This window comes from Henckelia pumila, chromosome 4, assembly GCF_033568475.1.
Source record: "Henckelia pumila isolate YLH828 chromosome 4, ASM3356847v2, whole genome shotgun sequence".
Lineage (NCBI taxonomy): Eukaryota > Viridiplantae > Streptophyta > Magnoliopsida > Lamiales > Gesneriaceae > Henckelia > Henckelia pumila.
The window spans coordinates 88995199-89067287 of record NC_133123.1 but is presented as its reverse complement, the minus strand read 5'-3'; the positions used below and the strand labels follow the sequence as shown (position 1 = coordinate 89067287).

The 72089-nt window shown below is 39.0% G+C and overlaps 2 protein-coding genes and 2 non-coding genes across 4 annotated transcripts; 2 read left to right on the top strand and 2 right to left on the bottom strand.

Moving 5' to 3' along the window:
* Positions 1-8361: 8361 nt before the first annotated feature.
* LOC140869864 (small nucleolar RNA R71) lies at positions 8362-8468 on the top strand. Its single transcript, XR_012146855.1, has one exon. It is a non-coding gene; the product is annotated as a small nucleolar RNA R71 (small nucleolar RNA).
* A 31675-nt stretch (positions 8469-40143) lies between these two features.
* Positions 40144-51308, bottom strand: LOC140861392 (uncharacterized). Its single transcript, XM_073264414.1, has 7 exons — positions 50967-51308; positions 50448-50582; positions 41138-41371; positions 40920-41039; positions 40835-40848; positions 40644-40737; positions 40144-40551 (listed from the first exon to the last, which is right to left on the bottom strand). Exons 1-7 carry the CDS (start codon positions 51306-51308, stop codon positions 40144-40146), a joined length of 1347 nt encoding a protein of 448 aa, XP_073120515.1.
* Positions 51309-51389: 81 nt separating this feature from the next.
* Positions 51390-53938, bottom strand: LOC140861391 (uncharacterized). Its single transcript, XM_073264411.1, has 3 exons — positions 52332-53938; positions 51974-52232; positions 51390-51863 (listed from the first exon to the last, which is right to left on the bottom strand). Exons 1-3 carry the CDS (start codon positions 53936-53938, stop codon positions 51390-51392), a joined length of 2340 nt encoding a protein of 779 aa, XP_073120512.1.
* Positions 53436-53542, top strand: LOC140869866 (small nucleolar RNA R71). Its single transcript, XR_012146857.1, has one exon. It is a non-coding gene; the product is annotated as a small nucleolar RNA R71 (small nucleolar RNA).
* Positions 53939-72089: the final 18151 nt, after the last annotated feature.

Here is a 72089-nt window from a genome sequence, read left to right as displayed (position 1 = left end):
GTCACAATTTTCGAAAAACTAAGTATTTTCTATCAATAGTGGCCGCCCCCTTCCCTCTCTACTCGGTAAAATCCAGCCTGTGAATTTTGAATTTGCAGTCTGGTTTAACGGATCAAATTCGTTAATCTCTTCGTAGAAACTTCTGATAGATTTTCTAGTGCAATCTATCAGAGGGATTAAATATCCGTTCGTGGACCTGATTGAAGAACAGTTCGTCCATCAGTTCCAGGGATATACAACAAGAGCAGAGCAATCTGTTGGTGTCCAAAATCTCGATTCGAGATTGAGGTAAAAATTTTATAATTGTTATTTAATTTTTACACACACAATTTAATCGTAAGGTTGATACCTATTATGGAATCATTCCATACAAAAATTTTTTAAACTTCCGCTGCACCGGGTATCAATCCTAATTGCTCTGATACCACTGTTTCGGCGCTGCCCATGGGCAGCGATCGTCGCTGCCCTAGGGGCAGCCGGGCTGCCCGGCCCGGGAATGTCCCGGGCGGCCCGCGGGAAAAATTATTTTTTAATTTTTAAAATTAAATTTTAATATGTTAAAATTCTATTTTTGGTCCGATCGAAAATTGTTTTTGATTGGTCCACGAGGCGTCGGATCGAATTGTTCGAGTCCGAAAATTTTAAAATTGATTTTTTGGATAAATTTGAATTTTTGGAAAATTTAAATATTTTATCCGTTAAATTGAATTTTGAAATTAATTATTTTTAGTACAATTGATGATAAGATATGATCTTATGGATATATTGAGTAAAATATGATTTTATGTATAAAATTGGATTTTATAGATAAAATATGATTTTATTTGATAAAAAGATAAAATATGATTTTGTATGTAAAATAAGATTTTATGTATGAAATATGATTTTATCCTTTTAAATTTAAATTGCCATTGCATGTTATCCAATAAATTAATTTTGAATTAAATGTTATTGGATAAGGATGATCGATTGCCATGACCAATTTGTAGGTGTATGTTAGGAATTTACATTTGTTTTATTGTTGTTGGTTTTATTAATGGGCCTGGTTTATGGCCCAATATGAATGTCATATGTAATAAAAGTGGGCTTGGTTTATGGCCCGTTCCCACCCCTTAAAAATGTATCCCCTACTTGTCATTGTTATTTATTGTAAATACATTAGATTTAGTGGGAGATCAAGATTTGAAGATGGAGGTGGGCCCAGTAGACAATAAAGACAGAAGAAATGTAAATTGGAAGCAAATGTAATAGAATTGCATTGCATACTGCATATTACCTAGGATTGGACTAAGACTCGTGATTGGCAACCACGGGTCGATTAGAAATGGAATCGATCATCCAATATAATATGTGATATTATAGTTGTATGCATGTTTTAGACAAAATTGTGTGAATCCGACAAGCATACAAAATTTTAAAAATGATGAGACAAATTTTCATAATTAAAAATCCCTCATTTTAAATATGATTTAAAATTGATATCAAGATAAATAAAGGAAATTTAAATTTGTTTAAGTGTTCCTACCTTCCATCAACGATCAATGTATGAGATGCTACCCGCGGATACGGTTCGGCTCATATTATTGGGGGGGCCCGTTCGTCGGAAAGCTGTACATTGGATCGACACATGTTGTAAGTTGGTGGGAACTCCCATGGGATCGGCTCATATTATTGGGGGATCCACATGGCGACCGTCCATCACAACTTAATATTGATGGGTCATCTTGACATGTCACAATAAACGGCGTCATATTATTGGGCCCTTATTGGACATGAGGTAAAAACGTGGAGGTTGCTTTGGAAGCAATTGGGCTCTACCTTTTGAAAATTATGGTTGGCTGATATTATTCGGGACCATAAGTTTGTCAATTGGACTCCATGTTCTCACTAAGGAAAACAGTTTCCCGTTTTCACTAGAGGGTAGTGAAATCGTTAAAATAGTGGGAGTGAGATTCATAAAATAAATTTCGCCTATTTTATGTCTTAGTAAATTGCTTAAACAATCACTGATATTTGTCTGTTTCTTTTCAGTATTTCATAAGATGAATTCGCGTAATCCACTTTTCTCGATCCTCGAACAAAATAAGTTGACTGGCGCAAACTATATGGAATGGTTCCGTAAGTTGAAGATTGTCTTGACTTCGGAGAAGATGCTCTACGTGTTAGAAAAATCTCCTCCGAAGGAAGCACCAGCTGACGTAAGTCAGGAGGAGTTAGCCAAACTTGATACATGGTGGGACCATGATATCAAGACCAAATGTTATATGCAAGCCTCGATGTCTGATGAACTCCAGAGGCGATTTGAGGACACCGTGAATGCTGCTGACATTCACGTTCAACTCAAGGAACTTTTTGGGGCTCAATCGAGGGCTGAAAGGTTCGCTACTGTAAAGGAGCTAATGACGTGTCGCATGCGTGAAGGGACTTCGGTCCGTGATCATGGGGTACGAGTGATTTGGCTCATACAGAAGTTGGTAACCCTTGATTTGGTGTTGGAGCATGAACTCAACGTGGACTTACTACTTCTGTCTCTTCCTTCTTCGTTTGACGGATTTGTGGTGAATTTCAATATGAACAAGATAGAGGCCTCCCTTGAAGAGATGGTCAATATGCTTGTGACATATGAATCCACATTAAAGAAGGATAAACCGGCTTTCTTGGTGGGCTCCTCTTCTTCTGCTAAGAAGGGGCCAAGTACAAAGGGCAAAAAACGTTCTGCCCCACCCAAGAAAATCAAACCCGAGAAGAAGTACAAGACAAAGGCTTCAAACATGGAAAAATCCAAGGATGTTTGCCATTACTGCAAGAAGCCCGGTCATTGGAAGCGTAACTGCAAGGAATATCTAGAGCAGTTGCAAACTGCGAAGGGTATGTTCTATATTGAAATAAATGTTTCACTTAATACTACTTCTTGGGTATTGGATACCGGATGTGGATCTCACATTTGCAATGATTTGCAGGTGATGACAAGAAGTCGCAGGCTTAGAATGGGTGAGACCCAGCTGAGGCTCGGGAATGGTTTCAGAGTTGAAGCTAAAGCTGTGGGAGATGTTTATTTATTTTTGCAGAACGGTTTTAAGTTACATTTAAGAGATGTTTTATTTGTTCCGGATTTGATTAAAAACATTATTTCTGTTTCTATGCTTGATAGAGATGGTTATTCTTGCAATTTTGTGAATGGGATTTGCAATATTTACAAGAATGAATGTTTAATTGGAAATGGACAACTTGAAAACGATTTATACAACTTAAAACTAAAAGACGTTCCAATAAATTATGTTGATAAACCAGAAACAACAAACAAAAGGAAAATCGATAGCCAAAACCCGGCAAACCTTTGGCACGCTAGGCTAGGTCATATTTCCTCAAGGAGGATGAACAAGCTAGTGGGAGAGGGCATGTTTGATATGTCTGATATTAACTCTCTACCTACTTGTGAATCCTGCCTAAAAGGAAAAATGACTAAATCTCCTTTTAAGGGGAAACCTGAGCGTAGTCAAAATCTGTTGGATTTGATCCATACAGATGTTTGTGGTCCATTTAGAGTTGGGACTCAATATGGCCACACCTACTTCATTACCTTTACTGATGATTATTCAAGGTATGGGTATTTATATTTAATGAAATATAAGTCTGAAGCATTTGAAAATTTCAAAGAATTCAAGGCTGAAGTAGAAAACAAGCTAGGTAAAAGTATTAAAGCACTTCGATCGGATCGAGGTGGAGAATACTTGAGTACCGAGTTTTTGGACTATCTAAAAGAGAATGGGATTCTCTCTCAGTGGACTCCTCCTATGACACCACAGCTTAATGGTGTATCGGAGCGTCGTAATCGAACTTTGTTGGACATGGTTCGATCCATGATGAGCTTCACTGAGCTTCCACCTTCGTTTTGGGGCTATGCGCTTGAAACGGCGGTATTGTTGTTAAACAACGTCCACACTAAAGCAGTGGACAAAACACCATACGAGTTATGGAATGGAAAAGCTCCTAAGTATTCGTACTTGAGGATTTGGGGATGTCCTGCTTACGTGAAGCGGACAGTGGGAGATAATTTGGATAGTTGATCCAGCTTATGTTATTTTGTAGGGTATCCGAAGAATTCAATCGGATATTATTTCTATTATCCTGCTGAAACAAATGTGTTTGTTTCAAGGAATGCCACCTTCTTGGAGAAGGAGTTCTTATTGGATAAGAAAGGAGAGATGATGGAACTCGAAGAAATTCGAGAAGAACCCGAAATACAAAATAACGATCCTACACCTCAGGAACCATTGATAGACATGCCTGTACCTAGAAGATCCGAGAGGACTTCTAGACCTCCTATTCGATATGGTCCTCTTCTTGAAGGGGATCAAGATGAACCCGATGTTGGATGTGATCCAAGAAACTTCAAGGAAGCAATTTCTGATGCGGATTCAAATTTATGGCTTGAAGCTATGCAGTCGGAAATAGATTCGATGCATACAAACCAAGTTTGGTCTTTAGTAGATCCTCCCGATGGAATTGTTCCAATAGGGTGTAAATGGATCTACAAGAGAAAGCTTGGGCCTGATGGTAAGGTATTGACCTACAAGGCGCGATTGGTGGCAAAAGGTTATACTCAAAGACAAGGAGTTGACTATGATGAAACCTTTTCACCAGTTGCAATGTTCAAGTCCATAAGAATCCTTATTGCCATAGCTGCATGGTATGACTATGAGATATGGCAAATGGATGTGAAGACTGCTTTTCTTAATGGAGACATTAAGGAAGAAATCTATATGAAGCAGCCTGAGGGGTACACATCCATGGGAAGCGAGCATAAGGTATGCAAGCTTCAGAGATCAATTTATGGTCTAAAACAAGCATCAAGAAGTTGGAACCAGAAATTTGATGAAACAATAAAAGATTTTGGTTTCATCAAGAATCCGGAGGAACCATGCGTGTGCAAGAAAGTAGTTAAGGATGCTGTGACATTCTTAGTACTTTATGTTGATGACATCCTACTCATTGGGAATGATGTAGGGATGTTGCAGTCAACAAAGATATGGTTATCAGGTAGATTCTCGATGAAGGATTTGGGTGAGGCATCCTATATTCTAGGGATACAGATCTATAGAGATAGATCTAAGAGAATGATAGGACTCACTCAGTCAACCTACATCGACACCATATTGAAACGGTTTTCAATGGATGGGTCCAAGAGAGGACATCTACCCATGTGTCATGGAGTTTCTCTATCCAAGTCTATGTGTCCCAAGACGGATGAAGAGATAGAGAAAATGACACATGTACCATATGCGTCAGCCATAGGTAGTATCATGTATGGGATGATATCTACCAGACCGGATGTAGCATTTGCTCTGAGTGTCACGAGCAGATATCAAGCTAATCCCGGTCAAATGCATTGGAAAGCCGTGAAGGACATTCTTAAGTACTTACGAAGGACTAAGAATATGTTCATGGTATATGGAGGAAGAGAACTAAAATTGGAAGGCTATACCGACTCTAGCTTCCAAAGTGACGTGGATGACTCGAAGTCAACCTCTGGATTTGTGTTCATGCTCAATGGCGGTGCTGTCTCTTGAAAGAGTTCCAAGCAGGACACCACAGCGGATTCCACCACTGAGGCTGAATACATTGCAGCATCAGCTGCTGCTAAAGAGGCCGTTTGGATGAGGAATTTCGTCCAAGAGTTGGGCGTCATTCCTGAAGTTGTTGGTCCAGTCCCGGTGTACTGTGACAACACGAGTGCCGTTGCTCAGGCAAAGGAACCAAGGTCTCATCAAAGATCCAAACACGTACTGAGGAAATACCACATCATCCGGGAGATTGTGGAAAGAGGAGACATCACTGTCAAAAGAGTGGCCTCTGCAGACAATATCGCTGATCCACTTACTAAGCCCTTGCCAGGACCATTATTTGACAAACATCGCGAAACAATGGGTCTACGTAGTATGACTAGTTGGCTTTAGGGCAAGTGGGAGATTGAAAGAGTGAGTGCCCGGTGAGCCAACTTGTGGCTAAGGGCTTTGATGACTCTTTGTATAAACAATCTTTTGTTTAATATTATTTACAATTTTATTAAAGGCAATGACTTTATCTTTCTTCATATTGTGATATTGTGATATACTATTGTTGTTTTGATAAAGACCTTGAATATACTATAGTGTATGTAAGATGTGGTAGAACATGGAGATGTCTATCATGAAACACATCTTATAGTCACTGTATATTCTAAACTGTTCCTAGTCGATTGAGCCGTCCGATAATAAGGATAAGGATCGCTCGAGTTTGAGACTAGCATTTGCGATGCGGAGTACCACGTTTCATTGGTAAGGAACATAGAGATGTTCGAAGCATGCAAATGGATATTCATACGATGAATGATCGAACTACCCTATCCGGACTTTCCAAGTGGTTATCACTTATCGAGTGGATATAGTACGCGGTTTTGGTTGTACACCATTAGTCCTTACTACTTGAAACATCATTGAGACTATATATGCTAGTACTATGCTTTGACTCGTTTACCGACTCTATTGGGGTCATCAGGTGTCGGGATTGGGTACAGTTACAACACATATAGGAGTCGATGCTTTGTTGTCAAGGATTCACCACATACTTGCGAGTGTGGATATCCTATGCGATCTGAGGAGATATTAGTGTGACGAATCTCTGGCCAGAGTACATGATGTGATTTAAGAAATGGTTTCTTAGTAGCACATGCGATGTCACTATTTGATCTTCAAGATGCATTGCATAGTTATCGAATCTCGAACGACTCTCGATATACCAATGGTTGTTGATTCGATCGGGATATATGGATGAAGGGACCGTACTGTACGCTAACCAAAATCTATTGGTTCTTGTAGGCACTATCAGTGATACCTAAGGAATCATGGGACGATGTTGCTAGACGCTCTTACCATGATTCGATGGGCAAGTCGGAAATTGTTGTTTCGAGTCACAAGGAGTTGTGAGCCCACGGCTAGCTGTATCCCTGAACCATTGAGGGTCACACAGTGTAATGGATTTTTAATCCCCGTTGAGATAGTTAAATTTAAAGAGTTAAATTTAATGAACAAAGAAGTTGGACTTCTTAATTAAGAGTAGAGGAGTAAGATTTCCTAAAATGACATAGGGATGGACATTTTTGGAAACCACTGAATTCGGATTCAGAAAAATTTATCTTGACTTTAAAAGGTGCAGAAATGGTTTCTGTGCACATTGGTGAAATCGGTTTATCAATCGGAGTCACGATGAATTTTATATTAATTTCTGAACATGCGGGCTTTGCTTGTCGGGCTTGAACTTATGACTAATGGGCCCTAAGCTGTTAGTGGCCTACATTATAAATAAGTTATTGCAGTACAGAAATTACATACAACAGGTCACAATTTTCGAAAACCTAAGTATTTTCTATCAATAGTGGCCGCCCCCTTCCCTCTCTACTCGGTAAAATCCAGCCTGTGAATTTTGAATTTGCAGTCTAGTTTAACGGATCAAATTCGTTAATCTCTTCGTAGAAACTTCTGATAGATTTTCTAGTGCAATCTATCAGAGGGATTAAATATCCGTTCGTGGACCTGATTGAAGAACAGTTCGTCCATCAGTTCCAGGGATATACAACAAGAGCAGAGCAATCTGTTGGTGTCCAAAATCTCGATTCGAGATTGAGGTAAAAATTTTATAATTGTTATTTAATTTTTACACACACAATTTAATCGAAAGGTTGATACCTATTATGGAATCGTTCCATACAAAAAATTTTTAAAATTCCGCTGCACCGGGTATCAATCCTAATTGATCTGATCGCCGCGTTTTCAAACAAAATCCTCCAAACTCGGCTTCTTGTCTTGCTGTGAAAATCCAGGTGGCGGTCTCATGACATTCTGCTGATTCAGATTCTGATTTTGGTTAGACCATGAGAAGTTTGGGTGATTCTTCCATCTTGGATTGTAGGTATTCGAGTAAGGGTTGTTCGGTGGCCTATTTCCAACATAATTTGCATTTTCAGCTAGCTGAAATGGATTCCCAACTTGACACTCAGTGCTATGATGATTCCCCCCACATAGATTGCATGTGATCGTCTGAACCTGCATTGCTGTCTCACTCATACTATCTATTTTCTTGTTCAGAGCTTCCAACTGTGCAGAAATTGCCGTGAACTCATCAATTTGATGAACTCCAGCTGGTCTCTTTGGAATATTCCTATCTGACTTCCACTGGTAGGTGTGTGATGCTATATCTTCCAGTAGTTCATATGCCTCTTCCGGTGTTTTTCTCATGATAGTACCTCCTGAAGCTGCATCGATTGTGGAACGATTAGCAGAAAATAAACCATTATAAAATGTTTGTACCTGAATCTAGACAGGCAGTCCATGGTGTGGGCATCTCCTCAACAACTCCTTGAAACGCTCCCATGCCTCGTATAAAGTCTCAGTATCATGCTGCACAAAGTTGGTGATATCATTCCTCATTTTTGCAGTCTTAGAGGGTGGGAAATATTTGGATAGAAAAGCTTTTGTCATCATTTCCCAAATAGTTATTGACCCTGTAGGCAAAGAATTTAACCAAGATTTAGCTTTATCACGTAAAGAAAATGTGAATAAACTTAATCTGATAGCGTCGTCAGTAACGCCATTTTGCTTAAAAGTGTAACAAAGCTCCAAAAAATTCGCAATATGAGGATTAGGATCATCAGTTGCAGAGCCTCCGAATTGCACTGATGTCTGAATCATCAGGATGATTGCTGGCTTGATCTCGAAAGTATTAGATTGAACTCTTGGCTTTGTAATGCTAGACATATTGCCAAGAACCGTGGGCTGGACGTAGTCCATCATCTGTCTAGCAGCTGGCTCCTCAGTATCTTCTGCCATTGATTCTCGAGTTTCTCTTCACCTCCTATGAAAAGTTCTTTCAATTTCTGGATCAAAAGGCACAAGTTCTTGCACTTTACTCCTTCGCATCCACTATAAAACAAATTCCTGCAAGAATAAATAAGAAAAATATAAGCTTGCGCAAGAATTAAAGCAATAATCAGAACTGAAAAAAATAATAATGGCTAAACTACAGTCAAATAATCTCTTATGATATTGCAAAGAATTAGTCCCCGGCAACGGCGCCAAAAGCTTGACCGTGCTTTTCTTTAAACTCAAAAATAGTATAAATATCAATGCACCAATTTAATATAACAGCACGAATTAATCCGCAAGTATACGGCTGTCAAGTTTTAGTATAGATAGCAAAATAAGGGTTATCGTTTCACCAGGACTAACTAACAAATACCAAATAAAATTATTTAAACTATATTTAACCTACGAAAAATGGATGAATAATTTAATAAACTAAAATAAAATAAAAACAATATAAAAACTCAAATTCCAACAAAAACTAATTAAAGCTAGCAAGGAAAAATTCAATAGAAGAAAATTATCAAGATTTCGGTTCACCGTTGCAAGCCCCTAAAATTCTCATATTATTCATAATTGAAATTCCATCTATTCCTAAGGTGACGGGTTCTCCTAATTTATTTAATATACACTCTCGAGCTATATCAAATCTAATATTGAATTGTAACAAGTAATTCTCGTTCACTTGTTCAACAAACAATACCGCATTCAAGATTCATGAAAACCACTAACCATTGATTAAAATAATCTATAGCTATCACACATGTATTTGATCTTATCTCTCGATCTCAATCTAAATCCACGACATAAATCATTATATCATATTATAATTTCATCTCTTGATCTCAATTGTAGTAAATAAAATCATTCAAAGGTAGCTAATCTTTGAAAGCATTAAAACCAATAAAATATGCCCTTCGATAAACAAAACTTAGTTAATAATTGTTACGCCTTAAACGCATATAAATCTCGAATTATGAGATTAATATTTTTAATGCATTAACAAGTCTTATTTCTCTATGTTTTGATGATTAACAAAACTAGGTTAAAATGTTACTAATATTTACATTGAACTTATTACAGAGTTAAAATTTTCAAGATGAATTAAGACTAAATTCATACTCAAGATCAGAAACAAAATTCGAAGAAGTATACTGCTACGGGATCGAAAGATCCGATTGGAGATCGGAACCTTCGATCATGATCAGAAGCATCTTCGGAAGCTAAGGGTAGATCGGAAGCTCCGATCAGGGTTCGGAAGCTCCGATCTATTTCAGGGAGTTTTATATTGTTCGGAATGAAGAACGGAAGCTACGAAGAACAGGTTCGGAAGCTCCGATCTATGATCGGAAGGTCCGATCATTTTCTAAGGAATATTATATTGTTCGGAAGCAGATCGGAGGCAACGAAGTGAAGCAGATCGGAAGCACCGAACGTGATCGGACGTTCCAATCTGGAACGGCCGCCTGATAATCTTGTCCGGAAGACTTTTGCCCGACACCACATTTATTGCGCCGATCGGAAGCTCCGAAGTGGATCGGACGTTCCGACCCAGTACACCCGCGTGTCTCAAAATTCAAATTTCGGAAGCTCCGATGCAGGGATCGGAAGTTCCGATCGATGCCAAATTTTCAGCTATAAAAGGAGGCATTCCGAGGCCATTCAACATATCCCAACATCTTCAAGTCTCTCAATCCTCTCAAGCATTATTCAAGCCATTTGTTGAGCAATTTGTAGCCCCTTTTGAGTGTTCAAAATATATTCACATATCGAGTTGTATACGGGGTTGTAAAATCGAGGGTTGTTTGTTTGTGAGTTGGTTGCTCGGTTTTGTAAACACTTGTGTGTGAAGCCAAGTGTATTTTACGAGTGTTGAGGCTATCCTTGGAGCCCTTAAGGCCAAGAGTGTTGAGTTGTATCGGCGCGGTGATCGTGTCAAGTTGTAAGGCTATCCTTGGAGCCATCAAGGCCAAGACGTTCGAAGTGCTAGTGTCCTTGGTTAATTGACTTAACCAAGAAGGGGAGACGTAGACGATTTATCGTCGAACTTCCATAAACATCTCTTATCCCTTTTACTGCTTTATTTACATTACGCATTTATTTACCGCACTTATTATTTGATTGCTTAAGTCTTCCGCTTGCGTACTTGCATAATCGCTTTAAATTGCTAAAGTTGCCAATAGAACCAAAACCCCCCCCCCCCCCCCCCCCATTAGGTTCTAACAAGTGGTATTAGAGCCACCTTTTTACAAAATATTTTCAAAAAAGGCTCTATGGCAAATCTAGCGAGCGACTATGCTCAAGGGCAATCAACAAATCGTCCTCCTCTTTTCAATGTCATAAACTACGGATATTGGAAAAACCGAATGTCCCTATATATCCAATCCGTAGATTATGATCTTTGGAAAGTTACTGTGAAAGGTCCCTACATACCTACTAAAGAGGTTGAGGGTGTCAAAATTCCCAAGGGAATGGACGACTTTTCCAAGGAGGACATGCGATTAATTTCTCAAAATGCTAAAGCCATGAATATTATTCATTGTTCCTTAGATATGAATGAGTACAATCGGATCTCAATGTGCTCATCTGTTGGAGAACGCGGCAATCAGATCAATTAGGATTGATACCCGGTGCAGCGGAAGTTTAAAAATTTTATATGGAACGATTCCATAATGGGTATCAACCTTACGATTAAATTGTGTGTGTAAAAATTAAATAACGATTATAAAATTTTTACCTTCAATCTCGAATCGAGATTTTGGATACCAACAGATTGCTCTGCTCTTGTTGTATATCCCTGGAACTGATGGACGAACTGTTCTTCAATCAGGTCCACGAACGGATATTTAATCCCTCTGATAGATTGCACTAGAAAATCTATCAGAAATTTCTACGAAGAGAATTAACGAATTTGATCTGTTAAACCAGACTGTAATTCAAAATTCACAGACTGGATTTTACCGAGCAGAGGGGAGAAGGGGGGCGGCCACTACTGAGAGAAAATTAGGGTTTTTTCGAAAATTGTGACCTGTTGTGTATAATTTTTGTACTGCAATAACTTATTTATAATGTAGGCCACTAACAGCTTAGGGCCCATTAGTCATAAGTTCAAGCCCGACAAGCAAAGCCCGCATGTTCAGAAATAAATATAAAATTCATCATGACTCCGATTGATAAACCGATTTCACCAATGTGTACAGAAACCATTTCTGCACCTTTTAAAGTCAAGATAAATTTTTCTGAATCCGAATTCAGTGATTTCCAAAAATGCCCATCCCTATGTCATTTTAGGAAATCTTACTCCTCTACTCTTAATTAAGAAGTCCAACTTCTTTGTTCATTAAATTTAACTCTTTAAATTTAACTATCTCAACGGGGATTAAAAATTCATTACTCTGTGTGACCCTCAATGGTTCAGGGATACAGCTAGCCGTGGGCTCACAACTCCTTGTGACTCGGAACAACAATTTCCGACTTGCCCATCGAATCATGGTAAGAGCGCCTAGCAACATCGCCCCATGATTCCCTAGGTATCACTGATAGTGCCTGCAAGAACCAATAGATTTTGGTTAGCGTACAGTACGGTCCCTTCATCCATATATCCCGATCGAATCAACAACCATTGGTATATCGAGAGTCGTTCGAGATTCGATAACTATGCAATACATCTTGAAGATCAAATAGTGACATCGCATGTGCTACTAAGAAACCATTTCTTAAATCACATCATGTACTCTGGCCAGAGATTCGTCACGCTAATATCTCCTCAGATCGCATAGGATATCCACACTCACAAGTATGTGGTGAATCCTTGACAACAAAGCATCGAATCCTATATGTGTTGTAACTGTACCCAATCCCGACACCTGATGACCCCAATAGAGTCAGTAAACGAGTCAAAGCACAGTACTAGCATATAGAGTCTCAATGATGTTTCAAGTAGTAAGGACTAATGGTGTACAACCAAAACCACGGACTTTATCCACTCGATAAGTGATAACCACTTGGAAAGTCCGGATAGGGTAGTTCGATCATTCATCATATGAATATCCATTTGCATGCTTTGAACATCTCTATGTTCCTTACCAATGAAACGTGGTACTCTGCATCGCAAATGCTAGTCTCAAACTCGAGCGATCCTTATCCTTATTATCGGACGGCTCAATCGACTAGGAACAGTTTAGAATACACAGTGACTATAAGATGTGTTTCATGATAGACATCTCCATGTTCTACCACATCTTACATACACTATAGTATATTCAAGGTCTTTATCAAAACAACAATAGTATATCACAATATAACAATATGAAGAAAGATAAAGTCATTGCCATTAATAAAAGTGTAAATCATATTAAACAAAAGATTGTTTATACAAAGAGTCATCAAAGCCCTTAGCCACAAGTTGGCTCACCGGGCACCTACTCTTTCAATCTCCCACTTGCCCTAAAGCCAACTAGTCATACTACGTAGACCCATTGCTTCGCGATGTTTGTCAAATAATGGACCTGGCAAGGGCTTACTAAGTGGATCAGCAATATTGTCTGCAGAGGCCACTCTTTCGACAGTGATGTCTCCTCTTTCCACAATCTCCCGGATGATGTGGTATTTCCTTAGTACGTGTTTGGATCTTTGATGAGACCTTGGTTCCTTTGCCTGAGCAACGGCACCCGTGTTGTCACAGTACACCGGGACTGGACCAACAACTTCAGGAATGACGCCCAACTCTTGGACGAAATTCCTCATCCAAACGGCCTCTTTAGCAGCAGCTGATGCTGCAATGTATTCTGCCTCAGTGGTGGAATCCGCTGTGGTGTCCTGCTTGAAACTCTTCCAAGAGACAGCACCGCCATTGAGCATGAACACAAATCCAGAGGTTGACTTCGAGTCATCCACGTCACTTTGGAAGCTAGAGTCGGTATAGCCTTCCAATTTTAGTTCTCTTCCTCCATATACCATGAACATATTCTTAGTCCTTCGTAAGTACTTAAGAATGTCCTTCACGGCTTTCCAATGCATTTGACCGGGATTAGCTTGATATCTGCTCGTGACACTCAGAGCAAATTCTAATCCGGTCTGGTAGATATCATCCCATACATGATACTACCTATGGCTGACGCATATGGTACATGTGTCATTTTTTCTATCTTTTCATCAGTCTTGGGACACATAGACCTGGATAGAGAAACTCCATGACACATGGGTAGATGTCCTCTCTTGGACCCATCCATTGAAAACCATTTTAATATGGTGTCGATGTAGGTTGATTGAGTGAGTCCTATCATTCTCTTAGATCTATCTCTATAGATCTGTATCCCTAGAATATAGGATGCCTCACCCAAATCCTTCATCGAGAATCTACCTGATAACCATATCTTTGTTGACTGCAACATCCCTACGTCATTCCCAATGAGTAGGATGTCATCAACATAAAGTACTAAGAATGTCACAGCATCCTTAATTACTTTCTTGTACACGCATGGTTCCTCCGGGTTTTTGATGAAACCAAAATCCTTTATTGTTTCATCAAATTTCTGGTTCCAACTTCTTGATGCTTGTTTTAGACCATAAATTGATCTCTGAAGCTTGCATACCTTATGCTCGCTTCCCATGGATGTGTACCCCTCAGGCTGCTTCATATAGATTTCTTCCTTAATGTCTCCATTAAGAAAAGAAGTCTTCACATCCATTTGCCATATCTCATAGTCATACCAAGCAGCTATGGCAATAAGGATTCTTATGGACTTGAACATTGCAACTGGTGAAAAGGTTTCATCATAGTGAACTCCTTGTCTTTGAGTATAACCTTTTGCCACCAATCGCGCCTTGTAGGTCAATACCTTACCATCAGGCCCAAGCTTTCTCTTGTAGATCCATTTACACCCTATTGGAACAATTCCATCGGGAGGATCTACTAAAGACCAAACTTGGTTTGTATGCATCGAATCTATTTCCGACTGCATAGCTTCAAGCCATAAATTTGAATCCGCATCAGAAATTGCTTCCTTGAAGTTTCTTGGATCACATCCAACATCGGGTTCATCTTGATCCCCTTCAAGAAGAAGACCATATTGAATAGGAGGTCTAGAAGTCCTCTCGGATCTTCTAGGTACAGGCGTGTCTATCAATGGTTCCTGAGGTGTAGGATCGTTATTTTGTATTTCGGGTTCTTCTCGAATTTCTTCGAGTTCCATCATCTCGCCTTTCTTATCCAATAAGAACTCCTTCTCCAAGAAGGTGGCATTCCTTGAAACAAACACCTTTGTTTCAGCAGGATAATAGAAATAATATTCGATTGAATTCTTCGGATACCCTACAAAATAACATAAGGTGGATCGACTATACAACTTATCTCCCACTGTCTGCTTCACGTAAGCAGGACATCCCCAAATCCTCAAGTACGAATACTTAGGAGCTTTGCCATTCCATAACTCGTATGGTGTTTTGTCCACTGCTTTAGTGTGGACGTTGTTCAACAACAATACCGCCGTTTCAAGCGCATAGCCCCAAAACGAAGGTGGAAGCTCAGTGAAGCTCATCATGGATCGAACCATGTCCAACAAAGTTCGATTACGACGCTCCGATACACCATTTAGCTGAGGTGTCATAGGAGGAGTCCACTGAGAGAGAATCCCATTCTCTTTCAGATAGTCCAAAAACTCGGTACTCAAGTATTCTCCACCTCGATCCGATCGAAGTGCTTTAATACTTTTACCCAGCTTGTTTTCTACTTCAGCCTTGAATTCTTTGAACTTTTCAAATGCTTCAGACTTATATTTCATTAAATATAAATACTCATACCTTGAATAATCATCAGTAAAGGTAATGAAGTAGGTGTGGCCATATTGAGTACCAATTCTAAATGGACCACAAACATCTGTATGGATCAAATCCAACAGATTTTGACTACGCTCAGGTTTCCCCTTAAAAGGAGATTTAGTCATTTTTCCTTTCAGGCAGGATTCACAAGTAGGTAGAGAGTTAATATTAGACATATCAAACATGCCCTCTCCCACTAGCTTGTTCATCCTCCTTGAGGAAATATGACCTAGCCTAGCATGCCAAAGGTTTGCCGGGTTTTGACTATCGATTTTCCTTTTGTTTGTTGTTGCCGGTTTATCAACATAATTTATTGGAACGTCTTTTAGTTTTAAGTTATATAGATCATTTTCAAGTTGTCCATTTCCAATCAAACATTCATTCTTGTAAATATTGCAAATCCCATTCACAAAATTGCAAGAATAACCATCTCTATCAAGCATAGAAACAGAAATAATGTTTTTAATCAAATCTGGAACAAATAAAACATCTCTCAAAAGTAACTTAAAACCGTTCTGCAAAATTAAATAAACATCTCCCACAGCTTTAGCTTCAACTCTGGAACCATTTCCGAGCCTCAGCTGGGTCTCACCTATTCTAAGCCTGCGACTTCTTGTCATCACCTGCAAATCATTGCAAATGTGAGATCCACATCCGGTATCCAATACCCAAGAAGTAGTATTAAGTGAAACATTTATTTCAATATAGAACATACCCTTCGCAGTTCGCAACTGCTCTAGATATTCCTTGCAGTTACGTTTCCAATGACCGGGCTTCTTGCAGTAATGGCAAACATCCTTGGACTTTTCCATGTTTGAAGCCTTTGTCTTGTACTTCTTCTCGGGTTCGATTTTCTTGGGTGGGGCAGAACGTTTCTTACCCTTTGTACTTGGCCCCTTCTTAACAGAAGAAGAGGAGCCTACCAAGAAAGCCGGTTTATCCTTCTTTAAAGTGGATTCATATGTCACAAGCATATTGACCATCTCTTCAAGGGAGGCCTCTATCTTGTTCATATTGAAATTCACCACAAATCCGTCAAACGAAGAAGGAAGAGATAGAAGTAATAAGTCCACGTTGAGTTCATGCTCCAACACCAAATCAAGCGTTTCCAACTTCTGTATGAGCCAAATCACTCGTACCCCATGATCACGGACCGAAGTCCCTTCACGCATGCGACATGTCATTATCTCCTTTACAGTAGCGAACCTTTCAGCTCTCGATTGAGCCCCAAAAAGTTCCTTGAGTTGTACGTGAATGTCAGCAGCATTCACGGTGTCCTCAAATCGCCTCTGGAGTTCATCAGACATCGAGGCTTGCATATAGCATTTGGCCTTGATATCATGGTCCCACCATGTATCAAGTTTGGCTAACTCTTCTGGACATATGTCAGCTGGTACTTCCTTCGGAGGAGATTTTTCTAACACATAGAGCATTTTCTCCGAAGTCAAGACAATCTTCAACTTACGGAACCATTCCGTATAGTTTGCGCCAGTCAATTTATTTTGTTCGAGGATCGAGAAAAGTGGATTACGCGAATTCATCTTTATGAAATACTGAAAAGAAACAGACAAATATCAGTGATTGTTTAAGTAATTTACTAAGACATAAAATAGGCGAAATTTATTTTATGAATCTCACTCCCACTATTTTAACGATTTCACTACCCTCTAGTGAAAACGGGAAACTGTTTTCCTTAGTGAGAACATGGAGTCCAATTGACAAACTATGGTCCTGAATAATATCATCCAACCATAATTTTCAAAAGGTAGAGCCCAATTGCTTTCAAAGCAACCTCCACGTTTTTACCTCATGTCCAATAAGGGCCCAATAATATGACGCCGTTTATTGTGACATGTCAAGATGACCCATCAATATTAAGTTGTGATGGACGGTCGCCATGTGGATCCCCCAATAATATAAGCCGATCCCATGGGAGTTTCACCCAACTTACAACATGTGTCGATCCAATGTACAGCTTTCCGACGAACGGGCCCCCCCAATAATACGAGCCGGACCGTATCCGCGGGTAGCATCTCATACATTGATCGTTGATGGAAGGTAGGAATATTTAAACAAATTTAAATTTTCTTTATTTTTCTTGATATCAATATTAAATCATATTTAAAATGAGGGATTTTAATTTTGAAAATTTGTCTCATCATTTTAAAATTTTGTATGCTTGCCGGATTCACACAATTTTGTCTAAAACATGCATACAACAATAATATCACATATTATATAGGATGATCGATTCCATTTCTAATCGACCCGTGGTTGCCAATCACGAGTCTTAGTCCAATCCTAGGTAATATGCAGTATGCAATGCAATCCTATTACATTGAGCTTCCAATTTACATTTCTTCTGTCTTTATTGTCTGCTGGGCCCACCACCGTCTTCAAATCTTCATCTCCCACTAAATCTAATGTATTTACAATAAATAACAATGACAAGTAGGGGATACATTTTTAAGGGGTGGGAACGGGCCATAAACCAAGCCCACTTTTATTACATATGACAATTCATATTGGGCCATAAACCAGGCCCATTAATAAAACCAATAACAATAAAAACAAATGTAAATTCCTAACATACACCTACAAAATTGGTCATGGCAATCGATCATCCTTATCCAATAATATTTAATTCAAAATTAATTTATTGGATAACATGCAATGGCAATTTAAATTTAAAAGGATAAAATCATATTTCATATATAAAATCTTATTTTACATACAAAATCATATTTTATCTTTTTATCAAATAAAATCATATTTTATCTATAAAATCCAATTTTATACATAAAATCATATTTTACTCAATATTTCCATAAGATCATATCTTATCATCAATTGTACCAAAAATAATTAATTTCAAAATTCAATTTAACGGATAAAATATTTAAATTTTCAAAAAATTCAAATTTATTCAAAAATCAATTTTAAAATTTTCGGACTCGAACAATTCGATCCGACGCCTCGTGGACCAATCAAAAACAATTTTCGATCGGACCAAAAATAGAATTTTAACATATTAAAATTTAATTTAAAAAATTAAAAAATTAATTTTTCCCGCGGGCCGCCCGGGACATTCCCGGGCTGCCTGCGCCCTAATGGGGTCGGGCCGGGCAGCCCGGCTGCCCCTAGGGCAGCGACCATCGCTGCCCCCCCCCCCCCCGGGCAGCGATCCAATCGCTGCCCGGGTTTTTGCCCGAAATTTTTTTTTTTTATTTTTAAAATATTTATTTTGTTTCAAGAACCGAGGCTTAAAATTTTTTTGTACAATCGATTAATTTAATCGATTGATCTGAGCAACCTGGCTCTGATACCACTGTTGGAGAACGCGGCGATCAGATCAATTAGGATTGATACCCGGTGCAGCGGAAGTTTAAAAATTTTATATGGAACGATTCCATAATGGGTATCAACCTTACGATTAAATTGTGTGTGTAAAAATTAAATAACGATTATAAAATTTTTACCTTCAATCTCGAATCGAGATTTTGGACACCAACAGATTGCTCTGCTCTTGTTTTATATCCCTGGAACTGATGGACGAACTGTTTTTCAATCAGGTCCACGAACGGATATTTAATCCCTCTGATAGATTGCACTAGAAAATCTATCAAAAGTTTCTACGAAGAGAATTAACGAATTTGATCTGTTAAACCAGACTGTAATTCAAAATTCACAGACTGGATTTCACCGAGCAGAGGGGAGAAGGGGGGCGGCCACTACTGAGAGAAAATTAGGGTTTTTTTGAAAATTGTGACCTGTTGTGTGTAATTTCTGTACTGCAATAACTTATTTATAATGTAGGCCACTAACAGCTTAGGGCCCATTAGTCATAAGTTCAAGCCCGACAAGCAAAGCCCGCATGTTCAGAAATTAATATAAAAATCATCATGACTCCGATTGATAAACCGATTTCACCAATGTGTACAGAAACCATTTCTGCACCTTTTAAAGTCAAGATAAATTTTTCTGAATCCGAATTCAGTGATTTCCAAAAATGCCCATCCCTATGTCATTTTAGGAAATCTTACTCCTCTACTCTTAATTAAGAAGTCCAACTTCTTTGTTCATTAAATTTAACTCTTTAAATTTAACTATCTCAACGGGGATTAAAAATCCATTACTCTGTGTGACCCTCAATGGTTCAGGGATACAGCTAGCCGTGGGCTCACAACTCCTTGTGACTCGGAACAACAATTTCCGACTTGCCCATCGAATCATGGTAAGAGCGCCTAGCAACATCGCCCCATGATTCCCTAGGTACCACTGATAGTGCCTGCAAGAACCAATAGATTTTGGTTAGCGTACAGTACGGTCCCTTAATCCATATATCCCGATCGAATCAACAACCATTGGTATATCGAGAGTCGTTCGAGATTCGATAACTATGCAATACATCTTGAAGATCAAATAGTGACATCGCATGTGCTACTAAGAAACCATTTCTTAAATCATATCATGTACTCTGGCCAGAGATTCGTCACACTAATATCTCCTCAGATCGCATAGGATATCCACACTCGCAAGTATGTGGTGAATCCTTGACAACAAAGCATCGAATCCTATATGTGTTGTAACTGTACCCAATCCCGACACCTGATGACCCCAATAGAGTCGGTAAACGAGTCAAAGCACAGTACTAGCATATAGAGTCTCAATGATGTTTCAAGTAGTAAGGACTAATGGTGTACAACCAAAACCACGGACTTTATCCACTCGATAAGTGATAACCACTTGGAAAGTCCGGATAGGGTAGTTCGATCATTCATCATATGAATATCCATTTGCATGCTTTGAACATCTCTATGTTCCTTACCAATGAAATGTGGTACTCTGCATCGCAAATGCTAGTCTCAAACTCGAGCGATCCTTATCCTTATTATTGGACGGCTCAATCTACTAGGAACAGTTTAGAATACACAGTGACTATAAGATATGTTTCATGATAGACATCTCCATGTTCTACCACATCTTACATACACTATAGTATATTCAAGGTCTTTATCAAAACAACAATAGTATATCACAATATAACAATATGAAGAAAGATAAAGTCATTGCCATTAATAAAAGTGTAAATCATATTAAACAAAAGATTGTTTATACAAAGAGTCATCAAAGCCCTTAGCCACAAGTTGGCTCACCGGGCACCTACTCTTTCATCATCCGCTAAAGAGATATGGGACAAGTTGGAGATATGCCATGAAGGGACTAATCAAGTCAAAGAGACGAAGATCGATCTACTCCAACTCAAATATGAAACATTCGAGATGGAATCAAACGAAGATGTAGATACTATGTTCCGAAGGCTTACTCAAATTATCAATGAGCTAGCCCAACTCGGGGAACAATATCCAACCAAACAAGTGTGGAGGAGAGCTCTACGCGCCTTACCCAAGGAGTGGGATGCCAAGAGGACGGCCATCATCGAGTCAAACAAAGGCGACACTGCATCCTACGATCTTGATCAACTACATGGGACTCTAAAAACCCATGAGCTGGAATTATCAACAAGGAAGGAATTAAAGAAAGAAGATATCAAGGCAAAGGGGATTGCTCTATCTAGCCAATCCAAAGAAGATGATGATGATGATGATATGGCGCTCTTCGCAAGAAAGTTCAAATGATTCATGCGAGGAAACAAATTCCAAAAGAAGCCGGATAAGGAAGTTACTTGCTACAACTGTCAACAACAAGACCACTATGCAAATGAGTGTCCTCTTAAGAAGAAAGTTGACAAGGGAAAGAAGAAAGCACTTCTAGCCACTTGGAGCGATAGCGACGATGACGAGGAGGAAGCCAACATCTGCCTCATGGCTAAAAGTGATGACATCGTCTCCGACGACGATGATGAGGTACCTTCCTATGACGAACTACTACATGCATATAAAAACATGTTTGATATGGCTAAATCTCTTAGAAAAGAAAATAGAAAGCTCAAACATGAATTAGAAACTAAGGAGCATGAAAACCTAAGATTAAAGGATGACATAGCTCACTTAGAAAAATGTTTTGATAAATTCAATGTAAGTAGTAATAACTTGAATAATTTACTAAGTATGCAAAAATGTAGTTTTGATAAGGGTGGAATAGGGTATGGAAAGAAATCTATAGATTTCACTAGTCTAATTGCTAAAGCAAAAATGAGATCACCCTCTGCATGTTCTTACTGTTGTAAAATAGGACATGCTAGACATAAGTTTAGATCTTTAAAATATCAATATGATAAAAAGAGCTATATGAAATGGAGGCCTAAGAGTACTTAACAACTCATCAGTTGGCATTATGAGATCATGATCTAAGGGAGTTCATCATAGACCGGTTTAAATTGCCTTGATGCGACTGGTCTTCTTGATGAACGCTGCTCTGTCCAAGAAAATAGGTTTTTAAAGAGGCATAGCCCTACCTACTATTGGGAGCACTCTTAGAAAGTGGCGATGATGTCGCTATGAGAGACTGAACTCTTGGAAATCTGTTTTGTATTTTTCTTTTCTAACATTGTGGACCCAAAAGAACTAAAGGGTACCAAAATCTCTTCTTGTAGGGAAATAGGAAAATTGTTCTCCCTAGCATATGGTATCTAGACAGTGGATGTTCTAGACATATGACGGGGAACAAGGAGCTACTTCAATCAGTCAAACCAAAGGAGAAGGGAACTGTAACCTTTGGAGACAACAGCAAAGGAATCATTGAAGAAATCGGCTCAATAGGTATATCTGAATCTTGCTTGATTGATGATGTACTCCTAGTGAAAGGGCTTAAGCATAATCTACTAAGCATAAGTCAATTGTGCGATAGAGGTTATGAAGTCAAATTCACTCCCCAACACTGCACTATATCACTCACGACTGACAAATCCATAAATTTCAAAGGATATAGAAGTGAAAATGTTTACAAGGTTTCTTTAAATAATTTATCTTTATCAAATATTAAAATCCTTGTATCTTTGAATGTTGATGATAACATTCTTTGGCATAGACGAATAGGTCATGTTGGTCCTAGTACCATAGAAAAACTTTTTAAACATGATTTACTTGTTGGTATGCCAAAACTCAATTTAAAATTAGATTCTATTTGTGATGCATGTCAACTTGGTAAACATACAAGGGAATCTTTTAAAAGCAAAAATTTTATATCAACTTCTATGCCCCTTGAACTTTTTCACCTAGATCTATGTGGTCCCTCGAGGAACGCTAGCCTAGGAGGGAAGCTTTATGCATTTGTCATTGTGGATGATTTCTCACGATTCACGTGGACATTGTTTTTAGCCCACAAAAATGATGCCTTTGATTATTTTAAAACTTTTGTGAAACGTGTTGAGAATGAGAAAAATCTTTCAATAAAGAAGATCCGTAGTGACCACGGAACTGAATTTCAAAATGAGAGTTTTTCAAACTTTTGTGAAGAGAAAGGAATCGGTCATAATTTTTCTTGTCCTAGGACTCCTCAACAAAACGGGGCCGTTGAGAGGAAAAATAGGACACTTGTGGAGATTGCGAGGATCATGATATGTGAGCATTCTCTACCAAAATATTTTTGGGCTGAAGCAATGAACACTGCCTGTTACATTATCAATCGCGTATCAATAAGGCCAATTCTCAAGAAAACTCCATATGAATTATGGAGAGGGAGAAAGCCTAACATTTCTTACTTTCGAGCTTTCGGTTCCAAATGCTACATACATAACAATGGTAAGGACAACCTTGGCAAATTTGATGCCAAATCCGACAAAGGTATCTTTCTCGGATATTCTACCTCAAGTAAGGCCTTTAGAGTTTTTAATAATAAACGCACTTTACTTGTTGAAGAATCTATGCATGTTATTTTTGATGAATCTATGTCTACTATTGTTCGCACTAACATTGATGATGTAGAATTACTCGAAGAAGAGTTGGCTTACTCAAGCCTAAATGATATAGATGTTTCCGTTGAGGAAACACCACTTCCGAAGGATTGGACGCTTCACAAAGATCACCCAATGGTTCTTATCATCAGAAGTCCTTTGAAGGGAGTAGCCACTCGTTCTTCTCTTAATAATATTTTTAATCATCTTGCCTTTGTTTCGCATGTTGAACCTAGATGCATAGATGATTCTTTATTAGATGATGCATGGATAATTGCGATGCAAGATGAGTTGAATGAGTTTAAACGCAATGATGTTTGGTTTCTTGTTCCTAGGCCACATGATAGATCTATCATTGGTACTAAATGGGTGTTTAGGAATAAACTTGACGAGCATGGCACTATCACTAGAAATAAAGCTAGGCTTGTTGCTAAAGGATATAGTCAAGAAGAAGGCATAGATTATGATGAAACTTATGCGCCTGTTGCTAGACTAGAATCTATTCGCATGCTACTTGATTTTGCTTGCTCTAGAAATTTTAAGTTATTTCAAATGGATGTCAAAAGTGCCTTTCTTAATGGTGAATTGAAAGAAGAGGTTTATATTGAGCAACCTGATGGCTTTGTTGATCTTTATTTGCCTGATCATGTGTTTAGACTAAACAAAGCATTGTATGATTTGAAACAAGCTCCTCGAGCTTGGTATGATAAACTGTCTACTTTCTTGCTTTCAAATGGTTTTTCAAAGAGGAAAGATCGACATTACCTTATTTACCAAGAATGTCAAAAATGATCTTTTGATTGTGCAAATTTATGTTGATGATATAATTTTTGGTTTTACTGACGAAACTCTTTGTCAAGATTTCTCCAAGCTTATGCAGGAACACTTTGAGATCAGTATGATGGGGGAACTTAACTATTTCCTCGGATTACAAATCAAGCAGTGCAAGGATGGGTTCTTTGTGAACCAAAGCAAATACATCAAGGAGATTCTAAAGAAGTTTGGAATGGAGAACACAAAATCATCATCCACACCGATGAGCACAGCAATCAGACTCGACAAGGATGAAAATGGTAAATCTGTAGATCAATCTTCCTTTCGTAGTATGATTGGCTCCTTATTATATGCTACTGCTAGTAGAACGGACATTATGTTTAGTGTTTTCCTGTGTGCACGATTTCAATCATGTCCAAAGGAATCACATTTGTTCGCCTTAAAACGCATTTTCAAATATCTTTCAAATACTCCAAATCTCGGCTTGTGGTATTCGAAAAATTCTTTCTTTGATTTAAAAGCTTATTGCGATGCCGACTTTGGTGGATATAAGGTGGACCGAAAAAGCACTAGTGGAACTTGTTTCTTTTTAGGAAACTGTTTAGTTTCTTGGTTTTCCAAAAAGCAAAACTGTGTTGCGTTATCAACGACCGAAGCCAAATATATGGCTGCCGGTAGTTGTTGTGCGCAAATTCTTTGGATGAAGCATCAATTTCTCGACTAAGGTGTATCTTTTTCAAAAATCCCTATTTTCTGTGACAACACTAGCGCCATTTGTCTTACAAAGAATCCGATTCAACATTCGCGCACCAAACATATTGACATTCATCATCATTTTATTCGTGACCACATCGAACGAAATGAAGTTGAACTTCAATATGTTGACACGTCAAATCAAATTGCCGATATTTTTACAAAACCACTAGATGAAAATACTTTTATTCGTTTGCGTGGTGAACTTGGCATGATTGAGTTGTATGTTGGAAAACGCGGCTCTCTGATCAATCACGATTGATACCCGGTGCAGCGGAAGTTTAAAATTTTTATCATGGAACAATTCCATGGTGTGGGTATCAACCATTCAACGATTAAATTATTGTGTGTAAAATTTAAATAACAATTAAATAAATTTTACCTCAAATCTCGCAACGAGATTAATGGACACCAACAGAACAATTCTGCTCTTGTTGTCTCTCCCTGGAACCGATGAACGCCTTCAATCAGGTCCACGAACAGAGGTTTAATCCCTCTGATAGATTGCACTAGAAAATCTATCAGAAGTTTTCTGCGAAGAGAATACAAGAATTTGATTCGTTATTCCTTACTGCGATTCAAAATCACAGACCGGAATTTTCTCGGGCAGAGGGAGGGAGAGGCGGCCGAAAACGTTTTTGAGAGGGGCTAGGGATTCGAAAATCCTGTCTCAAAAATTATGACCTGTTTTTTTTAATTTCTGTACTGAAATAACTTATTTATAATGCAGGCCACTAACACCTTAGGGCCCATTAATCATAAGCTGGGGCCTGACAAGCAAAGCCCGCTCGTTCAGAAATTAATATAAAATTCATCGTGACTCCGATTGATGAACCGATTTCACCAATGTGCACAGAAACCATTTCTGCACGTTTTAAAGTCAAAATAAATTTTCCTGAATCCGAATTCAGTGGTTTCCAAAAATGTCCATCCCTATGTCATTTTAGGAAACCCTACTCCCTTACTCTTATTTAAGAAGTCCAACTCCTTAGTTCATTAAATTTAACTCTTTAAATTTAACTATCTCAACGGGGATTAAAACTCCATTACACTGTGTGACCCTCAATGGTTCAGGGATACAGCTAGCCGTGGGCTCACAACTCCTTGTGACTCGGAACAACACTTTCCGACTTGCCCAACGAATCAAGGTAAAGCGCCTAGCAACATCGCCCCATGATTCCCTAGGTATCACTGATAGTGCCTACAAGAACCAGCAGATTTTGGTTAGCGTACAGTACGGTCCCTTCATCCATATATCCCGATCGAATCAACAACCATTGGTATATCGAGAGTCGCTCAAGATTCGATAACTATGCAATACATCTTGAAGATCAAATTAGTGACATCGCATGTGCTACTAAGAAACCATTTCTTAAATCACATCAAGTACTCTGGCCAGAGATTTGTCACACTAATATCTCCTCAGATCGCATAGGATATCCACACTCGCAAGTATGTGGTGAATCCTTGACAACAATGCATTGACTCCTATATGTGTCGTAACTGTACCCAATCTCGACACCTGATGACCCCCATAGAGTCGGTAAACGAGTCAAAGCACAGCACTAGCATATAGAGTCTCCATGATGTTTCAAGTCGTAAGGACTAATGGTGTACAACCAAAACCGCGGACTTTATCCACTCGATAAGTGATAACCACTTGGAAAGTCCGGATAGGGTAGTTCGATTATTCATCCTATGAATATCCATTTGCATGCTTCGAACATCTCCATGTTCCCTACCAATGAAACGTGGTACTCCGCATCGCAAATGCTAGTCTCAAACTCGAGCGATCCTTATCCTTATTATCGGACGGCTCAATCGACTAGGAACGGTTTTAGAATATACAGTGACTATAAGATGTATTTCATGATAGACATCCCCATGTTCTACCACATCTTACATACACTATAGTATATTCAAGGTTTTTATCAAAACAACAATAGTATATCACAATATAACAATATGAAGTAATATAAAGTCATTGCCATAAAAGTGTAAATAATATTAAACAAAAGATTGTTTATACAAAGAGTCATCAAAGCCCATAGCCACACAGTTGGCTCACTGGGCACCCACTCTTACAATCTCCCACTTGCCCTATAGCCAACTAGTCATACTACGTAGACCCATTGCTTCGCGATGTTTGTCAAACAATGGTCCTGGCAAAGGCTTAGTAAGCGGATCAGCGATATTGTCTGCAGAGGCCACTCGTTCGACAATGATGTCTCCTCTTTCCACAATCTCCCGGATTATGTGGTATTTCCTCAGTACGTGTTTGGATCTTTGATGAGACCTTGGTTCCTTTGCTTGAGCAACGGCACCCGTGTTGTCACAGTACACCGGGACTGGACCAACAAATTCAGGAATGACGCCCAACTCTTGGACGAACTTCCTCATCCAAACGGCCTCTTTAGCAGCAGCTGATGCTGCAATGTATTCAGCCTCAGTGGTGGAATCCGCTGTGGTGTCCTGCTTGGAACTCTTCCAAGAGACAGCACCGCCATTGAGCATGAACACAAATCCAGAGGTTGACTTCGAGTCATCCACATCACTTTTGAAGCTAGAGTCGGTATAGCCTTCCAATTTGAGTTCTCGTCCTCCATAAACCATGAACATATTCTTAGTCCTTCGCAAGTACTTAAGAATGTCCTTCACGGCTTTCCAATGCATTTGACCAGGATTAGACTGATATCTGCTCGTGACACTCAGAGCAAATGCTACATCCGGTCTGGTAGATATCATCCCATACATGATACTACCTATAGCTGACGCATATGGTACATGTGTCATATTCTCTATCTCTTCATCAGTCTTGGGACACATTGACTTGGATAGAGAAACTCCATGACACATGGGTAGATGTCCTCTTTTGGACCCATCCATTGAAAACCGTTTCAAAATGGTATCGATGTAGGTTGATTGAGTGAGTCCTATCATTCTCTTAGACCTATCTCTATAGATCTGTATCCCAAGAATGTAGGATGCCTCTCCCAAATCCTTCATCGAAAATCTACCTGATAACCATATCTTTGTTGACTGCAACATCCCTACATCATTCCCAATGAGTAGGATGTCATCAACATAAAGTACTAAGAATGTCACCGCATCCTTAACTACTTTCTTGTACACGCAAGGTTCCTCCGGGTTCTTGATGAAACCAAAATCTTTTATTGTTTCATCAAATTTCTGGTTCCAACTTCTTGATGCTTGTTTTAGACCATAAATTGATCTCTGAAGCTTGCATACCTTATGCTCGCTTCCCATGGATGTGAACCCCTCAGGCTGCTTCATATAGATTTCCTCCTTAATGTCTCCATTAAGAAAAGCAGTCTTCACATCCATTTGCCATATCTCATAGTCATACCATGCAGCTATGGCAATTAGGATTCTTATGGACTTGAACATTGCAACTGGTGAAAAGGTTTCGTCATAGTCAACTCCTTGCCTTTGAGTATAACCTTTAGCCACCAATCGCGCCTTGTAGGTCAATACCTTACCATCAGGCCCAAGCTTTCTTTTGTAGATCCATTTACACCCTATCGGAACAATTCCATCGGGAGGATCTACTAAAGACCAAACTTGGTTTGTATGCATCGAATCCAATTCTGACTGCATAGCTTCAAGCCATAAATTCGAATCCGCATCAGAAATTGCTTCCTTGAAGTTTCTTGGATCACATCCAATGTCGGGTTCATCTTGATCCCCTTCAAGAAGAAGACCATATCGAACTGGAGGTCTAGAAGTCCTTTCGGATCTTCTAGGTGCAGGCGTGTCCAGCAATGGTTCCTGAGGTGTAGGATCGTTATTTTGTATTTCGGGTTCTTCTCGAACTTCTTCGAGTTCCATCATCTCGCCTTTCTTATCCAATAAGAATTCCTTCTCCAAGAAGGTGGCATTCCTAGAAACAAACACCTTTGTTTCAGCAGGATAATAGAAATAATATCCGATTGAATTCTTCGGATACCCTACAAAATAACATAAGCTGGATCGACTATCCAACTTATCTCCCACTGTTCGCTTCACGTAAGCAGGACATCCCCAAATCCTCAAGTACGAATACTTAGGAGCTTTGCCATTCCATAACTCGTATGGTGTTTTGTCCACTGCTTTAGTGTGGACGTTGTTCAACAACAATACCGCCGTCTCAAGCGCATAGCCCCAAAACGAAGGTGGAAGCTCAGTGAAGCTCATCATAGATCGAACCATGTCCAACAAAGTTCGATTACGACGCTCCGATACACCATTAAGCTGTGGTGTCATAGGAGGAGTCCACTGAGAGAGAATCCCATTCTCTTTCAGATAGTCCAAAAACTCGGTACTCAAGTATTCTCCACCTCGATCCGATCGAAGTGCTTTAATACTTTTACCTAGCTTGTTTTCTACTTCAGCCTTGAATTCTTTGAACTTTTCAAATGCTTCAGACTTATATTTCATTAAATATAAATACCCATACCTTGAATAATCATCAGTAAAGGTAATGAAGTAGGTGTGGCCATGTTGAGTCCCTACTCTAAATGGACCACAAACATCTGTATGGATCAAATCCAACAGATTCTGACTACGCTCAGGTTTCCCCTTAAAAGGAGATTTAGTCATTTTTCCTTTTAGGCAGGATTCACAAGTAGGTAGAGAGTTAATATCAGACATATCAAACATGCCCTCTCCCACTAGCTTGTTCATCCTCCTCGAGGAAATATGACCTAGTCTAGCGTGCCAAAGGTTTGCCGGGTTTTGACTATCGATTTTCCTTTTGTTTGTTGTCGCCGGTTTGTCAATACAATTCACTGGAACGTCTTTTAGTTTTAAATTGTATAGATCGTTTTCAAGTTGTCCATTTCCAATTAAACATTCATTCTTGTAAATATTGCAAATCCCATTCACAAAATTACAAGAATAACCATCTCTATCAAGCATAGAAATAGAAATAATGTTTTTAATTAAATATGGCACAAATAAAACATCTCTCAACAATAATTTAAAACCATTCTGCAAAATCAAACAAACATCTCCAATGGCCGTAGCTTCAACTCTGGAACCATTCCCGAGCCTCAGCTGGGTCTCACCCATTCTAAGCCTGCGACTTCTTGTCATCACCTGCAAATCATTGAAAATGTGAGATCCACATCCGGTATCCAATACCCAAGAAGTTGTATTAAGTGACATGTTTATTTCGATATAGAACATACCCTTTGCAGTTCCTAACTGCTCAAGATACTCCTTGCAGTTGCGCTTCCAATGACCCGGCTTCTTGCAGTAATGGCAAACATCCTTGGATTTTCCATTGTTTGAAGCCTTTGTCTTTTGCTTCTTCTCGGGTTCCACTTTCTTGGGTGGGGCAGAACGTTTCTTGCCCTTCATACTTGGCCCCTTCTTAGCAGAAGATGAGGAGCCCACCAAGAAAGCTGGCTTATCCTTCTTAAGTGTGGATTCATATGTAACGAGCATATTGACCATCTCTTCAAGGGTGGCCTCTATCTTGTTCATATTAAAATTTATCACGAATCCATCAAATGAAGAAGGAAGAGATAGAAGCAGCAAGTCCACATTGAGTTCATGCTCCAACACCAAATCAAGGGTCGCTAACTTCTGTATGAGCCAAATCACTCGTACCCCATGATCACGGACCGAAGTCCCTTCACGCATGCGGCACGTCATCAACTCCTTAACAGTAGAGAACCTTTCAGCCCTCGACTGAGCCCCAAAAAGTTCCTTGAGTTGCGCGTGAATGTCAGCAGCATTCACCGTGTCCTCAAATCGCCTCTGGAGTTCATCAGACATCGAGGCTTGCATATAGCATTTGGTCTTGATGTCATGGTCACACCATGCATCAAGTTTGGCCAATTCCTCCGGACTTATGTCAGCTGGTGCTTCCTTCGGAGGTGCTTTCTCTAACACGTAGAGCATTTTCTCCGAAGTTAAGACAATCTTCAACTTCCGGAACCATTCCGTATAGTTGGCGCCAGTCAGCTTGTTTTGTTCGAGGATCGAGAATAAAGGATTTCGCGAATTCATTGTATGAAATACTGAAAAGGAAAACAGACATATATCAATGATTGTTTAACAATTTACTAAGACATAAAATAGGCGAATTTAATTTTATGAATCTCATTCCCACTATTTTAACGATTTCACCACCCTCTAGTGAAAACGGGAAACTTTTTCCTTAGTGAGAACATGGAGTCCAATTGACAAACTTATGGTCCCGAATAATATCAGCCAACCATAATTCTCAAAAGGTAGAGCCCAATTGCTTCCAAAGCAACCCCCATGTATTTACCTCATGTCCAATAAGGGCCCAATAATATGACGCCGTTTAAAGTGACATGTCAAGATGACCCATCAATATTAAGTTGTGATGGACGGTCGCCATGTGGATCCCCCAATAATATGAGCCGATCCCATGGGAGTTCCACCCAACTTACAACATTTGTCGATCCAATGTACAGCTTTCCGACGGACGGGCCCCCCCAATAATATGAGCCGGACCGTATCCGCGGGTAGCATCACATACATTGACCGTTGATGGAAGGTAGGAACATTTAAACAATATTTAAATTTCCTTTATTTATCTTGATATAAATTTTAAATCATATTTAAAATGAGGGATTTTATTTATAAAAATATTTGTCTCATATTTAATTTATTGCATGCATTGCCGGATTCACGCAATTTATGTCTAAACATGCATACAATCATAATATCACATATTATATAGGATGATCGATTTCATTTCTAATTGACCCGTGGTTGCCAATCACGGGTCTTAGTCCAATCCTAGGTAATATGCAGTATGCAAATGCAATCCTATTACATATGCTTCCAATTTACATTTCTTCAGTCTTCATTGTCTGCTGGGCCCACCATCTTCAAATCTTGATCTCCCACTAAATCTAATGTATTTACAATAAATAACAATGACAAGTAGGGGATACATTTTTAGGGGGTGGGAACGGGCTATAAACCAAGCCCACTTTTATTACATATGACATTCATATCGGGCCATAAACCAGGCCCATTAATAAAACCAACAATAATAAAGACAAAATGTAAATTCCTAACATACACCTACAAAATTGGTCATGGCAATCGATCATCCTTATCCAATAACATTTAATTCAAAATTAATTTATTGGATAACATGCTGTGGCAATTCAAATTTAAACAAGATAAAATCATATTTTATATATAAAATCTCATTTCACATATAAAATCATATTTTATCTCTATATCAAATAAAATCATATTTTATCTATAAAATCCAATTTTACAAATAAAATCATATTTTACTTAATATATCATAAGATCATATCTTATCATCAATTGTACCAAAATAATTGATTTCAAAATTCAATTTACGGATAAAATATTAAAATTTTCCAAAAATTCAAATTTATCCAAAATCAATTTTAAAATTTACGGACTCGAACAATTCGATCCGAAATCTCGTGAACCAATCAAAAACAATTTTTGACCGGACCAAAAATAAAATTTTAAATATTAAAATTAATTTTTAAATAAAAAATATAATTTTTCCCGCGGGCCGCCCGGGACACTCCCGGGCCGGCCCGCACCCGGGGCGCGGGCCGGGGGCAGCCCGGCTGCCCCCTTAGGGCAGCGCCTGGCGCCGCCCCTGGGCGGCGCCGATCGCCGCCCCTCGGCGCTGCCCTGCGCAGCGCCCAGCGCTGCGCTGGGCAGCGCACAGCGCTGCCCTGGGCGGCGCCGTGCGCCGCCCGGGGCAGCAACAATTGCTGCCCCACCGGGCAGCGATCCAATCGCTGCCCGGGTTTTGCCCCGAAAAAAAATTTTTTTTTTTTTTATTTAAAAATATTTAATTTGTTTCAAAAACCGAGACTCAAAAATTTTGTACAATTGATTAATTTAATCGTTTGATCTGAGCAACCTGGCTCTGATACCACTGTTGGAAAACGCGGCTCTCTGATCAATCACGATTGATACCCGGTGCAGCGGAAGTTTAAAATTTTTATCATGGAACAATTCCATGGTGTGGGTATCAACCATTCAACGATTAAATTATTGTGTGTAAAATTTAAATAACAATTAAATAAATTTTACCTCAAATCTCGCAACGAGATTAATGGACACCAACAGAACAATTCTGCTCTTGTTGTCTCTCCCTGGAACCGATGAACGCCTTCAATCAGGTCCACGAACAGAGGTTTAATCCCTCTGATAGATTGCACTAGAAAATCTATCAGAAGTTTTCTGCGAAGAGAATACACGAATTTGATTCGTTATTCCTTACTGCGATTCAAAATCACAGACCGGAATTTTCTCGGGCAGAGGGAGGGAGAGGCGGCCGAAAACGTTTTTGAGAGGGGCTAGGGTTTCGAAAATCCTGTCTCAAAAATTATGACCTGTTTTTTTTAATTTCTGTACTGAAATAACTTATTTATAATGCAGGCCACTAACACCTTAGGGCCCATTAATCATAAGCTGGGGCCTGACAAGCAAAGCCCGCTCGTTCAGAAATTAATATAAAATTCATCGTGACTCCGATTGATGAACCGATTTCACCAATGTGCACAGAAACCATTTCTGCACGTTTTAAAGTCAAAATAAATTTTCCTGAATCCGAATTCAGTGGTTTCCAAAAATGTCCATCCCTATGTCATTTTAGGAAACCCTACTCCCTTACTCTTATTTAAGAAGTCCAACTCCTTAGTTCATTAAATTTAACTCTTTAAATTTAACTATCTCAACGGGGATTAAAACTCCATTACACTGTGTGACCCTCAATGGTTCAGGGATACAGCTAGCCGTGGGCTCACAACTCCTTGTGACTCGGAACAACACTTTCCGACTTGCCCAACGAATCAAGGTAAAGCGCCTAGCAACATCGCCCCATGATTCCCTAGGTATCACTGATAGTGCCTACAAGAACCAGCAGATTTTGGTTAGCGTACAGTACGGTCCCTTCATCCATATATCCCGATCGAATCAACAACCATTGGTATATCGAGAGTCGCTCAAGATTCGATAACTATGCAATACATCTTGAAGATCAAATTAGTGACATCGCATGTGCTACTAAGAAACCATTTCTTAAATCACATCAAGTACTCTGGCCAGAGATTTGTCACACTAATATCTCCTCAGATCGCATAGGATATCCACACTCGCAAGTATGTGGTGAATCCTTGACAACAATGCATTGACTCCTATATGTGTCGTAACTGTACCCAATCTCGACACCTGATGACCCCCATAGAGTCGGTAAACGAGTCAAAGCACAGCACTAGCATATAGAGTCTCCATGATGTTTCAAGTCGTAAGGACTAATGGTGTACAACCAAAACCGCGGACTTTATCCACTCGATAAGTGATAACCACTTGGAAAGTCCGGATAGGGTAGTTCGATTATTCATCCTATGAATATCCATTTGCATGCTTCGAACATCTCCATGTTCCCTACCAATGAAACGTGGTACTCCGCATCGCAAATGCTAGTCTCAAACTCGAGCGATCCTTATCCTTATTATCGGACGGCTCAATCGACTAGGAACGGTTTTAGAATATACAGTGACTATAAGATGTATTTCATGATAGACATCCCCATGTTCTACCACATCTTACATACACTATAGTATATTCAAGGTCTTTATCAAAACAACAATAGTATATCACAATATAACAATATGAAGTAATATAAAGTCATTGCCATAAAAGTGTAAATAATATTAAACAAAAGATTGTTTATACAAAGAGTCATCAAAGCCCATAGCCACACAGTTGGCTCACTGGGCACCCACTCTTACATTGTAATCACTTGTAGGCATAAATTAAATTTAATGTCATATTAAGGGGGAGCTTAATATTAAATTCGAGCAAATTAATTTTGGATAATACAAATCAATTGTATTTATTCAAAATTAAGAAGCTCATATTTTTATGTGAATTATTTGCTTAAATGTTAAATAAAATAAATTTTAAAGAGTCGAAATCATGCTTTCTTCCTAAGGTAGATCGGAACCACCGATCCCGATCGGAATCACCGATCCAGATCGGAACTTTCGATCTGTATCCCGCCACTTTTCAACTTGCGCGGTAAATTTTACCTCCAAGATGCGGATCGGAACCACCGATCACGATCGGAACGTCCGATCCCCTACTGATCTGTCTTTTCAAATTACTTTTCACCGCCTTATCTTTAATTACCGCCTCAGGATCGGAACGTCTGAAGCCTGTTCGGAGCTTCCGATCGACACGTGGCCTTACCTCAGTGGACCGCACGATCGGAACGACCGATCAGGATCGGAACGTCCGATCGTTCCAACCCCTATAAATATCAGATCGCTCAGTCCGATTTCTTGCACCTAAATTTCTTCTCTTTTCTCTATTTCATTCGATTCCAACCTATAAAAATGCCTGTCAAATGCCGTCGCGATCAAGAGAGTTCTAGTCGCCTTATTATTATCCGTGATCCTACCCAACCAGCTGTTTCTAGGCCCATTCCTGATGATTATTTGCATCGTCATATTCATCCAGGTCGTATCTTAGATACTACCTACTTGGCCCAATCCCATCTCCTACTGTTGAACTTAATCAATGCTCAACATTGGGAATCCTTTTTTCAGCCATCTGTCCCCGACCGAATCTTTCCTCCACTGATTCACGAGTTCTATGCAAACCTTGAACTCGAATTAGGGCATGGTGATATCACCATTGCCATGATCGTTCAAGGTAGGCATATCATCTTTTCTTCTGCTGATCTGTCCTCCTGGTTTGATCTTCCCAGGAATGGACCCGGTGAATACTTTTCCCAAACTTGGCCACAAAATGATCCAAACTTTGATTGTAATCTCTTTCTTACTACTATTCTCGGTCGACAAGCCACTACTGCTGACGATCGAATCCATCTCAAGAGTCTTTGTCCTGATTTCCAAATCATTCAAAAACTCATCACCACATCCATAGTTCCCCGCAGTGGAGACCTCTCCACTTGCAAATATCTGGATTTGTATATCCTTTTTCATATCATCTCCTCTCGACCTTTTAACCTTCCGCGCCTTGTTATGCAGACTATGCATCACACGGCAACGACGGCTAAAAAGGTTTCCTTTCCTTTTTCCCGGTTTATTAACCGGATTTTGAGTCGTTTTGATATTGATTTTGAGGGGATCCCTTCTCTTTAAATCCAGTCGTGTCATATCATCAACCATCAGTCTATTATCAGGATGGATTTATCTTGGAATCCTGTGTATTCTCGATGGGTTGATGATCCTAGTCGAGCTTTTTCTAGATTTTCTCCTATTTCTGATTTTCATCGAGACTTTTCCTCTCTTCCTCACTCTATCCAAACCAAAGGTTTTCCGATTGGTCCGCCCAACACTGATATTCCATCCTCTTCCAGTTTTGAGGCCTTTGCGTCTACCATTGGTGATCTTCCTTTCCAGGCTCCTGAGGTTCCTCCTACACCAATAAACCAATTTCCTAGCGACCAACTCTTCGAGACTCTTCATCGCATTGAGACGAGTATGCACACTCATTTTACCAAGTTGACTGCTAGAGTTGCCTCTCTGGAGACTCGATTTGATGACTTGCCGCTCGCTATCCTCCTCCGCAGCATGATGATGACTCTTAGATTTTTTTTTTTATTATTTATATTTGTATTTTTTCTCTTGCTTTGTACTAAAAAATTATTATTGTAATGAAATTGTTGCGTATTTTTAATTCTATGTTTCATTACTTTTTTCTTATCACAAAGGGGGAGAATTAATGGTTAAAATATTAATTGGGATAAAATTTGTTTATCTGATAAAATTTGTTTATCCGTTAAACTCTGTTGCTTATAAAAATTGTTTATGATTATCGTATATTTTATCTCCTGTTTTTAACCAAGTTTTGTGATCATCAAAAAGGGGGAGATTGTTACGCCTTAAACGCATATAAATCTCGAATTATGAGATTAATGTTTTTAATGCATTAACAAGTCTTATTTCTCTATGTTTTGATGATTAACAAAACTAGGTTAAAATGTTACTAATATTTACATTGAGCTTATTACAGAGTTAAAATTTTCAAGATGAATTAAGACTAAATTCATACTCAAGATCAGAAACAAAATTCGAAGAAGTATACTGCTACGGGATCGGAAGCTTCGATTTGAGATCGGAACCTCCGATCATGATCAGAAGCATCTTCGGAAGCTAAGGGTAGATCGGAAGCTCCGATCAGGGTTCGGAAGCTCCGATCTATTTCAGGGAGTTTTATATTGTTCGGAATGAAGAACGGAAGCTACGAAGAATAGGTTCGGAAGCTCCGATCTATGATCGGAAGGTCCGATCATTTTCTAAGGAATATTATATTGTTCGGAAGCAGATCGGAGGCAACGAAGTGAAGCAGATCGGAAGCACCGAACGTGATCGGACGTTCCGATCTGGAACGGCCGCCTGATAATCTTGTCCGGAAGACTTTTGCCCGACACCACATTTATTGCACCGATCGGAAGCTCCGAAGTGGATCGGATGTTCCGATACAGTACACCCGCGTGTCTCAGAATTCAAATTTCAAAAGCTCCGATGCAGGGATCGGAAGTTCCGATCGATGCCAAATTTTCAGCTATAAAAGGAGGCATTCCGAGGCCATTCAACATATCCCAACATCTTCAAGTCTCTCAATCCTCTCAAGCATTATTCAAGCCATTTGTTGAGCAATTTGTAGCCCCTTTTGAGTGTTCAAAATATATTCACATATAGAGTTGTATACGGGGTTGTAAAATCGAGGGTTGTTTGTTTGTGAGTTGGTTGCTCGGTTTTGTAAACACTTGTGTGTGAAGCCAAGTGTATTTTACGAGTGTTGAGGCTATCCTTGGAGCCCTTAAGGCCAAGAGTGTTCGAAGTGCTAGTGGATCCTTGGTTAATCGACTTAACCAAGAAGGGGAGACGTAGACGATTTATCGTCAAACTTCCATAAACATCTCTTATCCCTTTTACTGCTTTATTTACATTACGCATTTATTTACCGCACTTATTATTTGATTGCTTAAGTCTTCCGCTTGCGTACTTGCATAATCGCTTTAAATTGCTAAAGTTGCCAATAGAACCTAAATCCCCCCCCCCATTAGGTTCTAACAATAATTATAATGAATAAAAATGTTCGACAAAAGTTCTCAATGATTCAAACATAATTTAATCCAAAATAAATTCAAGAACAAATTCTAGATATTAGAATAAACTCTCGAAATTGCTTTCGTTGGTTGATTCCTTGTTCAAAATCGATCCTTGCTGCCATCTCCAGAAATCTGCTCTTGCGCTGCTCTCTTTTATTTTTTTCTTTCGTAAAAATCTGAGAGTTTCCTTTCGGCTCCTCTTTTTCTTTTATTTCTTTTGGCAGCCTCCTCATCTCCCAATTCTGCATTCTTCTTTTATGGGTTTTTTTTTTTCTTAAGCTCAGCCCACTTCTCCCTCTCCAATTTTCGGCTGCTGGAATGTGTTTAAAGAAATCAGATTGTGTTTGTGGCTATTTCTTCTCGGTTGGAATCTGCTGCACTTGTTTATATTTTTCCCAAATCCAATCACGTTCAGCCCAATCACAATTCTTGCACAATTCAAGACTTAATACTTTCAGCATCTTACAGCATTTAACCCATCAATTTCCTTTCCTTTCTTCTTTCGTTTCGAGATACTCGGTCAGGTGACGCAGGGGTACCGAAACTATTCGAAAACCTTTATTTTTCCATCGTTTCAACTCATCTCGCTATACGGCATGAAAAACAATTATTACGAGCCACAAACAACAATTTAACAATCAAAATTCAATTTACACAAAAAACACAAATAAATTAAATAAATGTATTAAAATATAAACTTATCAACTCCCCCAAACTTAGCATTTGATCGTCCTCGAGTAAGTTTTAAAATAAACAAAGATAAGTTCATTTTGATAATATAATAAATTAGTTCGTAAACTAATTATTGTCTCAGAAATTCCACTCACAAACAAACAAAAAAATCGTCAGAAAGTCAGACAAAACATGGTTTCTCCTAAATCAAGCAACGCATTGCAAAGTCGGAATGTGTGTGTGTGCTATTGCCAATCTCAAGTCTCATGCATATTTTATAGATCAAACAAAGCAAGCTAACAACCACCAATAGCATCTCCAAGAACCCCATAAGCCTATTTTTCAAACACTTCTCCACTAATATAGTTCATCACAAAATTTAGATCAAAAGGTCTTTATAAGCTTGCAATGTTAGGCTTGGGTGTCGGCTTCAAAGAAAAGGATAAGATAATCACAAAGGAGAGAGCATAATATTCAGAAAATCAAATCTGCACTTTTTGAGCTTTTCACTTCTTCTTTTTCTATTTTTTTCTAGCCTTGTTCATGCTCAAGGACTAAACATATTCTCTTCCAATCACACAAAAATCAGAGTTCCAATCACACAAAAATAAGAGTAAAAAAATAATAAAAACATGCAAACCAAACTTCAATAAAAACATGCAAACCAAACTCCCACCAAACTTAAACATAAACATTGTCCTCAATGTAAAAAATTCAAAGGAAAAACAAAAAATTTCCCTGACAAATGTGCTTGCATGAGGACTGAGAGAAAGTGTTGTTAGAGGAGTTCTGCTTCAACCAAACTTATTAAAGTACCTCGCAGTGAAGAAAGACCAATAAAAATCAGAATCAATAACGGAAGCAAAAAAACAAGAAAATAATAACAGAATAATAAAATAAAGTAATAATAATAAAAGCAAAAGAATTAAAAAAAAAACATAGTTCTTGATTTATAGTCTCAAGCTAGACTTCTTACCCAACACTTTTTAATGGTCAAAATAAATAGTGGTGCAACAGTTAACGTCACCCACATTGTAATGGTTTAACCGTTGACCATTTACTGTGAATATACCCTTAATAGGATCACTAACCTCTATGGCGCCAGAAGGATACACTTTAGAAACATTGAACAGTCCTGACCATCTAGATTTCAGCTTACTTGAAAAGAGTCGCAATTTGGAGTTATATAACAATACCGTGTCTCCCTCAGCAAACTCCCTTTTATGGATTCTAGCATCATGTCATTTCTTTGTTTTCTCCTCGTAGATCTTGACATTCTCGTAAGCTTGGTTCCTAAATTCCTCCCTCTCATTAATTTGCAACAGCCTCTTCTCACTTGCAGAATGAAAATCAAAGTTTAGAAATTTTATTGCCCAATATGCAAGGTGTTCAAGTTCAACAGGGAGATGACAGGCTTTACCAAAAATCAGCCTATATGGTGAAGTGCCAATAGGTGTCTTGAATGCAGTTCTATATGCCCACAAGGCGTCATCTAAACGTAAAGACCAATCTTTTCTACTCAAGTTCACAGTTTTTTCCAAAATTCTTTTTAATTCTCTATTTGAAATCTCAACTTGTCCACTTGTTTGTGGATGGTAAGGAGTTGAAACTTTGTGGGTGACACCATATTTACTCAAAATATTTTCAAACTGTTTATTACAAAAATGTGTGCCACCGTCACTAATTATTGCTCGAGGGGTGCCAAATCGAGTAAAAATGTGTGTTTTTTCAAAAATCTCACCACAACTCTAGCATCATTAGTGCGCAAAGCTTCTGCCTCCACCCACTTCGACACATAATCCACAGCAACAAGTATATATTTGTTTGAAAAAGAACTTGGAAAAGGACCCATAAAATCTATACCCCAAACATCAAAGATTTCACATTCAATAATATTATTTAAAGGCAGTTCATGCTTCTTAGAAATATTACCAGTCCTTTGACACCTATCACATGCAGAAACATACTGGAAAGCATCTTTAAATAACGATGGCAAATAAAAACCAGATTCAAGTACCTTTGCTGCAGTTTTCGTTGGGTCAAAATGCCCACCTACCTCTCTGCCATGACAATGACTCAGAATAGATCTCATTTCTTCTTCAGAAACACATCTCCTAATAACATTGTCTGCACAAACCTTAAACAGAAATGGATCCTCCCACATATAATGCTTAACATCAGCCAAAAATTTCTTTCTTTGTTAAAGGATAAATTTTGTGGGAGGATGCCACTAACAATATAATTTGCAAACTCAGCATACCAAGGCAATGCAAGAACATGAAACAAAGGCTCATCAGGAAATTTCTCATTAATCTCATCTATCTTTATAGCATGCTCATCAGTTAATCTTTCTAGCCTAGATAGATGATCAGCCACAACATTTTCTACACCTTTTTTTTTATCTCTAATCTCCAAATCATACTCTTGCAACAACAAAATCCATCTAATCAAACGAGGTTTAGCATCTTTCTTTGCAAGAAGATATTTAAGTGCAAAATGATCAGTGTAAACAATAACTTTAGCCAAACAAAGGTAAGAATAAAATTTATCGAATGCAAATACTATAGGTGTAGTGACCCGTATCCGTAATTAGCGATTAATGAGTATATTAATCGTGTAATAATGTTGGATTAAGTAAAACGTAATTAAGGAAATTTCTAAAGGGTTAACGGAGTCCAGAAATGGATCCAGGACACTCAAAATAGCCGGGAAGGTCCCGAGGGTCCGGAGGGTTCGGAAGCTCCGAACCAAGTCAGGAGGTTCCGAACAGGATCGGAGGATCCGAAGTCAGGATCGAAGGCTCCGATCAAGATCGGAAGCTCCGTCGGTGAGATCGGATGTTCCGATCGGGACCAGGGCACGTGTCATCGCTGGCGTCAGCAAAGTGACATCATGGCTGACGTAATATTGGGCGATCGGATGCTCCAAAGATGGGATCGTAGGTTCCGATCATGTTCGGACGTTCCGAACCGGGTTCGGAGGCTCCGAACTTTGTCTATAAATAGGGGGCCAAGATTTCATTTTCAAGTGCACCTTTCCCTCTCTTCTCTCTAATTCCTAAGCCTTCTAACTCAGATCTAGGGAGATCTAGGCATCCAATGGGGAATCCGGAAGTGGCATAGCGATCCAGGCGTCGTAGCGGAGCTGTGGCCTAGTTTTGAGACAAATTGTCATCAGCGGGCTGACGACGGACGCAGGTATAGCTATGGTCTCTTTAAATTATTTAGGAGTATGCAATAGCTTAGTTAAGGCTTTTAGAGCTTAAATAATGATGCATGGATATTTGCATTGTAGAGTTGATGATAGGCTGGGAATCTAGAGTGGGACTGCTAGGACTACCTGTAGTAAGGTAAGTAAGTACAGACTGAGATAGCCAACAGGTTTTGCATGCTTATATGTTGCATTTGTGTGTCATATTATTATGCAGCATGTGCATATCATATTTTGCCTGTCCATCTTGTGAGATGAGCCATGTAGGGCCGCTCAGCCCTGTCTGGACGGGTGATATCTAGTGCCCAGTGACTGACGGGTCCTGGGTGATTAGCATCTGGGGACACAGTCCACGTCCTATAGGAATGAGTAGTGTACACAGGGTTTTCTCCCTGGGTTGTACCACTCATGTCCTAGGCGCCTTTACTGAGCAATTGTATACAGTTATCCCAGATATGGATACCCTATCATTTGCATGCATCATATTTGTATGTTTTACCCAGTGCTTTCGTATTGATCTTAGAGCTCACGTCCAGTCTTTTCTGTGTATCTGGACACCCCATCCGACGGGGCAGGTGTAGGTGCAGGGTGGAGCACCAGGAGCTTGGATTGGCCAGCGACCAGTGAAGACAGCGAGATTAGCTGTAGGTTTTGCCTTTAGGGTTTATTTATTCGATTGGGTTGTATAATCGAATTTATTTAACCGGTTGTATTCTGCCGGTCTGCTTTTATTTAAGTCTTCCGCAGCGATTTATTTTAATGCATGCTTAATTATGCTCTTAACTCTGATTAGGTAGTGGATCCGGGTAGGGTCGCTACATTTATTGGTATCAGAGTGCATGCATGCAAGAGACTTGGGATATAGTAATGAGACTTTGGGTTATCCTTATAGGATTGATTAGACCTTGGAAGAGGTGATGATTCAACAATTAGTTTTCCCAGAGACTATCATCATCGGCAGTATTTCTAAAGATTTGGCTTATGGGATACCAGCAAGTGCGGACAGGAGTGATGGATCGTGTCCGAGTTTTCAAGATTTCTACTCAGGTGGATCCTAGTTTTGGATCGAGTACCGGATGCCAGAGGCAGTGGCAGAGCATTGGATGGGACGCACTTGATGTTTGCATCTGTATCGTCCGTACCATGATGACACTACTCTGAAGATTCTCCACTAGTAGTTGGAGAGATTGACAGATAGACCTTTACCAGGGAATGCCTCGAGTGCCTAAGGCACGACAGGTTTCGAGCGTAAGGTCATTAAACTCATGCAGAACATAGTTTTGCCGGTATGCTTGTACCGATGCATTTGGTAGGCACACGGGAAACTTCATGTTCAAAAGCATGATATAAATACAAGAAGAACGCTGATGGTAGATCGTGAGCAGAAGGGGTCGACTGACATGCACTGACGCAGAGCATAGCTGGTTAGCTATCACGAGCCATTTCTCCAGAATTCTTTGTAGGAGGACATGTAGAGAGACTTGGTCGGGAGTATGCTTGTATCGATGCGTGTGTCGATTAGAAGCTTCATGCTCGAGAAACGAAGACTAGTACGATGATTTAAATACTGTATTGATGTAGTTGTAAACAGTATTTCAGTTGTAATAAATCATCATACTTTGGTTGTATCATTTCAAGTTCGATTGTACATTTCATTGTATTTTGAATACTGTATGTATTACATGAGATTGTAATAAAGAGAATTGTACATAACTTGAAATAAGTGATACATGTTTTATTTATCCAGCAATTCTTGGATGATTGCATGATTGTGCGGAAGTTTGGATTGGGTTTAGTTGATTAGCGTTCAACTGCTGTAGCTCATGGGATTTGAGTGGGCCGACTGTGACTGTTTGACTTGTGGTTAGTCTAGGCGTTTTCCTAGGATTGACCTAGTTAGTCAATGGACTATGTTAGTGCCAGCGATGAGTGGACTCATCTAGAGGCATTAAGGGTATTGTTCAGTTTAGAACGTTGAACTTTGTTCAAGGTTGTTTCCTTAGAACAAGCTGTCTGACCTTCGTTAGGTTGAGACTTGTGATGATGGGTTTTCATCGGGATACCAGGTCCAGTATATGCCGAGAGTTGTGGACTATGACCATGAATAGACGTGATGGAGCGCGATCCTATGCTAGTGTTACTCTGGGAGTCCTTGTACTTCAGAGGGTACCTGGGAGCCTTTGTGCTTCAGGATTAGCGGTGGAAAGGCTACTCAGTCTAGGGATTTGGTAGCAGTCACGACAGGGTATGACCTTGGATTAAGATATCAGGTTTGATATCGATGGTTCGATATCGTCTGGTGTGCCAGAGATATAGTTTGAGTATTCTGCTGTAGAAACCAGTCATGGAGGGATTTTCTTGACAAGTGTGTACTCTGAGCAGATAGGTTTTAACCTTTGGTTTACTGCTAGACGTGTGGATCTAGTAGGTGGACGGATTTCTACCAACGATGACTAGGGGTTGTCATCAGAGTTATGGTTAGAATTTCCTTGTGATAGGAATTATCCAAGATACTGGATGGAATGTTGTTTTAAGACTTAAACTCGAATACGAGGACTACTCCATGATGATTTACTTCATCTGTGATAGATTATGTTAGACGCTAAGGGTTGTATAGAGCTATCTGAGATGTGAGGGAAGCGTGGCCTATACCCGTGAAGCCTTGGTGGTTGTCCAGGTGGGTTAACATGGTAAGCTACCTTAGTCTTAAATTGTTGCACAATCATAGCGAGGGATATAATCAGGAGAGTGTTCGAAGATTGTAAGAATCTTGGAGATTCGTTAGTTATGATTCTGAATTTGACGAATCGTGATATTCATCCTGGATGAACGAAGAAAGGATAGTTAGTGCAGTGTTTGCGCTAAGTACTGTCTGATATTTTCAGAGATTGAGCGTAGGATTTTCCATGGGATGGAATGGGCTTAGTTTATCTTGATGTTTGCCTTGGGTGAACAAGACAATGATTAGTAGTGCTAAGGTGGCACGGGATCTGTGCTAGTGACTACTAGTGGTTATTGGCTAACTCTGTCAGTTAGGATGATTAAGTTCAGAATAAGAAGCAGCGGTTAGTAGTGCTGAAAAGGCGCAGGACTTGTGCCAAGTAAACTACTTATGTACTGCGATCTGACACCATTTGGAAATGGTTCTTTGTGGCAGCTGATTCATGGTTATTGACCGAGCCATGTAGGTTGGATGATCAGTGGTGGTCTGATTTGATAAGTGCGAGCTTAAATAGATCGACGAGTTTGATTGGTTGAGCAAATCAGGGTTGATCAGGATGTAGCAATTAAGAAATACTTGGGATAGTATTTTGTCGAGTAGTTCTTATGGGATGAGTACTGGATACCATCTCAGAGCATTTGACAATTCGGATGATTTAGGGTCTCTAGGTTGCCAGGGACTAATCTACCAAAAGATTATGATTGACTTGTATGGTCAAGTTAGTTATTAACTTGACAGGAGAAACAAGCAAAGGAATTGGTAATTCCCAAGATAATGTTCTGGTAATGATATCTTAGTATACCGTTGAGTTTGAGATCCAACGAGGATTGTGTACTTACAGGGACATCAGTTGTTTGATTGTGAGGTGTGATATTTGCTGAGACCTAGTTCTCGAGATCCGGCAGGGTGTGTCACAAATTTTCATCGTGTGGTGCTTAAGATCATTGGAATGATCGAGGCAGTCGTAGATCGACTTAGTAGCCAACAAGATTGTTGTGGGAATTGAAGATTTCACAAGATAGCGATGAAGCAACTTTTTTCTTTCCAGTCGACAAGCCACATCAGTGCGGACCATTCGTCAAGGATATTGTGCTTTAGCAATGGACGATATTCGGATGTGCGTCGGGTGGCAAGTTACTTCGAGCACAAGTATTTCCCAGGATTGACTAGGGAATCGATGAATTAGATCGTTCAGTGCTGAGACTGATGCGTTCGGCAAGGGAGCGATTTGACAATTGAGAATCCATTGGGATTTAGTTCCTGGATCAGTATGTTCAACCTTGGGAGGTTGGTATGAGCTGATGGTATTATCAGAGACTCTGAGTTAAGTTATACCAATTGAAAGAGTGGGTGCCCGGTGAGCCAACTTGTGGCTAAGGGCTTTTATGACTCTATGTATAAACAATCTTTTGTTTAATATAATTTACACTTTTATAATGGCATTTACTTTATCTTTTATCATATTATTATGTTGTGACATACTATAAGATGTTTATATGAAGACCTTGAATATACTATAGTGTATGTAAGATGTGGTGGCACATGGGGATGGCTATCATGAAACACATCTTATAGTCACTGTATATTCTAAACAGTTCCTAGTCGATTGAGCCGTCCGTTAATAAGGATAATGATCGCTCGAGATTGAGACTAGCATTTGCGATGCCGAGTACCACGTTTAATTGGTATGGAACATAGAGATGTTCAAAGCATGCAAATGGATATTCATACGATGAATGATCGAACTACCCTATCCGGACTTTCCAAGTGGTTATCACTTATCGAGTGGATAAAGTCCGCGGTTTTGGTTGTACACCATTAGTCCTTACTACTTGAAACATCATTGAGACTCTATATGCTAGTACTGTGCTTTGACTCGTTTACCGACTCTATTGGGGTCATCAGGTGTCGGGATTGGGTACAGTTACGACACATATAGGAGTCGATGCTTTGTTGTCAAGGATTCACCACATACTTGCTAGTGTGGATATCCTATGCAATCTGAGGAGATATTAGTTTGACGAATCTCTGGCCAGAGTACATGATGTGTTTTAAGAAATGGTTTCTTAGTAGCACATGCGATGTCACTATTTGATCTTCAAGATGCATTGCATAGTTATCGAATCTCGAACGACTCTCGATTTACCAATGGTTGTTGATTCGATCGGGATATATGGATGAAGGGACCGTAATGTACGCTAACCAAAATCTATTGGTTCTTGCAGGCACTATCAGTGATACCTAGGGAATCATGGGGCGATGTTGCTAGGCGCTCTTACCATGATTCGATGGGCAAGTCGGAAATTGTTGTTCCGAGTCACAAGGAGTTGTGAGCCCACGGCTAGCTGTATCCCTGAACCATTGAGGGTCACACAAGTAATGGATTTTTAATCCCCGTTGAGATAGTTAAATTTAAAGAGTTAAATTTAATGAACAAAGAAGTAGGACTTCTTATATCAGAGTAGAGGAGTAAGATTTCCTAAAATGACATAGGGATGGGCATTTTTGGAAATCACTGAATTCGGATTCAGAAAATTTATCTTGACATTAAAAGATGCAGAAATGGTTTCTGTGCACATTGGTGAAATTGGTTTATCAATCTGAGTCATGATGAATTTTATATTAATTTCTGAACATGCGGGCTTTGCTTGTCAGGCTTGAACTTATGACTAATGGGCCCTAAGCTGTTAGCAGCCCACATTATAAATAAGTTATTGCAGTACAGAAATTACATAACAGAGGTCATAATTTTCGAAAACCCTAGCTGTGTTTTTTTAAAGTGGCCGCCCCCCCTTCTCCCCTCTCTGCTCGAAAAATTCCAGCCTGTGAATTTTGAATTTGTAGTCTGGTTTAACGGATCAAATTCGTTAATTCTCTTCGTAGAAACTTTTGATAGATTTTCTAGTGCAATCTATCAGAGGGATTAAACTTCTGTTCGTGGACCTGATTGAAGAATTTTTCGTCCATCAGTTCCTGGGATATACAACAAGAGCAGAGTAATCTGTTGGTGTCCATAATCTTGTTTTGAGATTGGAGGTAAAAATTTAATTGTTATTTAATTTTTACACGCACAATTTAATCGTAAAGTTTTGATACCCATTATGGAATCGTTCCATATAAAATTTTAAAACATCCGTTGCACCGGGTATCAATTCTGATTGATCTGATCACCGTTTTCCAACACCAGGCGCAATGATTGTCGAGTTTCAAGACGGAATAGGAAGCGTTTCCATATGTCTGTGTAATGTGGAATGTCCCAGTCGAGCATATTGGTGGAAGCTTGCCTTAGTATTGATGTGTGTACAGTGGTTGTGATTATGTATAACTATCAGGAGGATGTTTATCGATCAAATTCATGAGGTGAATAACCTATGATCGAGATGATGTAGATCATCAGAGGCATGATGACTTCCATTGCAGTATATGTGTGGCTTCACAGGCCAATGGCTAGAAGATGACTTAGTATCATTATTGGCAAGCGATGATGGTTCTCATCAGGACACAGTGCTGAGTTATACTAAGAGACATGAACTGTGATTGGTACTAGACTGGATGGTCTGAGTTCCCAGTGATCGCTTGGAAAGCTCGTTTGCTTCGTTAGAGCATGTGAAGGATGACCAGTCTGGAATCAAGTTGATCAGTTACGTTGGAGTATAGCTTGGTGTCAACTAGATTCTCTTGAGGAGAATTTGGGCTTTGTTGTGTCGGCACAGTGTTAGAAATAGTGTTTCCTGACTAGAGGTGTTGAGCACCAAGAACTTTTGGAACCATTAGATAGTTAATTTTGATTAGTGATTCGATGATTGTCGTAAGTCAATCAGGTTATGATTTGGTCTTCGTCAGTCTAAGACTTTTCCTTGAGACGATGATCTCGGTCAAGCGGATGTTTGTATCCTTCGTGGTCAGTAGGGAAGTTCGACTGTTGACCAGTAGCGCAGTAATCTTCAGTGAAAGAATATTAATGCGGTTAAGCATTAATGGAGCTTATAGAGAATTCGACGAGAGTCTGAGTGTGTCGGAAGTTATTTCGACCAGACACTCAAGCAGAGGTCTATCTTACGTTCTCGAGGTATTACCTTAGATTTCGAGGACGAAATCTTTTAAGGGGGGGAGAATGAAGTGACCCGTATCTGTAATTAGCGACTAATGAGTATATTAATCGTGTAATAATGTTGGATTAAGTAAAACGTAATTAAGGAAATTCCTAAAGGGTTAACGGAGTCCAGAAATGGATCCAGAACACTCAAAATAGCCAGAAAGGTCCCGAGGGTCCGGAGGGTTCGGAAGCTCCGAACCAAGTCAGGAGGTTCCGAACAGGATCGGAGGATCCGAAGTCAGGGTCGGAGGCTCCGATCAAGATCGGAAGCTCCGTCGGTGAGATCGGACGTTCCGATCGGGACCAGGGCAAGTGTCATCGCTGACGACAGCAAAGTAACATCATGGCTGAAGTAATATTGGGCGATCGGGCGCTCCGAAGATGGGATCGGAGGTTCCGATCGTGTTCGGACGTTCCGAACCGGGTTCGGAGGCTCCGAACTTCGTCTATAAATAGGGGGCCGAGATTTCATTTTCAAGTGCACCTCTTTCCCTCTCTTCTCTCTTATTCCTAAGCCTTCTAACTCAGATTTAGGGAGATCTAGGCATCCAATGAGGAATCCGGAAGTGGCATAGCCATCCAGGCGTCGTAGCGGAGCTGTGGCCTAGTTTTGAGACAAATTATTTAGGATTATGCAATAGCTTAGTTAAGGCTTTTAGAGCTCAAATAATGATGCATGGATATTTGCATTGTAGAGTTGATGATAGGCTGGGAATCTAGAGTGGGACTGCTAGGACTGCCTGCAGTAAGGTACGTAAGTACAGACTGAGATAGCCAGCGGGTTTTGCATGCTTATATGTTGCATTTGTGTGTCATATTATTATGCAGCATGTGCATATCATATTGTTCCTGTCCATCTTGTGAGATGAGCCATGTAGGGCCGCTCAGCCCTGTCTGAACGGGTGATGTCTAGTGCCCAGTGACTGACAGGTCATGGGTGATTAGCATCTGTGGACACAGTCCACGTCCTATAGGAATGAGCAGTGTACATAAGGTTTGCTCCCCGGGTTGTACCACTCATGTCCTAGGCGTCTTTACTGAGCAGTTGTATATAGTTATCCCAGATATGGATACCCTATCATTTGCATGCATCATATTTGTATGTTTTACCCAGTTCTTTCGTATTGAGCTTAGAGCTCACGTCCAGTCTTTTCTGTGTATCTAGACACCCCATCCGATGGGGCAGGTGTAGGTGCAGGGTGGAGCACCAAGAGCTTGGATTGGCCAGCGACCAGTGAAGACAGCGAGATTAGCTGTAGGTTTTGCCTTTAGGGTTTATTTATTCGATTGAGTTGTATAATCGAATTTATTTAACCGGTTGTATTCTGCCGGTCTACTTTTATTTAAGTCTTTCGCAGAGATTTATTTTAATTCATGCTTAATTATGCTCTTAACTCTGATTAGGTAGTGGATCCGAGTAGGGTCGCTACAATAGGCAAAAGTTCTTTCTCAGTGGTGTCATAATTCTATTATGCCTCATTCAATGTTCGACTAGCATAGTAAATGGTGTGAAATACCTTATTCCTCCTTTGGCCAAGAACTGCACCTACTGCTGTGTCACTAGCATCACACATAAGCTCAAATGGCAGTTCCCAATCCGGTGCTACCAAAATAGGTGATGTGATCAGCTTCTCCTTTAGCTTTTTGAATGCCTGCAAAAAATCAGAATCAAAATCAAAATGTGCATCTTTAGCTAACAGACTAGATAGTTGTTTAGAAATCTTAGAGAAATCCTTAATGAATCTACGATAAAATCCAGCATGGCCTAGAAAACTACGAACTCCCTTCACTGATACTGGTGGAGGTAATTCTTGTATCACCTGAATTATTGCTCGGTCCACTTCAATACCTTTTTGAGATATTTTGTGTCCCAAGACTATACCTTCTTGAACCATAAAGTGACATTTTTCCCAATTAAGCACCAGATTAGTCTCCTCACACCTCGTCAAAACAAGATCCAAATTGTTCAGACAGATATCAAATTATGAGCCAAACACTGAGAAATCATCCATAAAAATCTCTATAAAATCCTATACCATATCATGAAAAATAGACAGCATGCATCGTTGAAAAGTTGCAGGTGAATTACATAAACCGAAAGGCATTCTCCTAAATTCAAATGTTCCATAAGGACAAGTGAAAGTGGTTTTATCTTGATCCTCAGGTACAATTGCTATCTGATTATACCCAAAATAACCATCCAGAAAACAATAAAAATCAAATCCTGCAAGCCTTTCTACCATTTGATCAATAAAGGGAAGGGGAAAGTGATCTTTACGTGTAGCATCATTCAATCTCCTATAATCTATGCACACTCTCCATACAGTTACTGTTCTAGTAGGAATCAGTTCATTATTTTCATTAGTAACAACAGTCATACCTCCCTTCTTTGGCACACATTGGACTGGACTTACCCACAAACTATCAGAAATGGGATAGATAATACCTGCGTCCAATAGCTAGATAACTTCAGTTTTTACCACTTCTTGCATCTTTGGGTTGAGGCATCTTCGTGGCTGTACCACAGGGCTGTATTTTTCCTCCATCAGAATTTTGTGCATGCAAATTGAAGGACTAATCCCCTTGATGTCCGCTATCTTCCATCTGAATGCCTTTTTGTGCTCTCTAAGGATCCTCAAGAGCTTTTCTTCATTTGTCCCTGTCAAAGATGAAGAAATAATCACCGACAAAGAATTTTTAGAATTTAAATAAGCATACTTAAGATGAGAAGGTAAAGGTTTAAGCTCAAGAGTTGGTGGATCTTCAATTGATGGCTTTTGTGGCTTGATATCTCTTTGTCCCAACTCTCCAAGATTTCCACTTGAACGTATTTTGTAAGTAGGATTAGAATGCAGCTGTGCAATTATCTCACTCTTCTCCTCGTCGTGCTCATCCTTGGCTTTTGGATTCAGTAGACATCCCTCCAAACATTCCTTATATGAACCTCGCAAAAATTCAGCAGACAAACATCAATAAAATCAATACTAAAACACATGTGCTCATCGTGTGGGTGTTTTAAAGCTTTAAAAACATTAAAAATTACTTGATCCTCTCCCACTCGAAGGATCAACTTCCCCATTTGAACATCAATAAGCGCTTTCCCAGTAGCTAAGAATGGTCGTCCCAAAATCAATGGCATGTCTATGTCTTCATCCATGTCTAACACGAGAAAATCCACTGGAAAAATGAATTTATCCACTTTGACTAGAACATCCTCGATAATTCCTCGTGGATATGTGATGAATCTGTCTGCCAATTGTAGAGACACTGTAGTAGGCTTTGGCTCACCCAATCCCAAGCGCCTGAAAATAGAAAGAGACATCAAATTAATACTTGCACCTAAATCACATAAAATTTTAGTAAATGAAATAGAACCAATGGTGCAAGGTATGGAAAAACACCCTGGGTCTTTTAACTTTGGAGGTAATTTATTTTGAACAATTGCAGAGCACTCCTCAGTCAAATTCACAGTTTCATATTCCTCCAATTTCCTCTTTTCTGATAAAATATCCTTCAAAAATTTAGCATAACTAGGCATTTGAAATAAAGCATCAGCAAATAGAATATTAATATGTAATTTCTTAAAAACCTCAAGAAACTTAGCAAAACTAGCATCTACCTTTGCCTTTTTCAAGGCTGCAAGAAATGGTGGAGGGATACTTACTTGCTTTGGTGGTGTGCTAGGTTTAGTGATAGAGGGTTTACCTTTTTCGCTCTCCTTATTCTCTTGTTCATTCTTTTCTTCCTTGCCGCCAATCTCTAAGCCAATCTCTTTTCCACTCCTGAGTGTTATAGCCTTCGCTTTCTCCTTAGGATTCTTTTCAGTATCACTTGGAAAAGTTCCTTGAGTTCTCCCTGAAATGATGTTAGCCAACTGTCCCAACTGAGTCTCCAAATTCCTAATAGAAGCATCTTGATTTTGAAGTCTAGTCTCAGTAGATGATATGAAATTGGTCATCAAATCCTCCAAACTTGGCTTCTTGTCTTGCTGTGCAAATCCAAGTGGCGGTCTCATGACATTCTGCTGATTCAGATTCTGATTTTGGTTAGACCATGAGAAGTTTGGGTGATTCTTCCATCCTGGATTGTAGGTATTCGAGTAAGGGTTGTTCGGTGGCATATTTCCAACAAAATTTGCATTTTCAGCTAGTTGAAATGGATTCCCAACTTGACACTCAGTGCTATGATGATTCCCCCCACATAGATTGCATGTGATCGTCTGAACCTGCTTTGCTGTCACAATCATACTATCTATTTTCTTGTTCAGACCTTCCAACAGTGCAAAAATTGTCGTGAACTCATCAATTTGATGAACTCCAGCTGGTCTCTTTGGAATATTCCTATCTGACTGCCACTGGTAGGTGTGTGATGCTATATCTTCCAATAGTTCATATGCCTCTTCCGGTGTTTTTCTCATGATAGTACCTCCTGAAGTTGCATCGATTGTGGAACGATTAGCAAAAAATAAACCATTATAAAATATTTGTACCTGAATCCAGACAGGCAGTCCATGGTGTGGGCATCTCCTCAACAACTTCTTGAAATGCTCCCATGCCTCGTATAAAGTCTCAGTATCATGCTGCACAAAGTTGGTGATATCATTCCTCATTTTTGCAGTCTTAGAGGGTGGGAAATATTTGGATAGAAAAGCTTTTGTCATCATCTCCCAAGTAGTTATTGACCCTGTAGGCAAAGAATTTAACCAAGATTTAGCTTTATCACGTAAAGAAAATGGGAATAAACGTAATCTGATAGCGTCGTCAGTAACGCCATTTTGCTTAAAAGTGCCACAAAGCTCCAGAAAATTCGCAATATGAGCATTAGGATCATCAGTTGCAGAGCCTCCGAATTGCACTGATGTCTGAATCATCTGGATGATTGCTGGCTTGATCTCGAAAGTATTAGCTTGAACTCTTGGCTTTGTAATGCTAGACATATTGCCAAGAACCATGGGCTGGACGTAGTCCATCATCTGTCTAGCAGCTGGCTCCTCAGTATCTTCTGCCATTGATTCTCGAGTTTCTCTTCGCCTTCTATGAAAAGTTCTTTCAATATCTGGATCAAAAGGCACAAGTTCTTGCACTTAACTCCTTCGCATCCACTATAAAACAAATTCCTGCAAGAATAAATAAGAAAAATATAAGCTCGCGCAAGAATTAAAGCAAAAATCAGAACTGAAAAAAAAAATAATGGCTAAACTACAGTCAAATAATCTCTTATGATATTGCAAAGAATTAGTCCCCGGAAACGGCGCAAAAAACTTGACCGTGCTTTTATTTAAACTCAAAAATAGTATAAATATCAATGCACCAATTTAATATAACAGCACGAATTAATCCGCAAGTGTACGGCTGTCAAGTTTTAGTATAGATAGCAAAATAAGGGTTATCGTTCCACCAAGACTAACTAACAAATACCAAATAAAATTATTTAAACTATATTTTACCTACGAAGAATGGCTGAATAATTTAATAAACTAAAATAAAATTAAAACAATATAAAAACTCAAATTCCAACCAAAACTAATTAAATCTAGCAAGGAAAAATTCAATAGGAGAAAATTATCAAGATTTCGGTTCACCGTTGCAAGCCCCTAAAATTCTCATATTATTTATAATTGAAATTCCATCTATTCCTAAGGTGACGGGTTCTCCTAATTTATTTAATATACTCTCTCGAGCTATATCAAACCTAATATTGAATTGTAACAAGTAATTCTTGTTCACTTGTTTAACAAACAATACCGCATTCAAGATTCATGAAAACCACTAACCTTTGATTAAAATAATCTATAGCTATCACACATGTATTTGATCTTATCTCTCTATCTCAATCTAAATCCACGGCATAAATCATTATATCATATTATAATTTCATCTCTTGATCTTAATTATAGTACATATAATCATTCAAAGGTAGCTAATCTTTGAAAGCATTAAAACCAATAAAATATGCCATTAAGAATTCAAGAACTCAATCAAATAATCAATAATCAAACAATAGGTTAAAGCAACGGATCCCCTAATCTCGATAAACAAAACTTAGTTCATAATTATAATGAATAAAAATGTTCGACAAAAGTTCTCAACGATTCAAACATAGTTTAATCCAAAATAAATTCAAGAACAAAGTCTAGATATTAGAATAAACTCTCGAAATTGCTTTCGTTGGTTGATTCCTTGTTCAAAATCGATCCTTTCTGCCGTCTCCAGAAATCTGCTCTTGCGCTGCTCTCTTTTATTTTTTTCTTCCGTAAAAATCTGAGAGTTTCCTTTCGGCTCCTCTTTTTCTTTTATTTCTTTCGGTAGCCTCCTCATCTCCCAATTCTGCATTCTTCTTTTATGGGATTTTTTTTTTCTTAAGCTCAGCCCACTTCTCCCTCTCCAATTCTCGGCTGCTGGAATGTGTTTAAAGAAATCAGATCGTTTTTGTGGCTATTTCTTCTCGGTTGGAATCTGCTGCACTTGTTTATATTTTTCCCAAATCCAATCACGTTCAGCCCAATCACAATTCTTGCACAATTCAAGACTTAATACTTTCAGCATCTCACGACATTTAACCCATCAATTTCCTTTCCTTTCTTCTTTTGTTTCGAGATACTCGGTCAGGTGATGCAGGGGTACCGAAACTATTCGAAAACCTTTATTTTTCCATCGTTTCAACTCATCTCGCTCGATAGGACCTATACGGCATGAAAAACAATTATTACGAGCCACAAACAACAATTTAACAATCAAAATTCAATTTACTCAAAAAAACAAATAAATTAAATAAATGTATTAAAATATAAACTTATCATGTACCTCGGTTCTCCATGGATCAATTTGTCTTGATCCACCAGTTTTTTGCAACCCCACGAAGCTGATGAATGACCAACTTGGTTCTGCGGTCATCAGAATAGTCAAGGGAATCGAACAACTGGTCAACTTCATCCAACCAGCTCTCGCAGTCAACAGGATTCTCTGTACCTAGTAACAAAGGAGGGTTAAACGGCTGAAACCTCTTCACAAGGTTTCCATAGGCATCGTTGTGGCATCAAACTGATCGACTTCTGTACTAGCTTGCTCATTCGGAGAAGTAACTGGCGATGGTTTCCTGTTAATAACTCGACGAGGACCCATCAGATAACCAAAGGTTAGGACACAGGATATCTCAATCGATGCAATTCGGTGCCCTTACAACCTCTCAGAATTCGGATACCAGTTGATAACGAAAACATTTATATCTCCAGTAGATCATGCTTTATAAATTTAAATAACATAGTCATGTAATTCAAATAATTCTCAATTAATAAATCATGCTCGCATGGTATTTAACAAATCAATTTAAATAACTCAATCACATGCGAGAAATCAATTGATGCGGACTCGATCTACCCCGCTCACTTCTAAATTCAGTCCAAGATCTTATTTCTCTGATACCACTTAATGTGAGGCCTCGGTTCTAAATATCAATATAGGATTAAACAACAATAATAAGAAAACAAGCTCCAAGATTAAAGGAGTAAGAAATTTTTATTTTTTTAAAAAAAGAACAGTGCTCGGCCAAACAAAAAACCAAGTACTGTCCGAAAATTTAAAGGCCCCCGCACGATCGGTAAAATCTTACCGATCGAGCGGACACAAAATGCCCAAATTTCTGTTTCAGCTTAGGGGTGCTCGCTTGATCGGTAATAATCAACCGATCGAGCGGCATAGTTCTGCAGAAAAGAAAAACAAAAATGCTCTCCTTATCAAGCAACACAACATCTCAAATCTCGATATACAACATGCATAACTCACTTCAATCGACATGCATAAACCAAAACAAGGTAGCTCTAGAGTTATACAATCTCAAACTAGTAGAACATGCTTCAGTCTAGCTTATTCAATACAAAACATAACGAGTTCGAATACAATCTAAGTTCGATTACATATTCGACTTCTAAAAAACCAAGTCCTCACTCTATCTTTACATCCCAACTATCCATGTGATCTCTGACTCGGTCCTGCCCCACCTGTTGCCAAGCACACATACAAAGACAAGAAAACAGCTGGATAATCCGATGAGAATAACATTCCCAGGAAAAGGGACAAACATGCTATATCAAATAAGCATCTCAAAATGAAATACATCAACTTCAAGTACTAGATGTAAAAAAACTTTCACATAATCAAAAGAAAGTGAAATGAATGCATTACTTCAAAATATCTAGATTATCTACTCTGATAATCAAAATGCATCTCGTCTTTTCTTTCTTCGGTTGGGATCCCAAGGATAAAGTATCACAATGATCACACCAAACTCTCCTTTTGAGGTGGATGATGTATACTTCAATCCTCTAGACTCCGGAGCATTATAGAGAGATCAATCTGCAATTGTGGTAAATCGCCTACAAAGCCACTCAACTATAATCCCCAGAACGTCTAATTCAAAATGAAAACAATCATTTGGCTCAATATGAATGCATATGAATTCTAATACATTCAATCAAAACTAAAATAGTTCACGTAAACATGAAATATGTGATTTCTCCGGAATACTCGAATCAAGTCGGATTCGAGTTATTCGTTCCATTCAAGTCTAAGTCGTCTTATACCTCTTTCAAACTTCGATGCTCCAACCGGCTACAATCTCTAAAACGATTCAAATTCTGAAATCTCGCAACTCACGACCTTCAACTGAATTATAGAACGAAGCTCTTGCAGCCGTGATCGCTAATCTGCCTTATGAAAAAAATTCTAACGGACGGATCGACAAAACCGGAGAATTCCCAAGCTTGAAGAAACGTTGGGGAGTCTTCAATGGAGGGGAGGCGTGTTGGAGGAGGTGATGGAGTGCAAAAAACAATTCAAACTCCTTTAAATATCTAACAAATTCAATATTTGCATTTTAATCCGTGAAAAATCCAAAATTTGCAAAAAAGGACCGTGATCAAAATCAAGTCATCTCTTGAACTCTGTAATCTCCGATTATCTCAAATAAAGTCAATTAAGATAATTTTGGGGCGTTACAGTAAGGCGGTCAAATTTTGAAGTTTTACCTCTCAGGGATCGGACGAACCGAAGCTATGGTCGGAGGGTCCGAACTGACCATATCGGAGGGAATTTTGAAAGTTTTGAACTGAAAAGGCGCGAGGCAGTTCGGGTGGTCCAAACTGGCCGAAGTCAGAATTTCGAGGATGACCCTAAAATTTATTAAATTTTGCATATAAGTATTAAACCACATAATTCACATAAAATGTGAGCTTTTTAATTTTGAATAAATACAATTGATTTATATTATCCAAAATTAAATTGCTCAGTTTTAATATTAAGCTCCCCCTTAATGTGACATTTAAATTTATTTTATGTCTTCAAGCGATTACAACTCAATCATGCCAAGTTCACCACGCAAACCAATAAAAGTGTTTTCATCTAGTGGTTTTGTAAAAATATCGGCAATTTGATTTGTCGTGTCAACATATTGAATTCAACTTCATTTTGTTCGATGTGGTCATGAATAAAATGATGACGAATATCAATATGTTTGGTGCGCGAATGTTGAATAAGATTCTTTGTAAGACATATGGCGCTAGTGTTATCACAAAAAATAAGGATTTTTGAAAAGGAGACGTCATAGTCGAGCAATTGATGCTTCATCCAAAGAATTTGCGCACAACAACTACCAGCAGTCATATATTCGAATTCGGTCGTTGACAGCGCAACACAATTTTGTTTTTTGGAAAAGCAATACACTAAACAGTTTCCTAAAAAGAAACAAGTTCCACTAGTGCTTTTCCTATCCACCTTATATCCACCAAATTCGGCATCACAGTATGGTTTTAAATCAAAGAAAGAATTTTTCGAATACTACAAGACGAGATTTTGAGTATTTGAAAGATATTTGAAAATGCGTTTCAAGGCAAACAAATGTGATTCCTTTGGACATGATTGAAATCGTGCACAGAAGTAAAAACTAAACATAATGTCCGATCTACTAGCAGTAGCATAAAGTAAGAAGCCAATCATACTACGAAAGGAAGATTGATCTACAGATTTACCATTTTCATTCTTGTCGAGTCTGATTGTTGTGCTCATCGGTGTGGATGATGATTTTGTGTTCTCCATCCCAAACTTCTTTAGAATCTCACATATCATGGTCCTCGCAATCTCCACAAATGTCCTATTTTTTTATCTCAACGACCCCGTTTTATTGTGGAGTCCTAGGACAAGAAAAATTGTGACCGATGTCTTTCTCTTCACAAAAATTTGTAAAACTCTCATTTTGAAATTCAGTTCCATGGTCACTACGGATCTGCTTTATTGAAAGATTTTTCTCATTCTCAACACATTTGACAAAAAGTTTTAAAATAATCAAAGCCATCATTTTTGTGGGCTAAAAACAATGTCCATGTGTAACGTGAAAAATCATCCACAATGACAAATGTATAAAGCTTCCCTCCTAGGATAGCATTCCTCGAGGGACCACATAGGTCTAGGTGGAGAAGTTCAAGGAGCATATAAGTAGATACAAAATTTTTGCTTTTAAAAGATTCATTTGTATGTTTTCCAAGTTGACACGCATCACAAACAGAATCTAATTTTAAATTGAGTTTTGACATACCGATAACTAAATCAAGTTTAAAAAGTTTTTCTATGATACTAAGACCAACATGACCTAATCTTCTATGCCAAAGAATGTTGTCATCAACATTCAAGGATACAAGGCTTTTAATTTTTGTCAAAGATAAATTATTTAAAGAAACCTTGTAAACATTTTAATTTCTATATCCTTTGAAATTTATGGATTTGTCAGACGTGAGTGATATAGTGCAGTGTTGGGGAGTAAATTTGACTTCATAACCTCTATCACACAATTGACTTATGCTTAGTAGGTTATGCTTAAGTCCTTTCACTAGGAGTACATCATCAATCAAGCAAGATTTAGAAATATCTATTGAGCCGATTCCTTCAATTACTCCTTTGTTGTTGTCTCCAAAGGTGACAGTTCCATTCTCCTTTGGTTTGACCGATTGGAGTAGCTCCTTGTTCCCCTTCATATGTCTAGAACATCCACTTTCTAGATATCATATGCTAGGGAGAACAGTTTTCCTATTTCCCTGCAAGAATTGATTTTGGTACCCTTTAGTTCTTTTGGGTCCACAATGTTAGAAAAGAGGGATACAAAATGGACTTCTAAGAGTTCAGTCTCTCATAGCGACATCATCGACACTTTCTAAGAGTGCTCCCAATAGTAGGTAGGGCTATGGCCTCTTTAAGAACATATTTCCTTGGACAAAGCAGCGTTCATCAGGAAGACCAGTAGCAAGTCAAGGCAGTTTAAACTGGTCTATGATGAACTCCCTTAGATCATGTTCTCATAATGCCGACTAATGAGTTGTTAAGTACTCTTAGGCCTCCATTTCATATAGCTCTTTTGATCATATTGATATTTCAAAGATCTACATTTATGTCTAGCATTACCTATTTTACAACAGTAAGTGCATGCAGGGGGTGATCTCATTTTTGCATTAGCTATAAGGCTAGTAAAGTCTATAGATTTCTTAACACACCCTATTCCACCTTTATCAAGGCTACATTTTTGCATGATTAGTAAATTATTCAATTTATTACTACTAACATTGAATTTATCAAATGATTTTTCTAAATGAGCAATGTCATCCTTTAATCTTATGTTTTCATGCTCCTTAGATTCTAATTCATTTTTGAGTTTTTTATTTTCCTTTCTAAGTGATTTAGCCATATCAAACATATGTTTATATGCATGCAATAATTCATCATAGGAAGGTACCTCATCATCGTCGTTAGAGATGATGTTATCACTCCTAGCCATGAGGCAGATATTAGCTTCCTCCTCATCAACATCGCTATCGCTCCAAGTGGCTATGAGTGCTTTCTTCTTGCCCTTGTCATTTTTCTTCTTGAGAGGGCATTCATTTGCATAATGCCCTTTTTGTTGACAGTTGTAGCACGTAACTTCCTTATCCGTCTTCTTGTCCTTCTTGAAGTTATTCCCTCGCATAAATCTTTTGAACTTTCTTGTGAAGAGAGTCATATCATCATCTTCTTCTTCTTTCTTTTCTTGGCTGGATAAGGCAATCCCCTTTGCCTTGATTTTCTCATCTTATTTCTTCATTCCCTTCCTTGTAGACAATTCCAACTCATGGGTTTTTAGGGTCCCATGGAGTTGATCAATATCATAGGATGCGGTGTCGCCTTTTTTTGATTCAATGATGGAAGTCCTTTTGGCATCCCACTCCTTGGGTAAGGCGCGTAGAGCTCTCCTCCACACTTGATTGGTTGGATATTGTTCTCCAAGTTGGGCTAGCTCATTGATGATTTGAGAGAGCCTTCGTAACATTGTATCTATATCTTCATTGGATTCCATCTCGAAGGTCTCATATTTGAGTTGTAGTAGATCGATATTTGTCTCTTTGACTTGATTGGTTCCCTCGTGCAATATCTCCAATTTGTCCCAAATCTCTTTTGCGGATGAGCACATCGAGATCCGGTTTTACTCGTTCATATCTAGGGAACAATGCAAAATATTCATAGCTTTAGCATTTTGAGAAATTAATTTCATATCCTCTTTTGAAAAGTAATCCATTCCTTTAGGAATGTTAACCCCTTCAACATATTTCATAGGTATATAGGGACCTTTCATGGTCACTTTCCAAAGATCATAATCCACGGATTGGATATATAGGGACATTCTATTTTTCCATTAGCCGTAGTTTATGCCGTTGAAAAGAGGAAGACGATTGGTTGATTGCCCTTGAGCATAATCGCTCGCTAGATTTGCCATAGAGCCTTTTTGAAAATATTTTGTAAAAAGGTGGCTCTGATACCACTTGTGTAGTGACCCTGCATGGAATCACCTACTAACTGGCAACTAATAGCATGCATTAAACTTAATACAGAAAAATACTTAACAGAGTAAAACGTGCGGAAACATAATCCATAATTTACATATCAGCTTAGTAAAGTATATCCAAGCTTAATACTTTAGTGATAAAACCATATCGAAAAACTTAAAAGTAAACATTATACAGCTATATCGAATTCTGCTGTATAATAAATTCCTCAAGGCTCCTGCTCCCTAGTCCTGCCTTGAATTACCAGCTCCGTCCATCCTGCGACCTGCCTCGTGAAATAGGGTGTCCAAGATAACAACTAGGACGTGAGCGCTAACGCCCAGTACATAAACATGAGTAAACATATGTATATAATGCATGCAACAAGATAACTGGTAAATGGTCATCTGAAAAGTCATGCTCAGTACCGGCGCCACATAGTGCTGCCACCGCACGGATCAACCTCTGGGTGAAACCACACTCGTCTAGTACACCAGAGTAGTCAGACATACATGTCCCCACCATCGCGGTACTTTCAGTGATAGACTATCGAGTATAGAGCTGAGCGGCTCTATAATCAGGTATAACAAGGTATAGGCTCAACGTGTATATGCACATGACATATGAATATGGAAAACGGTAAATCATATATCATGCCATATAATAATGTCAAATAAATGCAACATATAAACATGAATACTCGTTGGCAATCTCAGTCAATGTGTACGTACCTCTAGGCTAGTTCAAGTATAGTAGATCCTAGGTTCCAAGCCTATATTCAAAAGTTCACCCTATCACTACACAAGTTCTATAAGCCTTAAATAAGCTAATAAGTACTCTCAAAACATAAATATATTCCCGGACCATACCTTCGTCCGTAGATATCCCTTTGGAGTCGCTGGTCCCGGATGACTATAACCACACCTTGGTTATTCCAGAACCTCGATTATAACCGATAGGGCCCTCAAGTGTATAACTCACACTATATAACTGGAGAAGGAAACTCGAGAATTCGTAATCAGAAATGAATCTGAAGGACCCTATTTATAGGAAAATTTTCAGACAAGTTCGGGCATTCCGAACTGGGGTTCGGATCGTCCGATCCAACTCAATGCATGCATGCAAGCCACGTCGGGTTCGGAGCCTCCGAACTCAGGTTCGGATCGTTCGAACTTCTCTACGTCCGACACTTGTCAAAATCCATGGCTGAGTAATCCTGCTTGCATGGCATGAGGGAGTTCGCGCCGTCCGATCGTTAGTTCGGATCGTCCGAACTTGCCTTAACTCCGAAGTCAACAAGCCATCTTCGAAGCCCCCGGTGTGCTGAGTTCGGGCCATCCGAAGTCCTCTTCGGACCATCCGAACTGGCTCAGAAAATGAAAATCCAATTCTTGATTCTGAAGTCCGATTAAGACCCGGAATTGGACAATTACCAACCCTTAATCATGTTTAACATATTATTATCTTTAAATGGAATTTGGGTTACTACAACTTGTTAAAAACTATTGGGGGAGGGGGGGGGATTTAGGTTCTATTGGCAACTTTAGCAATTTAAAGCGATTATGCAAATACGCAAGCGGAAGACTTAAAGCAATCAAATATAAATGCGATAAATAAATGCGTCATGTAAATAAAGCAGTAAAAGGGATATGTTTATGGAAGTTCGACGATAAATCGTCTACGTCTCCTCTTCTTGATTAAGATCGATTAACCAAGGATCCACTAGCACTTCGAACGTCTTGGCCTTGATGACTACAAGGATAGCCTTACAACTCAACACGATCACCGCGCCGATACAACTCGATACACTTGGCCTTAAGGGCTCCAAGGATAGCCACAACACTCGCACAATACACTCGGCTTCACACACGAGTGTTTACAACAATCGAACAACCAACTCACAAATGATCTTATACGAACAACCCTAGATTTTGAATATATCGCACAAATATCACTTGAACACTTGATGGAGAGGATATTGCTTATAAATAAGAGAGGAGATGAATTGATGATTTGAAATGGCTTCAAATGGCATGTATTTATAGTTGCTGATCTGTGTTGGTTTGGACCCTCCGAATGGGTCTTCGGGTCGTCCGAACTTTGTCTGATTCAATTTCAAATTATGCGGCTGGTGAACTGTTTGGGTGGTCCGAACTCGTCTTCAGGTCGTTCGAACGGCTGCATTAAATTCATTCCGGCAAATTTCTTCCGACATAATCTTCAATCGCCATAATTAGTTCGGGTCCTCCAAACTTTTCTTTGGGGCGTCCGAAGTGTGCATTTCGTGGCTTCCAAAAGTGTCTCCGAGCAATATTAAAATCCAGGAAATTTTTCGGACCGTCCGAACTGACTTCGGATCGTCCGAAGTGGTCTTCGTTGCCTCTGAGCCTGTTATCCGATCTTTATTTTATTCATGAAAATCTTCGAACCATCCGAACATATCAAAATCCGAACACTTCATTTTTTCTTCAATATTTGATTTTCATGGTACTTGCATCGAATAATTTCCTTACACAATAAATTCTAATATCTGCAAATTTCTCACTTAAAATCATTATTAACAATTAACCGAGTTTTGTAATCATCAAAACATATTAATTTGAGATTTGTTAATGCATTAAAAACATTTATCTCATTATACGAGATTTGTATCCGTTTAAGGCGTAACACGACCCTACCCGGATCCACTACCTAATTAGAGTTTAGAGCATAATTAAGCATGCATTAAATAAATTGCTGCAAAAAACTTAAATAAAAGCATACCGGCAGAATACAACCGGTTAAACAAATTCAATTATACAACCCAATGAATAAATAAGCCTAAGGAAAAACCCTACAGCTAATTCTGCTGTCTCCAAGGTCACTGGCCACTCCAAGCTTCTGGTGATCAATCCTGCACCTAGACCTGCCCCATCGAATGGGGTGTCCATATACACAGAAAATACTAGACGTGAGCTCTAAGCTCAATACGAAAGCACGGGTAAAACATACAAATATGATGCATACAAATGACCGGGTATCCATATCTGGGATAACTGTATACAACTGCTCAGTAATGGTGCCTAGGACATGAGTGGTACAACCCGGAAATCAAACCCTGCGTACACTGCTCATTCCTACCGGATGTAGACCGTGTCTTACAGATGCCAGTGCCGGCTAACCCATCGGTCGCAGGGCACTCGACATCAATCGTCCGAACAGGGCTGAGCTGCCCTACATGGCTCATCTCAAAATATGGACAAACACAATATGATATTCATATGCTGCATAATAATATGACACACAAATGCAACATATAAGCATGAAAACCCGCTGGCTATCTCAGTCAATACTTATGTATCTTACTACAGGCAGTCCTAGCAGTCCCACTCTATGTTCCAAGCCTATCAACAGATCTACAATGAAAATACTCATGCATCATTTTATAAGCTCTAAAAGCCTTAACTAAGTTATTGCATACTCCTAAATATTTTAAGGAGAACATAGCTATACTTGCGTCTGTCGTCAGCCATTGATGGCGACTGTCTCAAAATTTAGGCACAGCTTCGCTACGACGCCAGGATCGCTCTGCTACTTCCAGATTCCCAATAGGCCACCTAGATGAAAGAGTGGGTGCCCGGTGAGCCAACTTGTGGCTAAGGGCTTTTATGACTCTATGTATAAACAATATTTTGTTTAATATAATTTACACTTTTATAATGGCATTTACTTTATCTTTTATCATATTATTATGTTGTGACATACTATAAGATGTTTAGATGAAGACCTTGAATATACTATAGTGTATGTAAGATGTGGTGGCACATGGGGATGGCTATCATGAAACACATCTTATAGTCATTGTATATTCTAAACAGTTCCTAGTCGATTGAGCCGTCCGTTAATAAGGATAAGGATCGCTCAAGATTGGGACTAGCATTTGCGATGCCGAGTACCACGTTTCATTGGTATGGAACATAGAGATGTTCAAAGCATGCAAATGGATATTCATACGATGAATGATCGAACTACCCTATCCGGACTTTCCAAGTGGTTATCACTTATCGAGTGGATAAAGTCCGCGGTTTTGGTTGTACACCATTAGTACTTACTACTTGAAACATCATTGAGACTCTATATGCTAGTACTGTACTTTGACTCGTTTACCGACTCTATTGGGGTCATCAGGTGTTGGGATTGGGTACAGTTACGACACATATAGGAGTCGATGCTTTGTTGTCAAGGATTCACCACATACTTGCGAGTGTGGATATCCTATGCAATCTGAGGAGATATTAGTGTGACGAATCTCTGGCCAGAGTACATGATGTGTTTTTAAGAAATGGTTTCTTAGTAGCACATGCGATGTCACTATTTGATCTTCAAGATGCATTGCATAGTTATCGAATCTCGAACGACTCTCGATTTACCAATGGTTGTTGATTCGATCGGGATATATGGATGAAGGGACCATACTGTACGCTAACCAAAATCTATTGGTTCTTGCAGGCACTATCAGTGATACCTAGGGAATCATGGGGCGATGTTGCTAGGCGCTCTTACCATGATTCCATGGGCAAGTCGGAAATTGTTGTTCCGAGTCACAAGGAGTTGTGAGCCCACGGCTAGCTGTATCCCTGAACCATTGAGGGTCACACAAGTAATGGATTTTTAATCCCCGTTGAGATAATTAAATTTAAAGAGTTAAATTTAGTGAATAAAGAAGTGGGACTTCTTATTTAAGAGTAGAGGGAGTAAGATTTCCTAAAATGACATAGTGATGGACATTTTTGGAAACCACTGAATTCGGATTCAGAAAATTTATCTTGACTTTAAAAGATGCAGAAATGGTTTCTGTGCACATTGGTGAAATTGGTTTATCAATCTGAGTCACGATGAATTTTATATTAATTTCTGAACATGCGGGCTTTGCTTGTCAGGCTTGAACTTATGACTAATGGGCCTTAAGCTGTTAGCAGCCCACATTATAAATAAGTTATTGCAGTACAAAAATTACATAACATAGGTCACAAAATTTTCGAAAACCCTAGTTGTTCTCTCTAGGTGTGGCCTCCCCCTCTCCTGTCTCTGTTCGAAAATTCCAGCCTGTGAATTTCGAATTTGCAGTCTGGTTTAACAGATCAAATCTGTTATTTCTCTTCGTAGAAACTTCTGATAGACTTTCTAGTGCAGTCTGTCAGAGGGATTAAATTTTTGTTCGTGGACCTGATTGAAGAATTGTTCGTTCATCAGTTCCTGGGATATACAACAAGAGCAGTTTAATCTGTTGGTGTCCATAATCTCGTTTCGAGATTTTAAGGTAAAATTTATATTGTTTAAATTTTATATTATCAATTTTAATCGTAGGAATTTGATACCCATATGGAATCGTTCCATATAAAATTTTAAAACTTCCGCTGCCCGAAGGCAGCGAGCAGCGCCGCGTGCAGCTTGGCTGCGCGCAGATGGGCTGCACGCAGCAGCCCTGTGCGAGCTAGGGCAAGCGTTGCCCTAGCCCGCGCAGCTGGGCCGCATGGAGCGGCCCAGCGGCTGGGATGGACGAGTCCAGCCCAGCGATGGGCGGGCAGCCCGGGATTGTCCCGGGCTGCCCAGAAATTTTTTTTATTAAAAATTAAATTTTTTCGTGAATTATGAATTCTAGACCAAAATGGTTTTGGGCCCAGTTTTTGGCCCGATTGAAAATTGTTTCAGTTGGTCCACCAGGCAATGGGTCAAAATTGTTTGAGCCCAAAATTTTTAAGAAAATTAATTTTTGGATAAATTTTGAATTTTGGAAATTTATAAATTTAATCCCATAAATTAAATCTTTAATTATTAATTTTGGTACAATTGATAATAAAATATGATTTTATAGATAAAATTGGATTTTATATGTAAAATATGATTTTATGGATAAAATAGATAAAATATGATTTTATATATAAAATAAGATTTTATGTATGAAATATGATTTTATCTATTTATATTTATTGCCATTGCATGATATCCAATAAATTAATTTTTGAATTAAATATTATTGGATAAGGATGATCGATTGTCATGACCAATATTATAGGTGTATGTTAGGTTGTTTACATTTGACTTTATTATTGATTGTTGGGTTTTATTAATGGGCCTGGTTTATGGCCCAAATTTGATTTTATCATTTGTAATAAAAGTGGGCCTGGTTTATGGCCCGTTCCCACCCCTACAATGTATCCCTTTATTTGTCATAGTAATTTATTGTAAATTCACTAGAAATAGTGGGAGTTTTTGAAGATGGAGGTGGGACCAGCAAGCAATGATAAAGACTGAAGAAATGAAAATTGGAAGCACAATGTAATAGGATTGCATTGCATACTTGCATATCACCTAGGATTGGACTTAGACTCGTGATTGGCAACCACGGGTCGATTAGTAATGGAATCGATCATCCTAAAATATAATATATGATATTATCGTTGTATGCATGTTTAGACTAAATTGTATGAATCCCGCAAGCATACAAATTTTAAATGATGAGACAAATTTTCAAAATTAAAAATCCCTCATTTTAAATATGATTTAAAATTCATATCAATATAAATAAAGAAAATTTAAATATTGTTTAAATGTTCCTACCTTCCATCAACGATCAATGTATGAGATGCAACCCGCGGATACGGTCTGGCTTATATTATTGGGGGGGCCCGTTCGTCGGAAAGTTGTACATTGGATCGACACATGTTGTAAGTTGGATGGAACTCCCATAGGATTGGCTCATATTATTGGGGATCCACATGGCGACCGTCCATCACAACTTAATATTGATGGGTCATCTTGACATGTCACAATAAAAGGCGTCATATTATTGGGCCCTTATTGGACATGAGGTAAAAACATGGAGGTTGCTTTGGAAGCAATTGGGCTCTACCTTTTGAAAATTATGGTTGGCTGATATTATTCGGGACTATAGTTTGTCAATTGGACTCCATGTTCCCACTAAAGAAAATGTTTCTCGTTTTCACTAGAGGGTAGTGAAATCGTTAAAATTGTGGGAGTGAGATTCATAAAATAAATTTCGCCTATTTTATGTCTTAGTAAATTAATTAAACAATCACTGATTATTGTCTGTTTCTTTTCAGTATTTCATTAAGATTAATTCGCGCAATCCACTATTCTCTATTCTCGAACAAAATAAACTGACTGGCGCAAACTATACGGAATGGTTCCGTAAGTTGAAGATTGTCTTGACCTCGGAGAAGATGTTCTACGTGTTAGAAAAATCTCCTCCGAAGGAAGCACTAGCTGATATAAGTCCGGAAGAGTTGGCCAAACTTGATAAATGGTGGGACGATGATATCAAGGCCAAATGCTATATGCAAGCTTCGATGTCTGATGAACTCCAGAGGCGATTTGAGGATACCGTGAATGCTGCTGACATTCACGTACAACTCAAGGAACTTTTTGGGGCTCAATCGAGAGCTGAAAGGTTCGCTACTGTAAAAGAGTTAATGACGTGTCACATGCGTGAAGGGACTTCGGTCCGTGATCATGGGGTACGCGTGATTTGGCTCATTCAGAAGTTGGTAACGCTTGAATTGGTATTGGAGCATGAACTCAATGTGGACTTATTACTTCTCTCTCTTCCTTCATCGTTTGACGGTTTTGTGGTGAATTTCAATATGAACAAGATAGAGGCCTCCATTGAAGAGATGGTCAATATGCTTGTAACTTATGAAGCCACTTTAAAGAAGGATAAACCGGTTCTCTTGGTGGGCTCCTCTTCTTCTACTAAGAAGGGGCCAAGTACAAAGGGTAAGAAACGTTCTGCCCCATCCAAGAAAACCGGACCCGAGAAGAAGAACAAGACAAAGGCTTCAAACATGGAAAAGTCCAAGGATGTTTGCCATCACTGCAAGAAACCCGGTCATTGGAAACGTAACTGCAAGGAATATCTAGAGCAGTTGCGAACTGCGAAGGGTATGTTTTATATTGAAATAAATGTTTCACTTAATACTACTTCTTGGGTATTGGATACCGGATGTGGATCTCACATTTGCAATGATTTGCAGATGATGACAAGAAGTCGCAAGCTTAGAATGGGTGAGACCCAGCTAAGGCTCGGAAATGGTTCTAGAGTTGAAGCCAAAGCTGTGGGAGACGTTTATTTAATTTTGCAGAACGATTTTAAGTTACTTTTGAGAGATGTTTTATTTGTTCCAGACTTGATTAAAAACATTATTTCTGTTTCTATGCTTGATAGAGATGGTTTTTCTTGCAATTTTGTGAATGAGATTTGCAATATTTACAAGAATGAATGTTTGATTGGAAATGGACAACTTGAAAATGATCTATATAACTTAAAATTAAAAAACGTTCCAATAAATTATGTTGATAAACCGGTAACAACGAACAAAAGGAAAATCGATAGTCAAAACCCGGCAAACCTTTGGCATGCTAGGCTAGGTCATATTTCCTCAAGGAGGATGAACAAGCTAGTGGGAGAGGGCATGTTTGATATGTCTGATATTAACTCTCTACCTACTTGTGAGTCCTGCCTGAAAGGAAAAATGACTAAATCTCCTTTCAAAGGAAAACCTGAGCGTAGTCAAAATCTATTGGATTTGATCCATACGGATGTTTGCGGACCATTTAGTATTGGTACAAAATTTGGTCACACCTACTTCATTACCTTTACTGATGATTATTCTAGGTATGGGTACTTATATTTGATGAAATATAAGTCTGAATCATTTGAAAAGTTCAAATAATTCAAGGCTGAAGTAGAAAACAAACTAGGTAAGAGGATTAAAGCACTTCGATCGGATCGAGGTGGAGAATACTTGAGTACCGAATTTTTGAGCTATCTAAAAGAGAATGGGATTCTCTCTCAGTGGACTCCTCCTATGAAACCTCAGCTTAATGGTGTTTCGGAGCGTCGCAATCGAACTTTGTTGGACATGGTTCGATCCATGATGAGCTTCACTGAGCTCCCACCTTCGTTTTGGGGCTATGCTCTTGAAACGGCGGTATTATTGTTGAACAACGTTCACACTAAAGTAGTGAACAAAACACCATACGAGTTATGGAATGGCAAAGCTCCTAAGTATTCGTACTTGAGGATTTGGGGATGTCCTGCTTACGTGAAGCAGACAGTGGGAGATAAGTTGGATAGTCGATCCACCTTATGTTATTTTGTAGGGTATCCAAAGAATTCAATCGGATATTATTTCTATCATCCTACTGAAACAAAAGTGTTTGTTTCAAGGAATGCCACCTTCTTGGAGAAGGAGTTCTTATTGGATAAGAAAGGCAAGATGATGGAACTCAAAGAAATTCGAGAAGAACCCAAGATACAAAATAATGATCCTACACCTCAGGAACCATTGATTGACACGCCTATTACTAGAAGATCTGAGAGGACTTATAGGCCTCCTATTAGATATGGTTTTCTTCTTGAAGGGGATCAAAGTGAACCCGACATTGGATGTGATCCAAGAAACTTCAAGGAAGCAATTTCTGATGCAGATTCGAATTTATGGCTTGAAGCTATGCAGTCGGAAATAGATTCGATGCATACAAACCAAGTTTGGACTTTAGTAGATCCTACCGATGGAATTGTTCCAATAGGGTGTAAATGGATCTATAAGAGAAAACTTGGGCCAGATGGAAAGGTACTGACCTACAAGGCACGATTGGTGGCAAAAGGTTATACTCAATGACAAGGAGTTGACTATGATGAAACTTTTTCACCAGTCGCAATGTTCAAGTCCATAAGAATTCTTATTGCCATAGCAGCATGGTATGACTATGAGATATGGCAAATGGATGTGAAGACTGCATTTCTTAATGGAAACATTAAGGAAGAAATCTATATGATGCAGCCCGAGGGATTCACATCCATGGGAAGCGAGCATAAGGTATGCAAGCTTCAGAGAGCGATCTATGGTCTCAAACAAGCATCGAGAAGTTGGAACCAGAAATTTGATGAAACAATAAAGGATTTTGGTTTCATCAAGAACCCGGAGGAACCGTGCGTGTACAAGAAAGTAGTTAAGGATGCTGTGACATTCTTAGTACTTTATGTTGATGACATCTTACTCATTGGGAATGATGTAGGGATGTTGCAGTCAACAAAGATATGGTTATCAGGTAGATTCTCGATGAAGGATTTGGGTGAGGCGTCCTATATTCTAGGGATACAGATCTATAGAGATAGATCTAAGAGAATGATAGGACTTACTCAAGCTACCTACATCGACACTATATTGAAAAGGTTTTCAATGGATGAGTCCAAGAGAGGACATCTACCTATGTGTCATGGAGTCTCTCTATCCAAGTCTATGTGTCCCAAGACTGACGA

Bases quoted from the DNA above. Each gene is read 5' to 3' on its own strand.
- LOC140861392 (XM_073264414.1), bottom strand. From the start codon at position 51,308: ATGACTGTTGTTACTAATGAAAATAATGAACTGATTCCTACTAGAACA. The intron at 50,583-50,966 runs GTATAGGATTTT...GATTTTTTGCAG, and splicing joins TGTCTATTTTTCATGATATG to GCATTCAAAAAGCTAAAGGA. The intron at 40,552-40,643 runs GTGAGATTTTTG...TGTAATAAACAG, and splicing joins CTAATGATGCTAGAGTTGTG to TTTGAAAATATTTTGAGTAA.
- LOC140861391 (XM_073264411.1), bottom strand. From the start codon at position 53,938: ATGGCAGAAGATACTGAGGAGCCAGCTGCTAGACAGATGATGGACTAC. The intron at 52,233-52,331 runs GTGTTTTTCCAT...TTCTATTTTCAG, and splicing joins CCAAAGTTAAAAGACCCAGG to GCGCTTGGGATTGGGTGAGC. The intron at 51,864-51,973 runs GTAATTTTTAAT...GGTTCATATAAG, and splicing joins TTCGAGTGGGAGAGGATCAA to GAATGTTTGGAGGGATGTCT.